General features: G+C 42.6%; 1 protein-coding gene across 1 annotated transcript; it reads left to right on the forward strand.

Moving 5' to 3' along the window:
* Positions 1-14508: 14508 nt before the first annotated feature.
* On the forward strand, positions 14509-42578 carry LOC309702403 (NACHT, LRR and PYD domains-containing protein 3-like). Its single transcript, XM_082527121.1, has 13 exons — positions 14509-14575; positions 16854-17041; positions 20177-20300; positions 20385-20486; positions 20774-20890; positions 23128-23206; positions 25186-25390; positions 25542-27339; positions 28920-29093; positions 29270-29443; positions 34760-34933; positions 41270-41316; positions 41465-42578. The coding sequence occupies exons 3-13, from the start codon at positions 20212-20214 to the stop codon at positions 42001-42003; spliced, it is 3498 nt and encodes a 1165-aa protein (XP_082383247.1). The 5' UTR covers positions 14509-14575; positions 16854-17041; positions 20177-20211; the 3' UTR covers positions 42004-42578.
* Positions 42579-72089: the final 29511 nt, after the last annotated feature.

A 72089-nucleotide genomic window follows, 5' to 3' on the forward strand; every position in this document is an offset into this window, starting at 1 on the left:
TTGTTCTAGATTCAATGATGTTGTTGGTACAGATACATGACGGCTGTTTGATCCTCGACATGTTTAAAGGTGTCCAGTCCTGAGACACTGGGGCTGGAAACAGCTGTGATGTCATTGGACTGTCACACAGACAGAAGTGCATGAAGTGAGCAGCCGAGGAGCCGCTGATGTTTTGGATTCAACAGCATTTGAAAGGTCGACACAGACACATTTGCACACAGAAAGCTGAATCTGTCATATGCCACAGTGAACTCACTGTTCAGTGTTTTTCAGGAAGCTTCTTAACTGCCTCTGCTGCCAAACAAGCAGCTGATGTCCTTGAGAAGAAGCTGAATGGTAAATGGCCTGTATTTATATAGCGCTTTTCTAGTCCCTAAGGACCCCAAAGCGCTTTACATATCCAGTCATCCACCCATTCACGCACACATTCACACACTGGTGATGGTAAGCTAGATTGTAGCCACAGCCACCCTGCCACTGACAGAGGCGAAGAAGTCTTCAACAACAAATACAGGATACCAAAATACCAAAAAGTTCTACTTTGGTTTCATCTGACCACATGACATTCTCCCAATCCTCTGCTGTATCATCCATGTGCTCTCTGGCAAACTTCAGACGGGCCTGGACATGCACTGGCTTCAGCAGCGGAACACGTCTGGCACTGCGGGATTTGATTCCCTGCCGTTGTAGTGTGTTACTGATGGTGACCTTTGTTACTTTGGTCCCAGCTCTCTGCAGGTCATTCACCAGGTCCCCCCGTGTGGTTCTGGGATCTTTGCTCACCGTTCTCATGATCATTTTGACCCCACGGGATGAGATCTTGCGTGGAGCCCCAGATCGTGGGAGATTATCAGTGGTCTTGTATGTCTTCCATTTTCTGATGATTGCTCCCACAGTTGATTTTTTCACACCAAGCTGCTTGCCTATTGTAGATTCACTCTTCCCAGTCTGGTGCAGGTCTACAATACTTTTCCTGGTGTCCTTCGAAAGCTCTTTGGTCTTGGCCATGGCGGAGTTTGGAGTCTGACTGTTTGAGGCTGTGGACAGGTGTCTTTTATACAGATGATGAGTTCAAACAGGTGCCATTCATACAGGTAACGAGTGGGGGACAGAAAAGCGTCTTACAGAAGACGTTACAGGTCTGTGAGAGCCAGAGATTTTCCATGTTTGAGGTGACCAAATACTTATTTGCCACCCTGATTTACGGATAAATTCTTTACAAATCCTACCATGTGGATTCATGGATTTTTTTTTCACATTCTGTCTCTCACAGTTGAAGTGTACCTCTGGTGCAAATTACTGACCTCTGTCATCATTTTAAGTGGGGGAACTTGCACAATCGGTGGCTGACTAAATACTTTTTTGCCCCACTGTGTGTGTGTATATGTATATATATATATATATATATATATATATATATATATATATATTTTTTTTTTTTTTTTTTTTTTTTTTTTTTTTACATACATAGTTTTTGTTGCCTTATGGTTCCAAGCGCTGTCACCAATCTTTGCATTTTGTTATTATCTCATGACACTTGTTTAATCAGCTACCATCTCTCCTGTGGACTTTTTAATGTCTACAGTCTCAGACCAACACAGCCCTGCCCTTCCCATATTAGATTCTTGATGAATGTGTGTTGTTGTTATTCAGCCTGGTTCAATGTGCCCCTTTTTAACTTTGAGCACCCGCCCCTTTAAACCTCTCTGCACAGCCCTGCACTGAACTCACTATCTTCTCCCTCTAACAGCCTCCACATGTTCTCACTGTAATTTCCCCTCATGAATGAATTTATGCTGCACTAATGTGAATGTTTGCAGGGAAATCAAACGCATTTCACACGCAGTACTCGAGCTGACTTACCTTTGTTTGAATGACGACTTGTACGCGCTGACTCCACAGATAAGGTACGAAAATATATCAGGCTACGTCTTCAGGGTTTCTACTCCACGGCCGTATTTCATACGGGTCCACATTTCCACTGCACGCTATTTTCTGCAAGTACCGCCGCTTCGCCTCTGGACGCAATCGGTCTCTATACAGTCCATTCTCTTTTGAGCTGCTTTTAAGCATCTTGTAATCGTCGTTCCAACACAGTGTGTTTGTTTTGATTCGTAGACCTCGAAAATGGTGCCGCGCTCCCACAATGCATTGCGGCGTGACGTCAACTCCAAAGCCCTATAGAACATGTTCTTTTTCATTGTCAAAATTATCAGGAATAAAGAAGAAAACTGATTCAAAACCTGTGGAACCTGCCAAAAAACAAGTTTTACTGCAAAGGATTTCTAGATGTGAAGGTTTTGTGGCTTTTTTCAGTTTCTAAAACAAACTCATTTGTACAGAAGGATATGAGGATGTATATGTCCGGTGGTGGGTTTTTTTCTTCTTGATTTAATGTATTCATTTATCTCTTCACTTAATCTTTCTTTATGTTTTTTTTTTTTGATTTGGCATGAGCGATTTCCGGTCCTCACTCCAAGCCAGTTGGTGGCGGTAATGCACCACATGTTCTATCACAGCTGCATCCGAGAGGACAGGAAACGTCTGTATGCGTCTGCAAACCAGGTAACTACACTCAGCTGAGCCTCTCTGCTAGTCGTTATTAGTTGGAGGGTTTTGCGTCACTTTCTCTCGGCTTGATAAAGGGCTGTATAGAAATCTCTGGTACGTAACACGTAACGTCATTTTTAGGGAGCGTCGCAGAGAAGTGAGGCTGTTTCTTTGTTTTTGTCGAGTTTTGATTGAAGACATGTTTCCAGTCCGTTTTTTACTCGTTTGTTTTTTCATTAATAACTTTACATTATCACAGAGAACAAGAAGGCGCTTTGTTTGTCACATTCACCTTATGTCTGTGAAGGTTCTCAGTCATCCAGGTCATCGTAGTCAAAGGAGCTTGCAAAGAAAAGCGTCTGGGCTTCTTTAAGTTACTTGAAGACGTTTCACCTCTCATCCGAGAAGCTTCTTCAGTTCTAAGGTCAAATGGTGGAGAGTCCCAGATATAAACCCAGTGGGAGTTTCCCCCCACAGAGGGACAAAAGGACCCCCTGATGATCCTCTAATCACCTGAGCCAAGGTGTGAAACTGGGTGTGGGCCCCAATCAGCCAGAGTTTCGGGTGAGTTCATTGTGAAACCTGGCCCCACCTTATCATGCGAATTCCTGAGGTCAGATGGCCCAGGATGTGAGTGGGCGTTAAGGCGTCTGGGAAGGGATCTCAAAACTGGATTATAGATGGCAGAGAGTTGGTGTCGTAAACCCCGCCTCTGTTCAAAGATGGTCGCTCACAGTGGACATAGATGGCTTCTTTCACTCCTCTTTCAAACCATCTGTCCTCTCTGTCCAAAATGTGAACATTGGCATCCTCGAAAGAGTGTCCTTTATCCTTAAGATGCAGATGGACTGCTGAGTCTTGTCCTGTGGAGGTGGCTCTTCTATGTTGTGCCATGCGCTTGTGAAGTGGCAGCCACTTGGCAGCCACAGTGATAAATGGCTGAGATGGCTGCAGCTGTACGTGTGAGGTACCTACATGTTTCAAGATGAATTTGCAGAGATGTCATGTTTGGTGCTTACAGACATCACACTGCATTTTGTGATTTCGTAGCTATTGTTGTGATATTTCGGAGCTTCCCATGATCACCGTGACAGTCATTCATTTTAACATAACCTTTCTATTCCTTTCAGGGATCCTCATTTTTTTGGTGAGGAAGATCAGCAGCTGTGTCGACAGGCAACAGGTAACGGCATGCTTTTCTGTTAGTACTGTAGACCTTGGTCTGGTGCTCTTTTTTAGTTTAACACAGTATTTTCATTTGCCGAAGTGTAAAAAGCTTGTTCCAGGAGAAACAAACTTTAGTGAGTTCTGCAAAATGATTCCCACCATTGCACACTCTGTCAGCCTCCAGTGTGCCCTTTTTTTGTCCTTTAACTGAAGAAAGTCGGTAGTCAGAACATATGAGATAAGTGAGATCCTCATTTTGCCTGCTTATTTCAAGATACAACATTTTCACAAACTGCTGTAGGATAACCTTGCTATTTGTCTTTTCCAACACTTCTACATTCATCCATATTTCCTTGTCTGCTTCTTTCCAGGTGAAAAGTACCTGAAATGGGTGAAAGATTTTGTTTCCAAAAACAAAAGCATGTGCGTTCACCTGAAGAAGCCAAGTGGTGCTGACCTGTGGATAGAAGAGCTTGAGAACACCAAATACGACGGGGATGATGATGAAGTTAACGCCTGGGGAAAATTCTACCTTCCCGAGATTGTAAAAATGCAGGTTATTGGTGTGGTAAAGGGCACCTCATGTCCATGTGACGAGCTTGTGCTGATGACGCGTGAGGACAAAAAGCTGTACGGCTATGACGGAGAGGAGCTGCATCTGGTGGCTTCCAGTTTCCTGGAACTATGTGACAAAACGATAGAGTATCCAGCATCCAAGCGCTACTACAATGGAGAGGCCTTCAAAGATATGGTGAGAAGTTAGACTGCTAAGAATAAGACTGGGGATGCCTAGTGTTAGAGATCAATCACCTGAGCTTTTCTTTGTATTGTTGTGTGTTCTGTTTAGACTGAGGAGGACTGGAAAAAAGTTAAGATGAGTGATGTGGGGAGGAAACTGCAGGAAGAACATAAAAAGCTGGTAAATGAAACCCAGTCAGCGTTCGTCAGCCTAATATCATAGGTGGGTATTGGAGCTGAGTATCATCACTGATTTCTAGAACCTGTTCAATTCCAATTCACAAGGTCCCAATTAGATTCCATTTAATTCTTACTCAGAGAGTCAGAAACATTATAATTCTGATCATTTATCAGTACTGACACTTGTGAAACTTCATCAGAGGTGTGAGCATCACAGCAGATGCTTTTGTGTCAAAGTAACTGAGGATAAAACACAAAACCATGAAGCAGATTTTCCTGGCCTAGCTTTTTACAGTAGATAACCTTAAAAATATTATTCTGCAGTAGAACAAAAGCAGACGAGAACCACGACTCAACAAATGTACATTGGCTGATGCTGCTGAAGTGATTCAGAGGTTTTAATAAGAGGTTTTAATAGAGACACAGCAGAGCATTTTGCAGTTTCACTTAATTTGAAAAAAATTAATAAAATTTGGTATTGAACAGCAGAAATGAGGCTGTCTTGTCGGAAGTCATTAAAAAAAAATGGCTGTAAACAACGGTAGACTGCTTCATAACAAGCAAGCGAATAATGCCAAAAACAGAGATTTGAGATGGGAAACGGTGTTCTTAAAGTACACTGAGAGAGGCAGAGAGCTGTGCTGTGTTGTTTTTCTGTGTGTGTTTTAATGGTGGTGGAAGCAAACCAGCAAAAGTAAGAGGGAATTCATGACAATGTTTATGTCAAGCGAAATGTGTCTTCTTTTGCTGCTGGTTTGGTTAGAGAGAGACAAAACGTGCAGCTTCAGGATCTGAGCAGCTTTCAGCACCAACGGCATCACAGCTCAGACTTGGATTCAGGATTAAGCCCTTTATGTTTGACTGTAGTGATTGTAGCTCTGTCCTTGTTATTAATCGCTTTAGTCAAACACAGCTATTGTTTGCTGGGATGTGTATATACTTGACAGTTTGTATCTCAGAGTTATCAAAGACACTGTGGATAATCATCAAGAGATTGTTGTTCTCTTAATAATGACCTATTTGATTGTTTGTTTTTTCTTCTTCTTACAGATTCTGGTATTTGGCCAAAAGAGAGCTTCACAATTCTTGGCTTCACCTGTGGTAGAAAAATGACTGAAGTTATGCAACACTCTCTAAAATTAAAGCTATGCAACGCTTTAACATGAATGGCGAAGGAGTGCATCTCTTTCACCGTCTCTTCCTGTCCTCTTCTCAGTCTTTGTTGTGGCACCTCTGCTATGTGTTATAGAAAGCACTTGGAATCATGTTCAATACAAAAACACCAAACTCGTGGGATTGCCCTAGCAAGCAGTTGGTAAAAACTAATTAAAACTGATATATATCAGCTTCACTTTCTAGCTGCAAAAGCACGTTTCTGCAAAAGCATGCAGTTTCCTGTCAGCACTTTTTGGCACAGAGTGTACTCAGAGTTAGGCCTTTCTTATATAAAGCAATATAATCAGCATATAAACATTTAAGATGATAAATTTAAAGCTCAACAGTAACTGCTATAAATATTATAACTACACATGTAGTGCTTTTGCTTAAGTAAATTATAGTTGGGATCATAATAAGAAAACATGTGTTTTTATTTTCTGTGTACCCTGGGTACAGACCAGTATGAAAATGGGATTCTTCCCAATAAATGCTGTCTGATAATGCTTCATATTGCATTAAACACTAGATATGTAAGCAAACAAACAAAAACCCATAGAAGCCAGTTTTAATTATTAAATGTGACAATTACATGGAGATGGAAAGTAAACATGCTTATACACGTCTCTGTGATTACAGAAAATCCACACAGATGCTGTCAGAGCAGAGAATCTTTGATTTATCAGAATGATGAATGCAAATGATTTCATGAAATCTCACTCTTGTTCTGGGTTGTAAAATTCACCTGTCCAGTTAAACCGAATCCTTTGCAACACAGTTCTAAGAACCCTACCAACCTCATCCTCAGCTCTCTGCCTGTTGTCCTTTTCAGCTGAGTATTCATCCACATGTGTTTCAACTTCTCTCTCATTTTCAAGCAAATTGCTCAGGCTCTCAGCTTCAGCACAGTTACCATATGGCCACTCTCTGAGGTCTTCTGTGTTCAAGCCAAACAAATTCTTACATGATCTGCAAGGCTTCATTCTGGCACCATCACGGAGACAAAAAGCCTCACACCTGATATTTCCAGGTACTTCAATTGTTCCATCAAAGTAATCTTTCTGGACTGTGTTTGGATAATAGGTCATCACCGCACCAGATACATATTTATGCCATTTGCTAAGACAGGAGGCAGCAATCATAATTTTCCCAGCGTTAGGACCTTTGGTGGACATGGAGACTCCGCAGTACCTTTCTGATTTGTTGGTTTGGGATTTTTGAGAAATGCAGATGGTGGACGAGACGAAAGCTGTTTTTTTATTATTCTCTTCTAAGTCCAAGTCTGTGAGGAGATCTTGCAGACTCTGCTTTATTTGCTCTTCATTCTCTGAGTTATTTTGCAGGACGATCTGAAAACAGTTACAGATCTGGTCAAAGTGTTGCACCTGATTATATAGTTGTTTTTCATAGAAAGTTGATCAACATGTTTGTTTCGCTGCTTGACTTATTTAACTATGCAGGACCATTGGATGCTTTTGGTTTAGACATTTTAAGATAGGGGGTGAAACAAGTCACAAAAATCTATTTAATTTTAAATCAATAAGCAAAAATCCATCTTTGTTCTCACTAATTTATAATTAAATTTGCTAATTGACCTTTTTTTTTTCTATTTTGCTATGCCGGGCTGTCAAAACACGCTGAATTTAGAGTCTTTGAGCTTAACAGATCCAGCAGCTACACAGTGACAGCATCATATACGCCTTGAAGACTGTAAGCATCTCCAATAATGAGTCTGTTAGACATTATTTAGAACTAACAAATTCTGAAGCAAGTCTCCAGCTCTCCTGCAGTCTCTGTGTTTGGTGGAGAAGTATAGCTAGAAGCATATGTTGAAGTATAAGGTACAGTATGGATTTTCTTTGGATTTCTCAGTAAAAAAGCACTTTGCATTATACTTTCCTAAAAACTGGAAGTTTGTCAGATTGACTGAAAATGTGAGAAGAGTTATCTTACCATGTCGAGCACACAGGAGAAGGGACTTCGCCTGGGAAGCTGAGTCGAATACAACTTTAAAGGCCTGGGATATCTTCTCATTAAAGAACCCAAAACAAAAGGATTAGGGAAGATTTCTTCTGGAGAAAAGGGGATGTTGTTGATTTTGCCCAGAAACAACATGCTGTGAAGGATCTGTTGAGTGAAAACATATTTGCTTATTGTTAGTAGTGATAAACAGGACTGTCTTAAAAGTGTCAAAGGTAACACACCTCATCCACCAAGTGTTGACTTCCCGGAGTCATGTAAGAGCCCCGAACCATCCTCTTGGTAATCTTGTAGGCATTAGTTTTGAACCTCCTTTGAGAAATTGTTGTCTTCTAAAATGATAATGATCGAGCAGTTAGGGATTTAAAAACACAGGAGATCTGATAACTTTGGCTACAGCAGAGTCTGCAGACATACCTATTTTGCTCTTGGTCGGCCTATTTTAAACATGAGAGACAACATAGTTAGTGAAATGTTGATAACATACAATGACTATCATTGGTGGCTGAAAAGATGCCAGGTAACAAGTGAAAAGCTGCTACTTACCATCGCCACAGTCTAAGAATGAAACAGGAAACACTGAGCGAGTTGCCTCCATCTTAAAGCTGTTGATCATGTGATTTAAAGGAAAGCCACACCCAGCTCTTTCCTGGAATTTTACTCGACTGTAGAAAACTGCTCCATTTGCCCCGCCCACCCATGATCTTTAATATCTACCAAAAACAACCTTTTGGTTGTCAGTAACCAGTCGATCGTTTGCGCGATTAAAAAATGACTTTGTGCGGCGGCGTTCCCACCGCGAGCAGAACTCCGGCTCAAAAACCGCTGTTTTTGAACACTTTTATTTACTTAAGCATTTTTATGGGCTTACTTTGAAACAAAGTGCAATTGAATGATTATTGTTATGTGTTGCCTTGAATTCGGCTATGCTGTCTGTTAGACAGCTGTTTTCTTTATTGTTGTTTTTGTATTGTTTGTAGCGAACGCTACTGGAATGTATAGATTAAGCTACGTAGCCAAGATAATTAATAATTTAACTGTTGTACATTGGTTGATGATGATTTGCATTGTTACATAGGCTTGCAGAAAAATATATTTGTTTACCGGTAAACTGAATCGAACTTGATGTGCCAATGGACGTTTTTCTGACCTACAGGTCAGGTTTTGTTCCCTCCCTTTGAATTAATCTTCTTCATATTGAAGTGGCGAGCCGGTAGGACCATTCTTTGTTTCCCCTCTTTCCCCCACTTAGCCGTCTTTGGATTACGGACATATTTCCCCATTTGTATGAAGCTGGACTCTAAGGAGGAATACCTTAAAAGTGAACTTTAAAAAGAAGAGGACCAAAAAGGACTTTTGCACAGAAAGATCACAGCATTGATTTATTATTTAATTGTGGGCATTTATGTTGTGTGTTGTGTTAATTATTTTGTTCCATTTCCCCTTTCCTCCATTTATTCAATATATTTTTGGTACAAGATATTGCAGTCTTTGGTCTCATCATTCACACCATCTCGGCTCCATAAAGAACTATTTCTTCTGCGCGTCAGTCAGTAAACTCATCCATTGAAATAAACTAGTCCTTAAATAACTTTGAGTTACACAGTGGCAAATGTAATAGAGAAAGACACAGGGCCACCTGAAATCTGTCGTCCTATCTGATTCAAAACCAACATGTAGGAGAATCTGGAATCTTTGATTTTGAGTTAAAAATAAAATATGGATAAAATGCAGAAATGTTTTTACTAACATGTACTAACAGAGACTTGGAGGAGAGAGACCTAATGTTTAATAATCCACATTTCACTGTTTTACTCTTTGGTTCAGATGTGGATACTGTATTGTTCTTTCTTTGTGATTGTTTATGTTTAAGTTGTTTGTTGCTGGTTTTTAGTTTGTTTTTTTCTGTTTGGGAGCTGACACAGTCTCTATGGAGATGGGTTTTTGGGGGGTAGCAGGAGGAGAGAAGCTGCAGAGAGGCGTGTAAGACTGCAACTCTGCTTCCTGGTCCCAACTCTGGATAGTCATATTTTGGGGGGTTTAATAAACTACTACTGCATGATGTAAAGCTGAAGTATTACACAGCTTTATGAACCTCCTGTTATCCTGGTAGACGAGTACAGCAATAAATCTTTTACTTGAACATCTTCTGGCTCCAATAAGCTTTGAAATGTGACCATGAAGTCAGAGACACACTGACTGAAACCCACAGCTGTGACTGTGGATCACATCCACACACAGTGTAGCTGCTGTCTCTGTGTGAGGTCTGAGTATATATGTACATATTTATGCTTATATTCATATTCTCTTATTCCCCTTTATTTGATATCCTAATTCTGTGCTGTGTAAAGATTTGTCGGTGTTCTGCTGCTACAAACTGGATTTCCTGGAGAATAAACATGAGGGATTCATAAAGTTCTATCTCTCTGTTAAAATCCCCCAAAATAAATGAAATGTGAATTTCAGGCAGACGTGTTTTTAAAAGAGTCTCTTTAATGGAAAAATGTGTTTTTAAAACCAGCCAATAGGAGCGTCTGTGGATATCAGCTGAGACTGAACTCAGGAACACCATCACATATAAATACACAGAATTAAATCACTAGATAAAAGACGTCATTAAATAAGGATCAAATCAACATGTCAGAGGTCAAAGGTCAGTCAGAAGAGGTGTGGTTAAACACTGGCAGTGCAGTGACCTAATGCAGTTTGGTTACCGCCACGGGAAAAGCCCCGCCCCCTCTGAGCCTCCGCTGTGTCCTCAGCACATCCAGGAGCAGCAGGTCAGAGGGGGCGGGGCCATGTCAGGACTTATTTTAAGTAAAATTTAAAGTGGAGCGACGGCAGGAGTCACACAGCAGTAACCAGCTCTGCCTGCCAGGGTCAAAGGTCAAACAAGTCCTGCAGCTGACCCACACACAGACTTACACTGATCCACAGAGAGTGATGAATCCACACATCACTCGGCTGGAGGAAGCTCGGTTTCCACACCGTCCAATCAGAAACTAGTGTTGACGCTGAGACCCGTCTCTGTAACAGGAAGTCCATGAACAGGCAGACCCTCTGCAGCAGGCTGACCTGTGACCTCTGAGACAGAGGGAGGAGTTTGTGTCAGCAGGGGGCGCTGCAGCATCGCCTGAGAGCTTTAAGAACAACAGCAATAAACAGGAAGTGAAAGTCACACTTCTGTTGGTGTGCGTTATCAGCAGACCCCACCCTCTGCAGGAAGCTGAGATAAGAAGCAGCCAATCACAGAGCAGAGAGCATGTGACTTCCTGTTCCTGCTGTTACTGTGACAACAGCTCCTGGGACAGAGAGCAGCTTTCTAAAGAGGAAAGATGCTGCTGTCACCCCCGGGTGTCATGTGACCCACCTGATGTACCGATTTAAGACTGTAAGAACAATAATAACAACATGTTTTAGTCAGGTGATCCATGCAGAGCAGATCCATGTGACCAAACACAGCTGGATCACATGTTTCCTCTCCTGGAAACAGAAAGCCTTCATGTATAAAGGCTCATGTACCCACTGAGCCCTGCTCTCAGATCTGTGAGGCTTTAACAAACAACAGTTTAAAGTCATGTTTAGCATCTTCTGTCAGTGTGGAAGGTCACACACTTTCCTGAGTGTTGAACCCTGAACTACTAGCTGTTCATGTCAGCCTGGACATAAATACAGACCTGCCTGCTGTCATAGACCCCAGCACTCACATGTTACTTATAAGTGACTCATATGTATGCATGTATATATTGTGTATATTGTGCTATTTCTTACTTAGTGTGTTGTGTCTTTGTTCCTGTTTGTGCTGCAGCACTGTAACCTAAATAATTTCCCCTGGGATCAAAAAAGTATTCTGATTGTGATTAAATGAAAGCAGTCAGAGCAGAGGACGGTGATGTAAGGAATGGGATTTTAATCAGCCAGTCTCCTTTAACTCTCAGCATCACAAAGTAATGTGGTAACATCTGGACTGATGTGTTTACTGTCAGCTAGTTTAAATGCTGTAGGCTGCAGCCGCTGCTCTAACACTATAACTGTAACAGGGCTCAGTGCTGCTTCTAACAGTCTGAGCTGCTTCAGGCTTTATTTGTGAGGAGCACAGCAGCTTACAAACACGTGGCTGGGCCTGGACCCAAAGGAGTGTTTGTTAAAGCCTGCAGTGAATCCAGCAGCAGAATGATGGAAATGCAACACAGCAATGATGAAGAGGAGCAGCATTACAGCCAAAGTCCAGTTCATACAGTTAGGTCCATAAATCAAATAAGGGAAAATAAAATGTTGTTGGATGCACCTGTCTGCAGCCTTAATGCTCTCTGGTCGCTATGGTAACGCGTAAACATTTCTTTCAAAATAAGACACAGGACTACAACACGGGAAAGACCCAGGGAAACGAAGTTATCGATTAAAAACCCTGAAAACCATTGTTGGATTTATATTTTATCATTGTCATTGTTATTGGGGAATATCTAACCATATATGCTCAGAGGTGTAGAACCAATTGTGTAATGATAGTAGTCTTTAAAGACTTTGTGTGACTCCAGAGTGTTCTGGCATTCACACCCACGTCCTGGGATCATGGGAGAGGTGCTACCTTCTTATTGTTTTGTGGTAGGATGTCTGTTTTAGTCTAAGTGCCTTTTGTTTAGATGAACTGCTGGACTTCCAGACCAGCAGGTTTAGGGAAGTCGTTTATGGGTCACACTCTGACTCCACACACACACACACACACACACACACACACACACACACACACACACACACACACACACACACACACACACACCTACATAACATACAGACTGGTACCTTTGTTCACGTGTATGTTAATGAACCTATGTATGTTCATGTAACCTCAATAAAAGAACAGTGTTACGAGGGAACGGACGAGAGCGACTGTGGTCAAGCGAAGGAACGGCATTGGTCCAGTTCTCTCCCGTGCACGAGAAACATAAAGAACTACTCGTGTCTTGCTTTGCTGTGTAGCTGGATTGAACGATCCAGCGAACAGGTTTATGCTACAAACCTATCAACCATCAATCTCACACCGAGCCTCGATTCTCACGGCCCGGTACCAAACGACTCACGGACCGGTCCGTGACCCGGGGGTTGGGAACCGCTGAGTTAACGCATGAGTAGTTCAGGGCTGCACGTCATTTTCATTGTTAATATCTTTGTGAAAAGCACATTGATGTGAAAATCTTCATGAGAGTCAGAGGCCCTACAACACGATTAAAGATTCATTCAAAAGAAAATCACAAGTTATCGTCATCTTCAGAACATTTCATTAAACATTAGAGACAGACTGCTGAGTACATCTCATCTCTATCCAAACAACCTACAGTCCACAAACACATCATGAACCAGTGCTCTGGGCTGTGGTCTGTCCCCAGTTACATGGATCAGCTGGTTCCCTGGAGGTGACTGCTGCTGTGGTTTGGAGCGGATGAATAAACCTGAACTGAATCAGGTGTCCAGTTACTTTTGGTCCCTTTAAACCAGGCTGTCACATGTTCAGCATGTGAAACTCCTCCTCCTCCTCCGTGAAAACGGGTGTGGGTCTCAATCAGCCAAGGTTTTGGGTGAACCCATTGTGAGATCTAGCCCCACGCTATCATGTGATTTCCTGTGATCAAATGTCCCAGGATGTGAGTGGGCGTTAAGGCGTCCATGTCCCTCTTCAAGCAACTTAAAGAAGTCCAGACGCTTTTCTTTCCAAGCTCCTTCAACAACATCATTCATAGAACAGCTTCCAGCTTCTTTTGCTCGGCTACAGTTTGGATGGATTTGCATTTAAAGATGCAACAAGACTAAAATGGTTAGGGTCAGGAGGTCAAAGGTCAGAGCTCCTGTGGGTCTGAGGGCGGCCTCACGCTGGAGAAGGATGAAGGAGTCTGACCTGAGCCAGTGTTTGACATGAACACATCAGCACTGCTGTCAGTGAGCCTAACGACAGCCGTTAGCATCATTTCAGTGTTTCAGTCATAAAAACACTTCCTGTCTCTGTGGTGGTTACAGTGACATCATGCAGTTTGTGCTTTGACCTCCAGAGGGCGACAAATCAGCACAGACAGAGAGCTCCATTCAAACTTTGCTGCCATCAGGAATAATTCTTCAAATATAATCATCAGTGTTTGAGCAGTTATGATATCAGGGACAATCTAGACATGTGTGACAATACTGAACATGTCACATGACACACCTCAAACATCATGTGATCCACTCTCAGTCTGCACTTTCATTCATGACTTCAACAGGTTGAAATGAGCTTTGAAGAAACATTCAGTGAAATAAATCTTTCATGGATTCATGTGAGCAGCAGATGAACTTTGTACCAACAACATCTTCAATAACAGAGTCTGAATGAAGCTCAGGTGTTGATGCTGCTCACTGATTGGACGCTTGGTTTCAGCTCTGCTCTCAGTCTTTACTGCACAGGTGAAGGTAGAAAGTGTGACTGGATCTATAGACTGGAAACAGAGAAACATGCTGAACATTTGAAGCTTTGCAGCAGAAATGTTCATGTTACAAATACAGCAGAGCTGATCTGGGATCAGTGTGTTCACACCTGCAGCTACAACAAGGTTTCATGTCTCCACACGTCAGCATGTGAACTTTACTCTGACTCAGTCTGAGCAGTCAGACGGCATATTTTTAAAGTTAACACATCAGCACACACAGAGCTGAGCCCCTCCCACCTGTGCTGAGTTTCAGGTGGAGCCCCGCCTCCTTCCAGGAAGCAGCTCACCTGTGTGTCCGTGTTTAGTGTCCAGGTGTGGAGTGGAGCTTGTTGTTGGTGTGTGAAGAAACTGTAAGTTTGCTTTGTTTCCTCCTTTAACAGTTTGTCTTTAGGAACTTTACTGTTTGTTCAGCTCGTGTTTGATTTCTTCACACAACAAACTGTGTGTGTTTGTATTTCCGGTCTCTCCATTAAAGTCAGTGTGTAACGTTTTCCAACAAGGCCGAGTGTCTCCGCCATTTTCTGGCCTTGTGTGATCAGAGTCCGGGAATCAGACTAAACACACTGAATGTGGCCTGAGCTCAACCGGAGAGCCGCTGAGCTCCAGATGTTTTTATTTACACGCACAGCAGGAGACAGAGAGCGCACTTTGTAAATGAATACTTCGTATAGATGTGTGTTAGATTCAGGTTCAACATGTCGGTCTTAAAAATACTGCGTCACAAACTGTTGGCTCCTCTCCAACAGGAAGAAGTGTTACAAAACACAGAAAACTGAAACTCAACTTAGAACTAGAACAGCTAGATCTGAAAAAAGTTAAAGTAGAAATAAAAACTGCACACACAAACTAAAACTAAATTATTGAGAATGATCAATGAAATGATTTTGGAAAACTGATTAACATTTTACAGGAAATGGCCTGTTAGTGTTGTTAGTTTGGCTAAAAAAAAAAGACTGAGTCACTGCTTTCAAAAAGTTCCGTTTTTATCATAAAATCTACATTAATCTACGTCAGTCCAGCCTCTGACCCCGTAAATATATAATAAATAAAAAATCAAATATAAACTGAAACAAGCAAACTCACCGTGGAAACTAACTGAAACTAAACAGAATTAAAAACACAAAGTGAAAAAGAAATGCAAATAAAAACTAATTAAAAATTACAAAACTACAACAACCTCCTGTCTGTGGATATGTTTTGGGTGGAGGTTTCAGCCACCACAGACGTCTTCCTTCGTTTGTCTGTAAGTCAGTGAGATCATTTAAAGAACGTTACATATCTGCCACAGTGTTAATTTAAAGTTCTCACCCTTCGTGTTCAGAGGCAGCAGGTGGAGGGACAGCAGAGGACTTTGTTTTTTAAAACAAATTTGATTCAGCAGGTCGGCCTCTGTTAAAAATATCACGAACTGTCGGCTCAGACTGTTCACACTGAAACAAAGATGGAGGATAAAACATGTTTTACATTTCTCAGACTGAACAAACGTTACTGTATTAAGTTTAAAACACTGTTAATAAATCGGAACATTTAAAGATGCTTCAGTCACGGTTTTTATATTAATAGTAAGTCAGATGTTGAGCTTTGACATGTAAAAAGTTTTTCTTTTTTCCTGGTGAGGAAAAAAGTTTGAAAAAAATCAGTTTTAAGTTTTATATATACATATTTGATTTGTACGGGACTCATATTTTAATACTAAAGTAAACCTTTTGTCTTCTGTCTGTACAAAATACCAGATATTAAAGTGCAGATGTTACAGATGTTTATATATTTTATTATGAAACGGAACAAATGAACAGTTTAGCACAAACAAACGTTAACATGTAGATATTGTACTAAACTGCAGTGAATATGAACTCAAACTTTGACTTTTAGAAGATTAAACTTTATAGTGACGTGTAGGAGAGGAACAGATGAACACGAACTTTGATATTTGAATACAAATGAGTGATTCTGAGGATTTTTTTTTTCACCTCTCATCATCTTATAATATATTTGCTTATTCTTCATAAACAGTAAAAAAATCAGATCAGTGGATCTATTTTACCGTTTTAATGGCAGAATGGACAGAAGTTTTATATCTGTGTTTATTTTTGAGGGGATCACTGTATATCAGTACTGCTATAGTTTAATATTATTTCTGTACAACTGCTTCAGCAAAAAAGCTTAAAGTTTGAAACCAGGAGTTTCCATAGTGAGTTAAAAATATTTGCACAGCAGCTCCGAGAACTTTTATCAATATTTCTTTGAATCCTCTAAATTTCATTCATAGGTGTTGGACTGTTCATGATTTATTTAAACTCATAAGTGGGTGCAGCAGCTGAGCTTTGACCTGTGAGCTGCAGCTCAAGCTTCTTTTATGGTTCAGTGTTTAATGTGTAAACTGTTTATCACTGCAGAGACGCCTACAGGCTATCTACTGTTCAAAAGTGAATTGTTATATACAGTGTGGCAGCTGACCTTTGACCTGTGAGCTTCAGCCTCTTTGCTGAGTGTTTAATGCTCATCTATTGAAGCCTGCAGACACACCCACATATCATCTGATTCGTTCTCAGGGTTGTTTTCTGTGTGTTGGAGTTGGAACAGAAACCTGCTCCAAGATAATGATTGATCAAATTAATATCACATAAGGTGCAGCAGCTGACCTTTGACCTGTGAGCTTCAGCCTCTTTGCTGGTGTGAAGTGTTTAATGTGACGCAGTCTGCAGACACAGACGACTGCTGACGGAGAAGAAGCAGAGGATTTTCTCTGTTTCTACACAGACCTGGTCCAGACAGCAGAGAGCTGCAGAGTGAAGACGTTCATTGGAAGAAGCTGAGTAAGTTCAACGTCCTCTTTGAATCCTGGATCAGGAAGTGAATATTTGGTGTTTAAATAAGGTTTCTGTCTTTGACTCAGTCTGCTGTCACTTTTTAGAGAGAAAAGGAGATTTTAGATTAACTGGTGTTCCTGCTGCTCCAGCATTAAAGGACAGTATAGGTGACCGCGCTGATGCCTGTTTATAATTTCACCAAAGCTAATAAACTGTTGGCTAAATTTTCTTGTTTTCAGATGTAAACAGAGGTGAGAGGAGCAGATAATAAGGATTAAATATTATGCTGAATAACTAAATTCTGCTAGTCTGTGACGTAACTCCCAGCAGCATCGCCTCATTTCTTTGACCTTGACCTAGCTAAGCTAACATGAGTTAGCTTAGCTAGCAGAGCAGCTATCTCTGCTGTCTGTCATGTGACCGAGTCAAGTGTGTGTAGTAGACTTGTTAGCATAGCTAGCAGGCTGAAAGAAGCTAGCAAACTGTGTGAACACTTTGTAAGAGGTGAGCAGTGAAGGATAAGGAGCTCCTCCAAATGCTGATAATGCACTTAACCTGAATTTACTGCTTGTTACATTATATGTGATGTTCAGTCAAAAACAATTACTTAAATTAACATTATTATTAGTAGTAGTATTAGTATTAGTATTTGTTTATTATTCATGACATGGCTCCCTACTGTAGTGGTTTGAACAACTGATCTGTGGTTATTGTGTCCCTGCAAATTCAACAATGCGCCTCAATGCAAAGCATCAAACAAATATTTTTATTATCAAGTCCTACTGGATGAATCACCGTAGCTCTGACAGTGAAGCACACTCATTTTTATTGGTAGTCACCTTGTAAGCAATGTTCCCTCTAAGCTGCGCACTGTTGGCACGGTCTCTGCGCAGAGAAAATCTGTATTGAGCACACAAAAAGAATTCTAACCTGAATTGAAATTAAAGTAAATATGTGCCGGTGTTTTAGCAAAGCGGCTGATGTGGAGTGAAGCCACGTTAATGACAACGTGTACAACCATTGGAGATGTGAGCAGGACAGACGGAACAACTGACAGGAAAAGTGTGGACTTTATACCAGTTTTTAAATTGTGTTGATCGACCACGTAAAACCAGAGTTATGATAAAAATATCTGCAATGTTTGGTTTTCTTCCTGAATACTGTTGTTGTTTATATTTACTGCAGGAAGAAACGGTAAAAACTGCGTTTTATAAGGAAAACGCTCGAAAGCCTGTGAGCAAAAACAATACCAACCCCCAGCCTTTCCTATTGGTCGAAAAATGTACCATGTCGACCAATCAAAACATGGCATTTAGTTGTTAAGAAACGGAGTGACGGCGGTGTTTTGAGATGTGAGAGATTTGAGACGTTTAGAGCAAATCTTGTGTAGTTAGTGTGTAGTTAGTGTGTAGTTAGTGTGTAGTGTAGTCAATAGTGTTGTTGTGTGTGTCAGAACAATGGTTTACAGGTGTTACAGCAGTGACACATCTGCTGCTGTCAGGCCTGCAGGTATCAGGCTGTTGTTCTCCTTCATCTCATAGTGGACAGAAATTATTTTTTGGAGCGGCACAAATAATTTGTGTGGCATCAGATTTGATGCAGAACAGCTGATTGTTCTGTAAATAGTTTGAAATATTTATTTAAAAAAAAACACCTTGGCTGTAGTTTTTTGCAGTAAACAGCTGCAAAAAACTCTGTTTGCAAAACTCAGTTACTTTTTTGAAGAAGTAACTATATAATTAACTGCCCAACATTGGTCATTATTTACTGTATGTTGCAGACAGAGTTACAGACTCTCTCCCAGACCACAGACTCATAATACAGTCAGAGCTTTATTTAAAGAAAGTTGTGTTTTCAAAATTGAAGTTCAAGTTATTTTTCCTTCCAATAGTGTTAACATGCTACAGGTCATGAACAAGATTTTCTTTTTTAACTTTCATTGTAAGTGGGCTAAAGCAGTTAATTAAAAGTAGTTTAACAGAAATGTAAACGCTGTAAATTGATTATTTTAATAAACATGTAACTTGGATGGATTCGACGCTGGCGTGACCACAGTGCACACGTCTAATGTCGCTCACAGTGGATCGCTCAGGGAGGTTGTGTGTTCGCTCAGACAAGTGAAACATTAGAGGGAACATTGCTTGTAAGTGCAAGCTTTAAACTCTCATGGATGAGTAAAACTCATTAGAAACACTGGCGAGCAGTGAGTGAATAACAGGTCTGACAGCAGCAGCAGGGACGGTGCTGTCATAGTTTAATGTGGAGTCTGTTTGAACTCAAACACTGAAGAGCAAAGAAAAGAACTTTAATGGTTCTGGGTCCCTTTGACCAAGCACTTTGCATTTTTTGTATTATGGTTTATGGTTCTGGTTCATTTACAGTCTTATTTATGCTTCTTTGAGTTTCTTATACTTCCTGTTTAGTTCCTTGATCATTAGATTCCCTCTGTGTCTCTGTGTGTGTCTGTGTTTGTGTCTGTGTGTCTCTGTGTGCCTCTGTGTCTCTGTGTGTGTTTGTGTGTGTTTGTGTGTCTCTGTGTGTGTTTGTGTGTGTTTGTGTGAGGCCTGGTGCTCCATTCTATATTTCCTCAGCCTGTCATGTCTCTCTTGTCTCCTCTTTCCCTCGCTCACTCTCGTCTGCCTTTCCTCCACTCCTCTGTCAAGCTCACGTGTCAGTGTTGTGTTCCTTTGTTTGCTGTTTTATTGTGAAAGTCTTGCATTCTTTGTTCAGTGTGTTTCATTTTTCCTGTGAAGGTTCTCAGTCATCCAGGTCATCATAGTTTAAGGAGCTTGGAAAGAAAAGCATCTGGACTTCTGTAAGTTGCTTGAAGATGTTTCGCCGTTATATTTGGGTCCTACCCTGTCTGCATTATGCAGCTAGTTCAAGACCAACATTTTTCTAGTTTCCCAAACAGTGAATCAGTGTGTGTCAGTGAATGCATCGTGTGTGCTTCAGGCTCCATCTAGTGGACTGATAGCAGAGCAGCTGATGGCAGCTTCCTCTGCCTCACACTGCTGTCTGACTGCATCCAGCTGACACTGAGATGAAGCAGGAAAGAAGCAGCTGATATTTGGACAGCACACATGATGAAAGGAGGATTTCAGCTGATGTGCACATGAATGATTTGTGTTTCCTCTGCAGGTAGAAAGTGTGTGAGCTGATGTGAATTGAGCAGCATGGATCAGTGTGAGGACAGAGAGGAGGGAGTCCCTCCCTCTAAAAGCACTCTGTGTGGGGAACATGAGAGCCAGACCAAAGCTCAGAGGTGAGATGACCATCTCTAACTGTCCATGACTCTTCTCCATGTCACAGCTCAGCACTCACATCACTGCTGCATCATTATTCACAGGAACCAGCCTGGACCTCCACCCAGCTCTGTGTCCTTACAGAGTGATGGGTCTGCTGGTCGTCTCATTGATTTTAAATCCCAGCCTGTGTCTGCTGCAGAGAGGTGAGCTGTTAGCAACATGAACTCTTTGATGTCAGTTTATCTGATTTAAATGAACTGTTTGATGTTTCCTGGTCTCTAAACTGCATCTCAAAGGAAGTCACTGAACCTTTATTCCTTATTTCTATCAAACATGTCCAACATTTAAACTCCTGCTGCTCACAGTGGGACCATCAATAGTCCTGCACAGTGTAAATGACCCCTGGGTGGCGCTCTGTTCTTACACTGTGAAACACTACTTTGGAGTTTCCTTCTGCTCATTCTCAAAACACATTTTTCTTCTCTGACAGGATCCATGGGAGACCTGCTGGACCTGAACCTGGACCCAGCTCTGTGTCCTTACAGAGTGACAAGTCTTTAGATCGTCTCATTGATTTTAAAGTCCAGCCTGTGTCTGCTGCAGAGAGGTGAGCTGTTAGCAACATGAACTCTTTGATTTAACTGCTTGATGTTGTTGGATATAAACTACAAACACGTCGTTCCCTCAGTCCCATTTAAACTGTCTTTTAAAACAAGCCTTTGGTTTCTAAACAACTGAAAACCCACTTCAGCAAACAGGAAGTGATCAGAGCGTCCGTCCACTTCCTGTCAGGCCCTGCAAACATTTCATATTGAAGAAAAGTAGCTGATATCTCACATTTTTACTCCACCACATTCAACCATTTTGACATTTTACAGCATGAAACTCTTGTCACATGACTCCTGTTATGTTATAGAGTCATGTGACCACCAGGGAGGGATTTGTATGGATGAAACACATTCAAATCAATCTGATTCATCAATGGAAACATTTTTGGTGTAAATGCAGCAACACTGAAAACGCTGAAGATAAAAACACAACAGATGAAATATGAACAAATCGAGGCTTTGAATACACGTGTGTGTGTTTGAGACACAGAGATAAATGGATTGTGTGTCTGTCCTATTGCTGCGTGAGGGTTTTATTGTAGATTTTGTGCGTGTACACTTTTGACCACGAAGGTGTTGAAAGGGCGTAAAACAGTTGGAGGCACCAGAGTGAACACTAGTGCTGTCAGTAGATTAAAAATGACTAATTAATGACACAATCTTCTGTCATTAATCCTGATTAATCACAATTACTTGATCAATAGCTGCAGTTACATTTTTCCAACTTTATATTTAAGCCTGTAACAGACGTTTACACCATATAATGAAGTCAATGCAGAATAAACACAAAGAATGTTAAACGCTTCAATTCAAAGAGACTTTGAATAGTTTTCAGTCTTTAACTCAGCTTCTCTGCTGTAAATACAACTTTGTAACAAACATATATACTAAAAGCTAAGTGTGCACTAATATATAATAATATATAATCTATATTACTGCTGTTAATGAAAATGTTTAATCAGACTCATCACAGGGTTACTGTGGATTCATTTGGATTAATCACCATTAAACATCATTTTTAATGTAAACGAATCAAATTTCATTTCATGAGCAAACAGACTCGAGAGAAAAGGGCAAATTTACACACTTAACATGTTTATTGAACATGTAAACATTGATTAACCTCCTGAATGAGCCGACCCCCCCAGGGACAGTCCTGCATGCTAATGATGGGCTCTGCTCTGTACCTGCAGGATTCTGTCAGCCACAAACTCCTCAGCTGATCCTGAATCTGAGCCCATCTGTCAAACAATCATTTTCTTCACAGGTCTGTGGAGGTGGCACTGATCCTGCAGCAGTCTAACACTCTCTGTCACTCTTCTTCAAGTCTTTGACACGAGGAACCAAAACTATGTTATTAACAACACTAACAGGTCTGCAGTTTGTCCACTTGGCAGTTGTGTCATCAGTGCTTTGCATTGTTGTGATATTTTAAGCTGGAAGTGCTTCGGTGAAAAGAAAATTCCTTCTGTCACGATGTGCAGAATCCTTCATGTTGGTCGGCTGGTCCGTCTTGTTATTTTTTTAATGCTCAAACTTTCCATCGGGAGGTCAGTGTGTGTTTGTCATCTTCCATATTGAGCTGATTGGTTCAGCTGCCGTCACTAACAGATGTGCTGCACATCTGCACGTGTGCAAAGGTAACTCTACTCGGACAAACTGCTCGAAGTGCGTTGATAGAAACATTTCAGGGATTTTGAGTCGTTCTGCTCTCCAGATGTGTCGTGTTAAAGGTTTTTATCATGTTAATCATGATAACAGATGAACCCCTAACCCTAACCCTACATGTTAATTTTGACAGCACTGGTAAATCCTTTTTAATGTTCTTCTGTCAGATCATTGATTAGACTCGACTCCAAATACGAGACTCAGAAAACTCAAATGAAAACTCAAATCAAAGCAATGAGAAAAGGACTTCTTGTGTTAGAATGAAAACATATGGAAGTGGTCAGGTTTCAAACACTCGATGAATCTGCTGCACAGTTACATTCAGGGACCTTTGGCCTCCTGAGAGCATTAGTTGATGGTTCATCACAGTTTTCTCAAAGTTTCCTCTGAGCTTCTGCAGCATCATCACTTCCATCACTGATGAAAGAAAGTTCATAGAAAACAGAAAATATATCTTCAGAATCTGAGAGTTTAAAACTTGACAGACTTGATTCAGATGAAGTTATTTGAGCAGAAACTCCTGGATCTTTATCCTGTGTTGATCTAATCCTTCATGGTTCTTCCACAGAGTGGAGCAGCAGAGCTCAGAGGTTCCCAGTGGTCAGTCTGCCCAGCAGCATCAAACACAGCTGGACTCCATATTTATGGTCTGTACATGTACAACAACTACTTTATTATTAATAATAATGCATTTATTTATAGGTCCCTTTCAGAACACCAAGGACTCTGTGGACTAAATGACCAAAAGAAACAAACTTTGAAATCAGACGGTGCAAATGTGATCACAGGGAAACGTTTTAAACATCGAGGCTTTAAACAGAAACCAAAGTGAAACAGTTTGTAGTCGAGATCAGTGGGAATGAAGCTGAATAACTGTTTCTTCAATAACTTTGAGCTCTTAAAAAACAAAAACTAGCTGAAAGTCTGGCTGCTCTTATGAAAAGTACAGAGAAATTATGGGTCGCTCAACACTTGTGCACAATATAAGAGTTTAAATAAATCTGAAGAATAACTCAAAGTCCTACAATCATACTGATAAAGTCATCTACAGCTAACTATCCAAGTGGATTTGTTTAAGACAGCTCCATCTGCTGGTGGCCCTCTGCAGGTGCATGAAAGGGGCGTGTTTATATTGAAAGTAGTAGAGAAAGTAAACCCCACGGGAAGGAGGAGGACTCTCAGCGGCTTCCAGCTCATATTCAGACATTTGACTTCTCACTGAAAGCAGCAAGTTTGAGTGTCTGTACCTTAGTTAGAAGAGATAACATGTCAGTAGTAATTAGAGTTGATTGAGCAATGCTGTCCTTGTAATGTAGTTTATGATTTTTATGGACAAGTCCAGTTTTTCTGTAGAGCCTCTCAAGTTGGTGACAGCAGCAGTGGAAGTTCACGTGTAAACCAGAGCAGCAAATCAGGTCCAAATGTGTTGTTCACAGTGAGTGGGATCATCATTGGCTGCTATGTTAACCTCCTGCAGCAGGATGTGTTTGGTCAGAGAATGGATAGATCACGAAGTCATTGTTGAGTTTAGGGAGACAGTAGACAGTTGGAGGAGGTTCAGCCAGTTGACACACAGTAGATAAAATAACTGAAGGCAGGAGCAGACACCTGTATGACTTTCCACCTCTCACATAGATTATTGTCCCTGGGCAGCGCCACAGGGCTGGTAGATGTAAACAAAGCTGGAGGAGAGGATTTATTCATCTGAGAAAAGTCACAGAGTTGTGTCTTGATGCTCAATCATCCAGGTACGTAAATCCCAAAAAGCTTGATTCTGTTCATCTGGATGTTTTCAGTGGGAGAAACGTTTCATCATCATCAGGTGACTTCTTCAGTCTCAGCTGACTGCAGGTTTCAATCTCATAAACAGGACATTTGTATGACTGAAACCAGCCCACTGAAGGAACAATGGGCTGGGAGGTCAGTTCATTGATCATTGGTACGCATATTGTCAGGACCATTGATCAATGGTTGTTGATCAATGGTCATGAGTCCAGTTCACAGAGAGCTGGGGAATGGCTGCAATCACAGCATGTAAGATGGTGACAGTTGTACCCTTGGGCCCCTCCTCCATTCAGAGATGGTCTTTCCTTTTCACATAAATGGCCTCCTTGACTCCGCCCTCAAACCAGCATTCACATTTACTCAGGACCTTCTTGATGTGAAGTTCTTCTGCTTCGCTGGCTGCTGTGTCTGTGGGGATGGTGTTTGTTCTGTGTTGTTGTGTCCTGATGACGTCCAGTTTGTGCTCCAGTGGATGATGAGAGTCAAACCTTAAATACTGATCTGTATGTGTAAACAGAGTGAACCTTTAAGACCAGTTGTCTGTACGATCAACTCAGTCACCTGAAACATCTCCAAGTTTCTGGCTTTGATCATCAACCTGTTGGTAGTTCAGCTCTGAACACCAGTGAAATGTTTCTCCCACTGAAATCGCTGCATTCATATGAACAGCATCAACGTTTTGGGATCATGGAGTTGTGGACAAAGTCTCAGTTAATCAGATAAAGTCAAACCTATAATTGGCGAAGAGGTCGTGGATGATATGCCCCTTGATCGTAAAGAAGTGGATGTTGTGTGGACTAAAGTTCAGAGTGGTGGGTCATTCATAAATATTCTGTTCCAGCTGCTGGAGGACAACATCATCACTTTTGTGAAGAACGAGCTGAAGAAGATCCAGAAGGCTCTGAATCCAAATAAGCCCCAGTGCTTGGAGTTTCAGAGGGAGGATGATGAGCAGAGGAGAAACAGCAGAGACGCATTTGTGAAGATCACAGTGGACTTCCTGAGGAGAATGAAGCAGGAGGAGCTGGCTGACCGTCTGCAGAGCAGTAAGAGGATTTATCTAAAGATTTAAGCTGCTGGATAAATGAGACACTTGTGACACCAGTGTGTTCAGTCATTTCTCAGTGGGTCAGAAATTGTCATCAGCATTTTGTAAAATATGATTGTTAAAGTTGTATTTTTATTATTATTATTCAGAACTTCCAGCTGCTGTTTGTCATCGTAAACTTAAGTCTAAGCTGAAGGAGAAGTTCCAGTGTGTGTTTGAGGGCATCGCTAAAGCAGGAAACCCAACCCTCCTGAATCAGATCTACACAGAGCTCTACATCACAGAGGGAGGGACTGCAGAGGTCAATGATGAACATGAGGTCAGACAGATTGAAACAGCATCCAGGAAACCAGACAGACCAGAAACAACCATCAGACAAGAAGACATCTTTAAAGCCTCACCTGGAAGAGATGAACCAATCAGAACAGTGCTGACAAAGGGAGTGGCTGGCATTGGGAAAACAGTCTTAACACAGAAATACAGCCTGGACTGGGCTGAAGACAAAGCCAACCAGGACATCCAGTTCATATTTCCATTCACTTTCAGAGAGCTGAATGTGCTGAAAGAGGAAAAGTTCAGCTTGGTGGGACTTGTTCATCACTTCTTTACTGAAACCAAAGAAGCAGGAATCTGCAGCTTTGAAGACTTCCAGGTTGTGTTCATCTTTGATGGTCTGGATGAGTGTCGACTTCCTCTGGACTTCCACAAAACTACAATCCTAACTGACCCTAGAAAGTCCACCTCAGTGGATGTGCTGCTGATAAACCTCATCAGGGGGAAACTGCTTCCCTCTGCTCGCCTCTGGATAACCACACGACCTGCAGCAGCCAATCAGATCCCTCCTGACTGTGTTGGCATGGTGACAGAGGTCAGAGGGTTCACTGACCCACAGAAGGAGGAGTACTTCAGGAAGAGATTCAGAGATGAGGAGCAGGCCAGCAGGATCATCTCCCACATCAAGACATCACGAAGCCTCCACATCATGTGTCACATCCCAGTCTTCTGCTGGATCACTGCTACAGTTCTGGAGGATGTGCTGGAAACCAGAGAGGGAGGACAGCTGCCCAAGACCCTGACTGAGATGTACATCCACTTCCTGGTGGTTCAGGCCAAAGTGAAGAAGGTCAAGTATGATGGAGGAGCTGAGACAGATCCACACTGGAGTCCTGAGAGCAGGAAGATGATGGAGTCTCTGGGAAAACTGGCTTTTGATCAGCTGCAGAAAGGAAACCTGATCTTCTATGAATCAGACCTGACAGAGTGTGGCATCGATATCAGAGCAGCCTCAGTGTACTCAGGAGTGTTCACACAGATCTTTAAAGAGGAGAGAGGACTGTACCAGGACAAGGCGTTCTGCTTCATCCATCTGAGTGTTCAGGAGTTGCTGGCTGCTCTTCATGTCCATCTGACCTTCAGCAACTCTGGACTCAATCTGCTGGAACAACAACAAACAACATCCAAGAAGTCTGAAACAGGAGAATCTGCAAAGAAACACTTCTACCAGAGTGCTGTGAACAAGGCCTTACAGAGTCCAAATGGACACCTGGACTTGTTCCTCCGCTTCCTCCTGGGTCTTTCCCTGCAGACCAATCAGACTCTCCTACGAGCCCTGATGACACAGACAGGAAGTAGCTCACTGACCAATCAGGAAACAGTCCAGTACATCAAGGAGAAGCTCAGTAAGAATCTGTCTGCAGAGAAAAGCATCAATCTGATCCACTGTCTGAATGAACTGAATGATCGTTCTCTAGTGGAGGAGATCCAACAGTCCCTGAGATCAGGAAGTCTCTCCACAGATGAACTGTCTCCTGCTCAGTGGTCAGCTCTGGTCTTCATCTTACTGTCATCAGAAGAAGATCTGGATGTGTTTGACCTGAAGAAATACTCTGCTTCAGAGGAGGCTCTTCTGAGGCTGCTGCCAGTGGTCAAAGCCTCCAACAAAGCTCTGTGAGTAAACATGTTGTCATCGCTTCATTGTTAAAATCATGGGAAATAAATCAGAAATGCTGAGTTCAAAGAGCACTGTAACATTTTTTTAAAATAGTAAATTAAATGATCATCAGTCACTCGGTAAATATATGGTAGTTTTAATGTTTCACTCCAGCATTTCTAAAACACACTTTGTTCTGTAACTCTTATCAAAGGACAATCCAGACCCAGCCTATAAGAACATGAGCTCTGATGCTTCAGCCCCTCTGACAGGTTTATTATCCTCAGTTTGTTCATTTGTCTCCAACTCCAGGAGTTTGGTTGTTTTATTCTAAAGCACAAACTTCACCTGCCAGACTTCACCTACATCTTTTTCTGATGTTCATAATTTAAGTTCAAGTTTGTATCTCACTTTCAGTGCACACCCTCCCTTTTTAAATATAAATCTCTGCTGTGCTGTCATGTTTTCATCCTGTATGGAGGGAGAAACTCGGTCTTCATTACTGAAATTGCCTCTAAGGTCGTGTTTCTTGTCAGTAACCATATGTAACTGTAAGGCTTCCATAACCAGTGTTATCACAGAATTACAGTGGGTTCACTCTGGGTCCTCTACAGTTTCTTCCCACTGTCCACAGACATGCAGTTAGGTTACCTGGTGATCTAAACTTCATGCAGGTGTGAGTGAGAGTGGTTGTCTGTCCCTCTGTGGGCTTAGTGGAAGAGACTGGATGGATCTCTGCTTTGTCTTTGATATATGCTGACAGCAAACATTCTCCATGAAGTCTGCATTTCAGCTCATCTCCTTTATACACACCTTTAACAGGAAGAGTTTTATACAGCTAGTGTTTAAAATCAAGTGTTATTCACAATACACAGGTAATGAGCATGATTATTGAATTACTAAAATTTTCTAAAATAATTGTTTTAGTTAATATTGTATGACAGTGTACACAGAATTATTAGCTCAGTAGGCAGAGTGGTCGCCCCATGATCATAAGGTCAGGGGTCGAATCCACCGAATAGCTACCTTGTGGTACCCCTGAGCAAGGTACCATCAAGGTACCAATCATGTGCACTGGACTGGTAGCACTCATAGTCTCATAGGTTTAAATAAATTTTTTAAAAAAAGGGTTCAACATATAAACAAATTTAATTTGATCACATATATTGTTTGTTTTTTTTTGTTTTTGTTTTTTTCCTTTCTCTCTCAGACTGAGCAGCTGTAACGTCTCAGAGAAAGGCTGTGAAAATTTGTTGTCAGTGGTCAGCTCCCAGTCCTGTAGTCTGAGAGAGCTGGACCTGAGTACCAACAGCCTGAAGGCTTCAGCAGTAAAGCTTCTGTCTGCTGCAGTGGAGAGTCCAGATGCCAAACTGAATGTTCTGAGGTCAGATCAATTTGTATTATGTTTAGTTCTGTTTGTTTATGTGTTTGATGTTTGTTTTTGTTTATGTCTTTATCCAGTTATCCTTGTTTCATAGCATTTTTATTCATTTCAAAGTTAAATGGAAGTTTTACTAACCTGCTCAGCACAAGACAATAAGCTATTGCACCTTGATTACACTTTAACAACAATCTTTATTCATGTTTTTATCTTCAGACTTAACATCTGTGAACTCTCAGAGGAAAACTGTGAAGCTCTGTCCTCAGTTCTCAGCTCGCAGTCCTCTAGTCTGACAGAGCTGGACCTGAGTATCAGAAAGCTGCAGGATTCAGGAGTGAAGCTTCTGTCTGCTGGACTACAACGTTTAAACTGTAAACTGAATACTCTGAGGTCAGATCAGAAAACATTTAGTTTTTAGAATTATTAATTAAAGTTCATACATATGATGTTGTATCTTAGTATGTTTATGTTTCCTTTAAAAATAGAAAGTCAACATTTAATGTTGTGAAATGTATTAACAAACTCTACATGAGTACTTGTTTTATAGATTGTCTTTTATTTTTCAGACTGAGTGGCTGTAACCTGTCAGAGAGAAGCTGTGAAGCTCTGTCCTCAGTCCTCAGCTCCCAGTCCTCCAGTCTGAGAGAGCTGAACCTGAGTAACTCTGACCTGCAGGATTCAGGAGTGAAGCTTCTGTCCGCTGGACTAAAGAGTTCACAGTGTGCAGTGGAAACTCTCAGGTCAGGATTCAAACTTTTCCACAGATGATCATTTGAAATGTGATTTATATTATTGTATAAACAGGTAACTTTTACAGCTGTCAAGTGAACTTTTATTCACATTTGAGTGGATAATTGGACTCTGAATTACTAAAAGTTGTTATAGTCATGTCTTTGTTTATTTAAAAAAATACTTCATGTACTGCCTAATTTAAAGATTTAGGCTCCTTTGGGCCCATAATATATATATTTGATTTCTTTGTGAATGAAATTAGGAGGATATTGGCGACTGCTGATTGGCTCGCTGTTTGTTTTTTATTCACAGTACTTAATTTTAAAGGCTGATTTCTCAAAATGAGATGTTTATCTTTTCTTCTACAACACGTGGAGCCACCAAATCTTCTTGCTTGATTTATTCATTACAGTTTGATTTAAAGAATATTAGACTCGTAACATAATAAATATATTTATTTCACTTCTTCTTGAGAGAAAGAAAGGGATGACTGGGTGAGCTCCAGTGGTTCATCCCAGCAGAGAGAGCGGCACACTGGGCTGCAAATGATCACAGTAGTAATGGCCATAGTTTGATAAAACAGGCAGTCTTACCCTGTAGATAATACAGGGTTCTGGTGCCGATGTGGGGGAGGGGAGTCGCCCGGTACTAACTACATACTACTAACTACCTCATCCAGATGTCTTCCCTACTAAACCTGATAAGAAGTAACTGCAGTAGCCTTATAGGTCAAATCAGTTTCACCTGTTAAAGTTAGCTCCACTATTAATTAGGGGTGGGGGAAAAAATCGATACTGTGTAGTATCGTGATATTTTGTTTGCTAATAATGTATCGATACAGGGACAGCAGAAATCGATATTTTGTTACAAACAATTTTTTCTCTGAAGTCAACATGCTCTGGAGTCAGAGCATGTTGACTTCAGAGCATGTTGATCCTTTTTCTGAGCAACAATCCTGACATTCCTTCACTGTCCAAATGTGTTTAACTTTTTTTTTGGCAGCAATAAACATGACAGTTTACTTATTTTAATTTAAGACATGTTTAATTTTAATTAAGTTTGAAACTTTTTTATTTAATGTAAAATTATATATTTTTTTAAATTTACTTTCAAATTCTTCAGTTGCTGAAGGGGCTGCATAGTTTTCATAAATTGCATAGTTCAGAATAGCTATAATTGTACCAGATGGTTGCATTCAGTTAAGTTGGACTAGACTGTAATACAAACCGTTCAGTTTGTCAACAATAAAACTGACTGAAATGAGAGAAAGACTGAGTGTGAGACTTTGATATTAGATAAAATGAATATTGATAAAGTTTACCTTTATGTGCAGAATTTAAATATCGCAAAATATTTTAAAAAATCGCAATAATATCGTATCGTGCGTTAAGTATTGTGATAATATCGTATCGCGAGTTGTATGGTGATTCCCACCTCTACTATTAATGGTGTCACTTGTTATTTCTGGGATGAGTTTAGTAGCCTGAACAGCTGCTTAAAGGAAAGTAATTAAATAATAAAAATAACCTAAGTCCGGGGGAACCTGCAAGAGCTGTTTGCACAAAGAATAATGCTCAGACTTTGAGGTTTTATCGTTTTACACAAGGTTTAAAAATGAATGTCCACAATTGAATTGCAGAAATTGTTATTGAGCTAATACTGATGTAGTTGTTATCTTTGGTAAGGAGAGGTTGGAGGAAGGATGAGCACAGTCAGGCCTAAAGATGCTCTTAATAATAATAATGGATTGCATTTATATAGCGCTTTTCGAGACCCTCAAAGACCCTTTACAATCCCACTACAGGGAGTGCAGAATTATTAGGCAAGTTGTATTTCTGAGGAATAATTTTATTATTGAACAACAACCATGTTCTCAATGAACCCAAAAAACTCATTAATATCAAAGCTGAATGTTTTTGGAAGTAGTTTTTAGTTTGTTTTTAGTTTTAGCTATTTTAGGGGGATATCTGTGTGTGCAGGTGACTATTACTGTGCAGAATTATTAGGCAACTTAACAACAAACAAATATATACCCATTTCATTTATTTATTTTTACCAGTGACACCAATATAACATCTCCACATTCACAAATATACATTTCTGACATTCAAAAACAAAACAAAAACAAATCAGCGACCAATATAGCCACCTTTCTTTGCAAGGACACTCAAAAGCCTGCCATCCATGGATTCTGTCAGTGTTTTGATCTGTTCACCATCAACATTGCGTGCAGCAGCAACCACAGCCTCCCAGACACTGTTCAGAGAGGTGTACTGTTTTCCCTCCTTGTAAATCTCACATTTGATGATGGACCACAGGTTCTCAATGGGGTTCAGATCAGGTGAACAAGGAGGCCATGTCATTAGTTTTTCTTCTTTTATACCCTTTCTTGCCAGCCACGCTGTGGAGTACTTGGACGCGTGTGATGGAGCATTGTCCTGCATGGAAATCATGTTTTTCTTGAAGGATGCAGACTTCTTCCTGTACCACTGCTTGAAGAAGGTGTCTTCCAGAAACTGGCAGTAGGACTGGGAGTTGAGCTTGACTCCATCCTCAACCCGAAAAGGCCCCACAAGCTCATCTTTGATGATACCAGCCCAAACCAGTACTCCACCTCCACCTTGCTGGCGTCTGAGTCGGACTGGAGCTCTCTGCCCTTTACCAATCCAGCCACGGGCCCATCCATCTGGCCCATCAAGACTCACTCTCATTTCATCAGTCCATAAAACCTTAGAAAAACCAGTCTTGAGATATTTCTTGGCCCAGTCTTGACGTTTCAGCTTGTGTGTCTTGTTCAGTGGTGGTCGTCTTTCAGCCTTTCTTACCTTGGCCATGTCTCTGAGTATTGCACACCTTGTGCTTTTGGGCACTCCAGTGATGTTGCAGCTCCAAAATATGGCCAAACTGGTGGCAAGTGGCATCTTGGCAGCTGCACGCTTGACTTTTCTCAGTTCATGGGCAGTTATTTTGCGCCTTGGTTTTTCCACACGCTTCTTGCGACCCTGTTGACTATTTTGAATGAAACGCTTGATTGTTCGATGATCACGCTTCAGAAGCTTTGCAATTTTGAGACTGCTGCATCCCTCTGCAAGATATCTCACTATTTTTGACTTTTCTGAGCCTGTCAAGTCCTTCTTTTGACCCATTTTGCCAAAGGAAAGGACGTTACCTAATAATTATGCACACCTGATATAGGGTGTTGATGTCATTAGACCACACCCCTTCTCATTACAGAGATGCACATCACCTAATATGCTTAATTGGTAGTAGGCTTTCGAGCCTATACAGCTTGGAGTAAGACAACATGCATGAAGAGGATGATGTGGACAAAATACTCATTTGCCTAATAATTCTGCACTCCCTGTATTCATTCACTCTCACATTCACACACTGGTGGAGGTAAGCTACAGTTGTAGTGGTAGGTTAGGTTTTGCCCAAGGACAAAATGACCAAGACAGAGAGAGCTGGCTCATCAGACAGACAAGCTCATCTTGTAACCTACTGGTTCGCTGGTCAGCACACCAGCTGACTAGCGAACCGGCTAACTAGCACACCAGCTAACTAGCACACCGGCTAAATAGCAAATCAGCTAACTAGCAGACCAGCTAACGGCAGCCACAAGCTGAAGGACGATTAAATGTAGTGGAGATATCAGAGATGACACTGGTGTGTCCGATTCACTCTTTAGCACTCTGGTCACTCCGGTGTGTCAGCCAGAACACCACTGAAGGCCAAATGATCCCAGCATGTGGAATAAAGAGCTTAAGGTTTGGTTTGAGACACTTTATTCTTTCACTGATTGATTCTTGCGGCTGTGATCATGTGTGTGGTTTCTTACAAAAAGGAAGTACACAATACAAATACATGACAAATAAGATGAATAGATAAGTTACATATCCAGTTATATGTACGTACATCAGTATAGCTAATATAGCCATATATAAGGACAAAGATCACAGTACTATAATGCAGTAATGTTAAACACAAAGGTGTATATCTACATAAATCTGTCCTATCAGTGATCAGGATACTGTAGTATACTTCCACTACATAAACTATAGAAACTAAACGACATTAGTGTGACTTTAAGTTACCATCAGTACAGACGAACTGATGGTAGTTGTACAAAATAAAGGCATTGCAATTATTGTGAAGGGCTTCCGGTTAAACTAAGATCAGCTGATTACCTCATAACAAATTGTTTGCTATAGAACGCAGCTCCCACTCTTCATTAATATCATGTACTGTAACTCCCAAGTAACCATGGTTACCCAGCCACGCCCAGTAGTCTCCAGAGAGACCAACAGCTGGTGCACGTTGTAACGCCGTGGCTTTCATAGTCTCTCCTTTTTCTACAGCTCATGTGTTCTTCTTGTGATGGTGCGTCTTGAGGGAGGCTCATACATGCCGTCATTTGTTGATCCTAAGAACGTTCCTCAGACCGACTTCTTCAACAACACTAATCAGCCTGCAGTTTGTAGCTACTCACTTCACTGTGGTGTTTGTTAGCTTGTCTTTCTTTGGTTTTATCCTGACTCCTCCCACAAGCTGATCCTACGTAGTCTGCCCAAGCCTCCCACCTCTGTTTGTTTGGGTGGTTTGTTTGCTGCCATCAACAGCGTGTAATGCATTTAAGTGATACTTCAGACATGAAGTACTCCGACAATAAAAAACTCAACTTTGCTTAAAAATAACTTTAGTTGTATCAACACTGCCCTCTGGAATAATTAGACTTTGGTGACAAACTGATGTGATCTCCATGTTTCCTTTGTTGGACTGTGGGCGAGTGTCAGAACTGAATGTACTGAGTAACATGTGGAGTTTAAATATGTGTCAGTTCCAGTTTTAGAGCTCTAAAGTGCAGCTATCATGTTAGGAATATGTTAGGAATAGACAGGAACACTGAGCACACTGAGGTCAAATCTTTATTTATCCAGTTCATCTGTAGGCTGAGCTCAGTCCATCCATTTAGTGAAATGATGTTTAAAGGTCTCCTTGTTCTGTGAGCGTGCACAGATCCTGAAGCAGAAAGCCTGGGTTAACAGAGAAATGATCATCACTGTGATGATGCTCACCATCTCTGACTGGGATTTGAGGTTTTGTCAAAGCAGCAAAGAAAGCCTGGCTATGTTGGACTGGGTGTGGAAGCAGCTCCCAGTTTGAGTTCAGGAGACAGACACCCTCTCTACTTTGACGATCAGCTTCAAACTTTCCTTTTTGATAAAACTTATAGTTAGAGCTGGATCAGGTGACCCTGAACCATCCCTTAGTTATGCTGCTATAGAGATGGATAACAGATGGATTGTTGTTTTGTGTGTCTGCAGTCTGTCAGGCTGTCTGATCACAGAGGAAGGCTGTACTTCTCTGGCCTCAGCTCTGACCTCCAACCCCTCCCATCTGAGAGAGCTGGACCTGAGCTACAATCATCCAGGTCTCTCAGGAATGAAGCTTCTGTCGGCTGGACTGAAGGATCCAGGCTGGAGACTGGACACTCTCAGGTATGGAGAGAATGTCTGATATAGGAGGAAGAGCTGGAATCATTTCCTGTGTCTTTCACTCACTTCCTGTTTGTTTCCTGCAGATGAGACATGAACAATCACACATGCAGGAATATTTTCAGGGACAGACACACTAGTCTAGCTGGATAGTACATGGATATTTATGTAGGGGGTCTTCAAGGAGTCTGTTTGCAGGAACATTAATGATAACTGATAAGTCATGTTGAGAGTTTCATTAAAAGTAGACTTACAGTTAGGTAATATTTGGACAGAGACAACATTTTGTAACTTTAGATACAAGTATCAGCCATGTGTGTGTTTCCCATGCTGTATGTCCACAGTCACAGTGACACTGACAGAAGGATGAAACAAGGCTGTGAATCATTTCAGTCTTTGTGTGTGACAAAGAGGCAGACAGGAGCAGCTAACATTTGGAAATGGAAGCTTACTGGAAACACTACATTCACGGCTGAATTCACAATAGATTTGTTCTCAAGTGCACATTTAGCAGCTAATGCTAATACTGTTTTCCCTTTGCTTTCTACAGCAGCTATTGCTAAGTAGGCCACTTTGCTCCGCTAAGGATTTGTGTGACCATGATGGAGACTCTGATAAGCTAATGCTGCTAAGCTAATGCTGTTTATGGGCCCTGTTAGAATCAATATTTCATTCTCATTCTGTTGTTTGAGAACAATATTAACGTTTCACATCATTATAACACAAGAGAAAAGGGTATTGGCATTAGCTACTAGTGCTTATTCACCTCAAATTACCTTTAGCTGCTAATGGCAGCCTACTTAGCATTAACTCCTCACTAATATAATGCTAAATTACATCAAATTAGCATTAACTGCTCATATTGTTATAAGGAAAGAGAAAACGGTATTAGCATTTGCTGCTAATAATTATTCACCCCTAATTAGAATAAGCCGCTAAAAGCAGCCAACTTAGCCTTAATTCCTCACTTTGTTGTTACCCAACGGAAAAGAGTATTAGTATTAGCTACTATCATTTTTAATAAGTAAGAGAAAACAGTATTAGCAGTAGCGCATAATGCTAATTCACGTCAACGTAGTATTAGTTAATAATGGCAGCCTACTTAGCATTAACTGCTCACTAATATAATGCTAATTCGCATCAAATTAGCATTAGCTGCTCAAGTTGTTATAAGGAAAAAGAGAAAACGGTATTAGTATTAGCTGCTAATAATTATTCACCCCTAATTAGAGTTAGCCCCTAATGGCAGTCTACTTAGCATTAACTCCTGACATTGTTATAATGCAGGGGAAAAGAGTTACCATTATCGGATAATGCTAATTCTCATCAAATTAGCATTAGTTAATAACGGTAGACTTCATATCATTAGCTGCTGTCATTCTTACAAAGCAAACAGTATGAGCATTAGCTGTTAATCCTTTTTCATCTAAAATTAGAATTAGCCACTAATGGCGTATTGTTAAAAAGTAAGAAAAAACATTGTTAGCATAAGCGGATAATGCTAATTCATCTCAAATTAGTATTAGCTAATAATGGCACCTGCTTAGCATTAGCTGGTCACATTGTTATAAGGCAAGAAAATATGGTATTAGCATTAGCTGCCAATTTCTATTTACCTAAAATTAGCATTAGCCACTAATGGTAGCCTATAGCAAAAACTTCTTAATGCTAAATGAAGTTAATTAATGCTAAGTAGGTTTAACTGAAATTAAAGTAGTGTTAGCATTAGCTGCTGATATTGTTAAAAGGTAAGATAAAACATTGCTAGCAGCAGCGGATAATGCTAACACACATAATAATTAGCATTACCTAATAATGGCAGCCTTCTTAGCATTAGCTGCTCATATTGTTATAATGCAAGGGAAAAGAGTTGGCAAAAACAGTGTTAGCATTAGTGGATAATGCTAATTCACCTAAATTAGCATTAGCTAATAATGGCTACGTACTTAGCATTACCTACTAATATTGATATAAAGCAAGAAAATATGGTATTAGCATTAGCTTCTAATGCTTTCTCATCTAAAATTAGAATTAGCCACTAATGGCATCCTATTTAGCATTAACTCTTCACATCGCAAGGGAAAAATTAGAATTCAATAAAAAAAAAAAGTGTTCACATTAGCTACTTGTATTGTTAAAAAGTAAGAAAAAACATTGTTAGCATAAGGGGATAATGCTAATTCACCTCAAATTAGTATTAGCTAATAACGGCAACCTACATAGCATTAGCTGGTCACATTGTTATAAAGCAAGAAAATATGGTATTAGCATTATCTGCCAATTCCTATTCACCTAAAATTAGCATTACCTGCTAATGGCAGTCTACTTAGCATTAACTCCTCACTAATGTGATGCTAATTCACATTAAATTAGCTTTAGCATTAGCTGCTAGCATCAGCCTACCTAGCACTAGCTGCTCACATTGTTAAAAGGGAAGAGAATACGATATTAGCATTAGCTGGTAATATTTATTCACCCCTAATTAGAATTAGCCACTAATGGCAGCATACTTAGCGTTAACTCCTCACATCGTTGTAATGCAAATGAGGCTAACTTGCATTAAATTAGACTGCTGTTATTAGCTAATGCTATTTAGCAGTAGCTGCTCACATTGTTATAAAGCAAAGGAAAACGATATGAGCATTAGGTTCTAATGCGTATTTGCCTTAAATTAGACGTAGGTGCTAATGGCAGCCTACTTAGCATTAGCAGCTCAGATGTTATAATGCTAGGAAAAAGAGTGTTAGCATTAGCCGTTCACATTGTTATAAAGTTAAGGGAAATAGTGTTAGCATTAGCTACTCACATTTTTAAAAGTGTTAGCATTAGTGCATAATGCTAATTCATGTCAAATTAGCATTAGTTAATAACGGCAGCCTATTTAGCATTAGCAGATAATGTTGACCTTGGCCCACTGGAAAAGTTAAGAACTAAAGATTTAGGAGTGTTTCTCGATAGCTCTTTCTCGTTTGAGAAACAAATGAATTCTGTTATTAAAACCAGCTGTAAGGTTTATATTGTTGATTGTCATTTATGCTTAGAAATATTTACTCATATATGCTTAGAGTTGTATAATCGATTGCATAATGATAGAGGTTTGATCCTGAGTAGTCTGTAAAGACTCTGTGTGCCTTCCAGAGTGCTCTGGCATGCACACACCACTTGGGGCCATGAGAGAGGTCGTACCCTCTCTTACTGATTTATGGTGTAGGACAGGGGTCTCAAACTCAATTTAGCTGGGGGCCGCTGCAGGCAGAGTCTGGGTGAGGCTGGGCCGCATTAGGTTTTCTACAAGAAAGGCATGGTTAAAAAATTCCAATCTTCTCAAATCTCTTTATTTTTATTTTTTAACACAAAATATGAAAAATGAATAAACAAATTAAGAATTAATAAGAAAATAAATCAATCTGTAATACATAAATAAAATAATAATAAGATATTTTTAGTCAGTGAACTTATGTGTTTCTTTCAGTCTTCTATATCTGCTGTGTTTAGATTGAAATGTCTGTATTAACAGTTCTATAACCTTCTTCTGAACATGAATGGAACACTGTAGAAAATGAACTGTTCTTCTGAACATGGCTTCTCTTGCCTACTCCTTGCTGCTAGAGACCTGGCAGCGTTTCCTCTCGCATAGCCGAGCCAGATTTGGCCTGAGGGAGGAAGCAGTTGCGACCCTCAGTATGTCTTGAAGATGATCATCCGTAAGTCTGAACCTGTACTTGGACTTATTGAAGTTCAAAGTGGAGAAGAGCTTTTGGCACAAGTATGTGCTACCAAAAAGGCACATGGTCCGCTTGAACATTCGGGAAAGCCGAGGGAAACTAGGGCTCAAGTCTCTCAAAAATTGTCCAAGCTTGTCTGCTTTTCCACTCACCTCCCTGAACTTTGCTTTGAGTTCAGAGTTGCACTGCAGCTCAATGAGCTCCATTTGAAGCACAGAAGGGGCATCTTGCACATCAAAGGAGAAGGGGTCCGCAAAAATGTGAAAGGTGGCTCTGTGTGTCTTGAAGTCAGCAAATCTGTGATCAAATTCCTCCTGTAGCCTCAAAATGACATCAACATACTCGTCAGCACTGAATGGTGTGCCTGCATCCACGAGTGCCTTGCATGCTGGGAAATGGCAAAGGTTTGTCTGAGAGAGCTGAGCTTTCCAGAGCGCCAGTTTTGTGGAGAATGCTCTCACGTTGTCATAGGCAGCACTGACAAGTTGCCCCTGGCCTTGTAACGTCTTGTTCAGTACATTAAGCTCATGTGTCATATCAACAAGAAAAGCTGAGTCCATGAGCCATTTGGGATCAGTTAGCACAGGAACACTAACTCCATCCTTCTCCATGAAGGCTTCACTTCTGCTCTCAACTCAAAAAGTCTCTTTAATACATTTCCCCTGCTGAGCCAACGTACCTCAGTGAAGTCGAGCACATCCCCATATTCTGACTTCATTTCCTCTAAAAAAGCACAGAACCTTCGGTGCTTTAAGCCCCTGGATCTGATTTGGTTGATGCATTTCACAACAATAGACATCACATTGTCAAACTTCAGGCATTTGCTGCAAAGGACCTGCTGATGGATGATGCAGTGCAGAGCAATGGCCTCCTCCACGCCTTCCTCTTCCAGTTTGTTTTGTGCCACCAGTCCATGTTTCCTCCCTGTCATTGATGGCACTCCATCTGTTGTTATTCCAACAAACCTCTTCCATGGCAAACCAACATTCTCAATGGCATCACACAGCTTGTAAATATCTGCTGAGCGGTGGTCTGGCCATGCATTGGAATTACTGTGAGCAGCTCCTCCATCACTTCAAAACGGAGTGCAAACGGAGTGATGCAAATAAAAACATGGAGCCACAAATTACGGTGCGACCCTATAATTAGTCCGGGTTACCGGGGACTGTTGTTGCCGATGAACAGGTGTCGCTATGTGACTGCAGACTAAATTGGGCTGCATTGAGTTCATGACTTTTCTTTTATCCCGCCGCCTACGCATCACTGTGAGAGTTAATATGAGATCTCTCTCTGTGGAAAAATAACTTTAAATCCCACTGACGTGTGTATAAATCTATATACGTATAATGTCCCGCTGGGCAGCAACTTAAAAAAACAACTTTTTTTGAAGTGTTGTGAACGCAGCGCGCTGGGGCGAATGTCGGCGTTTGCCCAATAGAAAGGAGGAAGCCAGCCAGGCACAGGAAAGAAAGAAACACTCCAGGGCAACGCTGCTGGAACTTTGACTCATTGAGAAATGTTTCCCTGCTTGCATCAAGCCCGGCTGGTGTCCCCTGAGATCCATATCCCACCCTGATTGGTGGGTTAATTCAGCTCCGCCCACAACACTGTAAAGTGTCATACATTATCAAACTAACATTACATTTTCATATTAAGGTGGGGCCAAAAACTATCGTCCTGCGGGCCGCAATTGGCCCGCGGGCCACGAGTTTGAGACCCCTGGTGTAGGAGGACACCTACTCTGTGTCTGGTTAAGTATAAGAGCCCTTTGTTAGGGGGACCGCTGGACTCTTAGCACCAGCTTTGGGGTCACAGGGTCACATCTGGAACACACACACACACACACACACACACACACACACACACACACACACACACACACTATGCACAGACTGGTACTCTTTGTTCATACCTGTGTAAGACGTCATAATGAACTTGTGCATATTCATGTAAGCTCAATAAAGAGCAGTGTTACGAGGGAGCAGACGAGAGCGACTGAGGTCAAGTGAAGGAACGGCGCTGTCACAGTTCTCTCCCTCATCAATTGTCTGGTTCCAGCGGTGGGTCTGTGCTAGACGACCCATCACCAGCTTTTTCCACTGGTTACCAGTACGTGGTGGAATCCACTTCCAGATCTGGTTGTCTTTAAATCTGTGAATGGATTGGCTCCATCTTATCTCTCTTTAACAAAAGAATCCAAGTGGAGCCCTCAGGTCTGCAGATAAGCAGCTTCTGACCAGAACTAGACGTAAAAACAGAGGTGAGCTTTATCGATGGCTGCAGCCAAACTCTGGAACAGTCGCCCTTCACATCAGGTCGTCACCAACACTGGACATTTTTAAAAGCCGGTTGGAAACACATTTGTACTCTGTAGCTTTCAATCCTGACCAGTCTTTATAGTCATTACTGTGTATGTTTCCTATTTTCTCTCTACTCTGTGCAGCACTTTGGCTCAAGCTGTTTTTAAATGTGCTGATAAATAAATGTAGATTTCTTTGAATAAAACAGTGGAGCCGAGCTTTGAGCTCAGTGTGTAACAGTGTGTGTGTGAGAGCCATGTAATGTCCATGTGTGCATGCTGACTGTGCTGCTCTGACCCCCCTCCTCCTTTCAGGGTGGAGCCTGCTGGAGTCCGATGGTTGAGACCAGGTCTGAGGAAGTGTAAGTGTGTTTTTAATGGGATTCATGAAAACAAAGCAGCACACATTCAACCATCTTCATCATGTCAGGAGTCATCATCAAAGTGTCAATCAATGAACAGATGATGGATCAATAACTGCAGCTGGATTGTGTTTGTTCTCTCCATCAGATTCCTGTCAACTCACAATCGACACAAACACAGTGAACACAAAGCTCCAACTGTCTGACAACAACAGGAAGGTGACACATGTGGAGGAGGTTCAGTCATATCCTGATCATCCAGACAGATTTGATGTTCGTCCTCAGCTGCTGTGTAGAAATGGTCTGACTGGTCGCTGTTACTGGGAGGTCGAGTGGAGAGGAAGCGTTTATATATCAGTGAGTTACAGAAGCATCAGAAGGAAAGGAGGCAGTTATGACTGTGTGTTTGGACGCAATGATCAGTCCTGGAGTCTGTTCTGCTCTGATCATGGTCCTCGTTCTGTAAGGCACAATAACAGACAAACATCCATCTCCTCCTCCTCCTCCTCCTCCTCTGTCTCTAACAGAGCAGCAGTGTATGTGGACTGTCCTGCTGGCACTCTGTCCTTCTACAGAGTCTCCTCTGACACTCTGATCCACCTCCACACCTTCAACACCACATTCACTCAAACTCTTTATCCTGGGTTTATGTTCTGGTCTCCTGGTGACTCAGTGTCCCTGTGCTGAGTGGAGTGTAAAGAGTGTCTCCTGTTACAGAAACACTCTGACTGTTGAACAGATAGTTCAGTCTGTACATGTCTGTCTCTTTCACTCACAAACACGTTTTCAGATTCATGGATTCAATCAGTTGATGTTTGAAACTCTTCTAAATGATTCCTTGTAAACTTCTTCAGTCACAAACAAACAGGAAGTGATGTCACATGTGTTCCTGTCCACACAGCAGAATGAGTCTATTGCTGACAGTGATGTACAAACAGAGTGAGCATTTCTGAGGCCCAAAATAAACTGAGTAGTTCACTGAATGAACAATGGACTGTGAGCTCAGTTCCTTCATCATTAGTATGGATTATATATGTATATGTATTATATTAGTATCATATATATCAGGTGCTGCTGCTTTCAGTCATTGTGCAAATGTGCTGTTTGTAAGCTTGTAAAGCTGCAGTCAGCTGAGACTGAAGAAGTCACCTGATCAGTGAGCAAACGTTTCTGAAAACGTCCAGATGAACAGAATCAACCTTTTGGGATCAGCCAGCAATGCAGCATCATTGTTGTTCAGCTTCAGAGGTTTGCAGGAATGAACTGATGACCAGAAACAGCTGCAAAGTCCAAGAAAATACCAGCTGGAGTTCAGCTGCATTTGAAGAAGTCAAAGAAAAGTAAGGATGGCAAAGGGCGACGTTTTCTTCCAAAGAGCTGCAAACATGGTCGACGCCTCATTAGAAGAATCATCTGGACGTTTGTGAGGAACTCTAACCAAGAAAGCAACGTCACACAGATCCAACAGACAGTTTCCATGACTGCAAGTGTTGAGTGGAAAAATGCTACGTTGCATTATTGCATCCTCTCACCACAGGAGGCGCTGTTGGCACCACTGATTGCTGATCAGCTGTTCTCTGATGATCTGATTGATACTGTGAATAACGGGACTCACTGAACTCTGTGACACAGTGAAGATTACAGAGTTTAACTTCAACATCTGACTGACGTCACACAGACAGAAGGATGAACCAGTGAGGCACAGAACACAGTTACTGGAGATACTGGATCAGCTCCATGTGAACCTCTGATGGAGAAGCTGCTGAGCCAGAGAAACATCAGGACATGACAGCAGCTGCACTTATCTAACAACATGTAGCAGAGCTGATCTATGTTAGAGGATCTATCACAGCAGCTGAAGCCAAAGTCCAACACTGGATACCAGCTGAGCCTGTGCTGAGTGTAGTGTTACAGGAAAAGGGCAGAAACACTGGTAGCTCCCAGTGATGCTGACTGGGGCACAGAGCTGAATGATGCAGCATCAGGACACTGTTTCAGTCTGACTGACAGAGAAACCTGTAGCTGTATCTACATGTGAGGCAGAGGCCACACAAGCAGCTTTCTATGTTTCACAGTGACTGAGATCTTCAGTGGGGGTGGACATGCTCCTGTACAGACCTCTGAGGAGAACCAAGGTGCAGTCAAAGAGTCCAGTCTGTCCTCACAGATGTGGACATGTGCTTTCATCAGGTCTGCTGTCAGCTAGCAGGCTCACATCAGAATCACTGTTCCTGAAAAACACAGTCTGTGTGACATCATCAGTCAGCTGATGGTCCCAGATCTGAATGGTTTCTGTCTCTACTGAGGAAGTCAGAGAATATCACTGAGGTGTGGATCAGGTCTGAGTGAGCTGTGGAGGGACAGCTTTAAACAGTCCACAGGTCTCACGTCCTGCTCAGTCTGGTAGCAGATACCTCGTATTGTTCCAGATGTGCTGACATCAGCAGCAGCACAGCTGTGTGATACCATGAATCTCAGTTATTGATCCAACACACAGTAAATACAAAGATCAGGATTTCTGAGAGTAATCATTATGAGTCTGAACACATGATCACTGAATGTTAGTCTCCACAATAATAAGCTAACACAAGCAAACACAGCTTTCAGCTCTTATTTTGAAACTGGCTTATTTAGAGAGCTGTGATGTGAGCGTGCCTGGCTCTGAGGCACTTGGGTCAGCCTCTGTTGTTTAGAAGTGTTACAGACTGTGAATGACACAGACCTGTCAGTTTCCATGTTTGTCTGTAACACAGCTCAGGGGCTCCATGCTGAACGCATCCATCCAGTGTTATTGATCCAGGACTGATACCAGCATTGGGATCAATACTACAACACACAATCACATGTGTCCACGTGATGCAGTTTGAAGAGCAATCAGATGTCTCTGTATGAGGAGGCGGGGTCACAGGAAGTTCACAGAAACTCTGCAGCAGCATCATCAGCTCACATGGAAACTTTGATGATTCACTTCTGTGGTGTTTTTACAGAAACACGTCACAAAATTAGCTCCACCTATTTTGTGAGCTTTGAGTTTCTTGTCTTCATCCTGGATTCTTGTGTTGCTGTTTTTACACACAGCAGATATTTCCTGGTTGCTTCCTTGATGACCACATGAAGCTTTCTGAAGCTTGGATTGAAAACGCTTCATTACTCAAAGCTTTCCAACACAGGCCTCTGTGCTGCCATCTGGTGGACAAACATGTGAAGTGCAGCGTGAAGCTACAAATGAAACTGCTTCAGCTACGTTTATATATAACATACTATAACCTGTATAATGTGGAGATCAGGGAAATTATTTTGTTGCTACTGTTAATAATCATCATCATTACCATTGCATTAATAATATAATCTACAGCATTGATATTGCATTCAGATGTTTAAACATTTTGGTACCCAATTAGCCTTTACTACAGGTGCAGTTATAACCACTTTAAACTGTTGAGTTGAATCTATGATCTTAAATGCTTTTGAATGCTTGTTATAATCTTAAGTGTGTATGGGCTGATTCTGCTGATTCTGAGTCCACTCTGTGCAAAGTCTTGACAGGAAACTGCAGGTTTGCAGAGCGTGCTTTTGCAAAAGTGAAACTAAAAGCAGAGTGTAAGTGCAGCTTATTCTGAGGAGCTGTTTGGATGATGCTATTTGAATAACCAGGTTGTTCATTATTATCTTTTATACTTTTATATTCTTTTATTAAGCTTCTAGTAGAGGTTCTTGATTAAAACATTTATTCAATATACTACATATATAGTTTTAGTAAACTGCTGACACATGTGAGAGTGGCCTCTGTTTGACTGCGAGTGTTAGTAGGTGAGAGGTGACACAGAGTGCCAAGTGAGGTCGTGACACACACACACACATAGTAGATACATTCAGTTATAGGTGAGAGGTTAATCATGTTTGCTTGCAACTGCGGGCGTGCAGAAGTGGTATCTTACTGCAGAGCATGGTCTGTGGTTTTGGAGAAGCGGCAGTCAAAAGGTTGACAGGAAACATCTGCCATGAAGATAGAGATAATGTTCTTTTCAAACTGTGTTAAAAGTCATTGTGGTTTTGATTTGACGTATGTATGTATGTATCTGTGTGACGTTGAAGGGGCGTCATTAAATTCAAACCCCGATGGTATAAAATATCTGTTTATGCTTTGATTAGTCGGAGATCAGCGCTGTCTGCGTACGGCGCTGGTCCCCCCACGCCTGTGTTCATTAAAATCAATTGTTTGACCAAGCTCTTCTGGACCTGGTTGTTTGTACTCTCCTTCCTCAATATTTGAACCTTAACAATAACTATATGTATAGTGTATTATGTAGGTGTTAGAGCTGGGGGTAGAACTGCTGATGGCCTGGTTGTTATTTATGTTCCCCATGGTTCACCAGCTCTCACACAACATCAGCACCAATGATCCACGTCCTCATAAACCTCTGAATCAGGTCCTGAAGCAGTGACGTCCTGAGTGAAGACCTCACTGATCACATGACTCTGGTCACCTGGACTCAGTGTTTCTGAAGCAGTGTGCTGGGTTTTTAAAAATACGTGGCTGCTGCCTGATGTTGGGCCCACAGAGGAAGACGACTCACTCGCTCTTCTTCACTTCCTCCTTAAACATGTGGAAGGAGAGCAAAGTGCTGCCAGACTCTTATTTCTGACAGGAACAGAAGAAACCACAGCAAACTGGTCCAGTTCTTCATCTTCATCACAATCTGTTTATTTCTGATGGTGTCTTCAGTCTGAGGTTTGAAGTTTCCATGTCTGTGTGATGTGTGGTGTGAAGGCTGCTGGTTAAACTGGGACTCACTGTTTAAAGCACTGAGTGCTCATAGAGAGATGCTCCATGAGTCCCAGTACAGACTACAAACATGGTGGAAACTTAGCTTTGATATCCACACACTCTGCACGTCTGTGAGTAACTGTGATGAAGATGTGCAGAGATCTGTGTCCAAACAGGAGAAAGACTGTAAAGACTCTGTGCTTCTAACAGCCTCTGTTAACATATGTGAGGCTGTTTGTTGTTGTTGCCATGGAGCTTTGCACTGTTTGGGTCAGCAGGTCATGTGATCAGGTTTGTTCTGCTGGACGATGGTTCAGTGTCAGGTTTGTTTGCATTCATCAATAAATATCTAAATAAATCAAAGACTCCATGTTTGTTCTTTCATCATGTGACCTCTGCTCATCCATCTCTGTGTGTATCAGGATACATTTGGTTCATAATACACAGAAAAATCAGAGTTATTACCTGTAATAAATGTGAAAGATTCCTGCAGTGATAACCAGGCAGGACTGAAACACATCCAAGCTGTCACCACAGTAACAGCACCGCCCATCCACAGGTGAGGGGAGGAGCAAAAAGAGGGACTTTGACCATTTTATACTAAAAACACTCAACTAATGTTTCTAATATGAAACAAATAAGCCCACATTAATGTGAGCGTTTATTAAATAATAATAATGATGATTTCCTCCTGATCTCATTTCCACAGCAGAGAAAACTGTGGTGTATATTGAGGTGGAGGGTGTGGTCTGTGGCTCAGGTGTAGAGTGAGGGTGGGGTGCACCACAGCAGCATGCTGGGACTGCTGAGGGTGGAGGAGGGAGTGATGATGACATCAGAGCTGCAGCACAGAGACCAGTGAACACACAGTCTGTTCATCTTTGCATAGATACAATATACAGCACAATATTGAATGACAGACACGCTGTGGGAGCTTCCACAGATACACTGACGTCAGCATCCAGAGTCCTCCTGCTGCTCCCCCCTCAGAGCCCCGTGATCAGCACCAACACATTCAGTTAGATGACAGAGTCCAGCTGCAGCTAGAATCAGCTCCCCTCTGTGAACAACAGCACAGCGTCAGTGTTTCACACTCAGTGAAAGGAGGAAACAGCAGAAGAACACCATGTGTGCTACGTTTCCCAGGACACACTACAAACTGCACAAATACAGAGCAGCACGTGGAAGGACCTGGAGCTGCATTTACAGAGCTGCAGACAGCGTGATGTCCAGTATGGACAGGTGGAAGGAAGCAAGTCCTCAGCTGGAACACTCGTGTTTGTCCACAGACAGGAAACACAGCAGGAAACTTCCTCACAGAAGTGCAGCTCATGGATAACACACTTCCTGTCAGTCAGAATGAGGCTGCAGCCAAACACAGAAAGGTGTTTTTGTCCAGATGAGCCCAGAGAAGAAACACGAGTGTTCACAGACATCAGAAGCTCAGAGAGGTGAAACATGAGGTTGGAGTCCTCGTCAGCATCCAGAAGAGCTGCTGTGAAACCCTGAGTACTCATGACAGACTCTGATGGCACAAACACATCATGATTCAAACAGAAAGACAAACATGGAGCTCCTGATCCTCCTGCATGAGAACAAGCTGACATGAGCGCTGTGTCTGAGAGTGTCTCCCTGTCACAGTGACAATAACACAGCTGCTGCTCACAGTCATTAAACTGACCTGAGGTCAGCTGTGCTCCTTACATATGAACCATGTGACCTCACATCAGTGCTGTGGATGACTGTAGTCATAGAAGAGTAGAGCTGTAGCAGGTGGTGTGAGGAGGAGGTGGTGTATTCTAGTTAACGCAGTACTGAAACACTCCAGCAGAGGGCGCTGTTAAGTCCTTATTGTAACACAGTTACTGTGTGCAGTTAGACTTCATACATAATCTGCACTTATTTCCATCAGACATGCTGTCAGGAAATGATTGGTTTCTATTGATTCTACTTCCTGTTGACTCATTTGATGACAGTGAAACAATCACAGCTGATTGTGTGATGATGTAAACTGTCACTGTTACATTCAGTGTGTGTGACATAATGTTAGTGCAGGCTGATAACAGCCTGGTTCTGTTAGAAACACATGAACGTGTCCATAGATCAGTGTGTGTTTAACATGAGAGCTTCAGCCCTGCTGATGTGTTAAATAAAGACATGCAGGAAAACTGATGAGACTCTGAAATAACTCTTTATATTTATAATGTAACTCTGCATCAAAAGAACAACAAAGGATCCCAGACAGGTTTCTGTGAACAAAGACCATTCTGATGTTTCTGTGTTTCTAACACTTTGACATTATTAGTAAACAGACTGCAGTGAGCAGCATTTATAAAGAGCTTCTATATAAAGATATGACAGCTGTTTGACAAGTTTATCACTCTGTGTTTGGACCTGATCAGTCCAGCTGTTTACTTGAAACATGTTCATTTACCTGTTCTGTTATATTCATGTTCTTGTCTCTGTTGAAAACACATTTTAATGTTGTTGAAAACACGCAGTTCTTTGAATCTTTGGGCTGAAGGAAGGACAATACTCGGTGTATATATGCTCAATCAACAAACATTTATTTCGGTACAATTCACAATAAGAGCATTACAACGTCCGGACGGGAGAGATGCCTGCAGAGGTTCGACAGCATGTCTCAAAATGGTGGCAACTTTCACAGACTTTTATAGCTAATCCCAGCCCCCCTCTTTGTCATAAAAGCTGCATCTTCACATGTTTTTCTAATTCTTAGTGAGCCTGGCTCCTGACCTTGCCTCCCTGTCTTTCTGTGTGAAAGTGGAAGGGGGGTAAAGAATGTGGTTTTATCTCTTCTGCCCAGACACCTAGTCTCCCTCTTATGGCCTTCTTCACATGATTCAGCAGTAAAACATTCTCAAGAAGACAGTGTCAGACATTCACAGCTGATCAAGGATACAGAGTAATGCACATTTTGTCTAATAAACTACAAATGATTATGTTTCTTTTATTCAAGAGTATAATAGAGACTAAACTACATACATAGCACACCATTAGAACTAAAGGATAATATATGGCCTGTAGCTGTTAAGCTAATTTACTACCTTGACTACTGGTCATAAAATGGCATATGTTTAACTACTTGTCATTAACAACACCCCCTTGATCTCTTTTCTCAAAGAGATCACTTACAAGACGCATTCCAGGGTCACAAGGTCCACGTCTCTCCATTCCTCAGGATCATCCTTTAACAGAGGCATCATAACCCCCCGGCCCTCCGGCCCTGAGGTTACGGCCCTGTCAATAAGACGAACTACTAGAGCTCTGAGGCATGGGATCAAACAACAACCACATGTGGTTAAGACAGCAGTAAAAACAGACAGTGAGACCAAGATTGACATAACAAATCCCTTCCATTGCCCAAAAACAGAAGTCATCCATTCCTCCAGCGGATTGTCGATACCTGAATGTTCATGCATATTATGGGCCAGAGTCCGTAGCCCCTCCAGTGCTCGAGTTACAGAGCCATCCGGAGCTGTATTATTGGGAATAAAAGTACAACACATTTGTCCAAACATTTCACAAACCCCTCCTTTTTCAGCCAGAACCATATCCAGCGCCATCCGGTTCTGCACTGCCATCAGAGAGGTTGGACCTACTTGTTCTGCTAAACCCTGAATTGCATCACGGGTCAAATTTGACAGTCGGAGAACGTTATAGTGCACATAGTTAATTCTATCTACGTTTTTGTTGGGGGTGACGGGAAACAAGGCAGAAAGTACTGGAATGTTTTCAAAACCGGCTGCTATCTGATCTACTAATTTAAACTCATTTGGAACGCCACGCGGAACACCGATAGAATCTATATATGTGGGTGAATTAACAGTTAAATCAAACGACCAAGATGATCCTTTAGGCCACCCTTGACCAGGCGTCAAGGTGGTCGTCGCGCATGTCCCTCTACCCTCTCAGAATTATCCTTACCCCCTATTATCAGCAGAGGCGCTCCTAGTCTGACCATGGCACAAACACCAACCGCTTCATTTGGTATTCGCACATGCAGACTCCCACCTCCACAATAATAGTACAAACCGGCTCGAGCCCAAGTACCCACGACCGTGGCGCCCGCACGCGCTGCCTCTCCTCTTCCTGGAAATGTGGCCTCACACCAATCAGCCGGGATCTCTCCAGCGTCATACTCCTGCTCTCCAGGATCATCTGCAGTAAAATTGAAACAAGTATAATTAGCTTTCCTAGGTGTGAATGGTCCGGGAATGGTGTTATTATCTATTGGGGGAAATAAAGCAGATAATGGAGCACATTTTCCTGTATTTACTGCTCTCCGAGTAAGTCGGAGCATGCAATCAAAACCCCAGGGGTCCTCTGGATACAGAGGTGCCGGTTCAATAAATAAACGTGGGCGTGCTGTAGCGCATGCCACACAATCCGACACCTTTTGCTCTTTTGTAGTTTCAATCAGCCAGTCCAACCACAGGTTGCTGTCCACATAGCCTGTGGCACGAGACATCAGCTGTCGGGGTTTCCACTTTGTGTAGTCCATTTTTGTTACCTTAGACACGGAAGGTGGGGCTTTGGTTGATGCGGTGTCGCTGCTAGATAAATTACAGCTTAATGTGGCGTTGTGGCTGGGCAATTTACAGGATGGATCTTTAAAGTTTATCTTTATTATGCCCCTTGGGTCCTTCCCAAATACATCTACTCCTAAAACACTTTATCTTCTTTCCGGTACCGCTGCGGTGTAACCTGCCACCCACCAATAGACATTGTAAGTGGATTTTGTGTGTTACTGAAATCACGCTGAATTGCAAACCCCTCCCAACGGCCCCGTGTATCCCATCCTGGGAGGGTGTAACCGGTCACCATGTCCCACTCCTCACACGGGGTGTACCCCGTGGCGGTGGGTTTACCTATAAGACAAGCATTTGTGAATCTTATGTCATGACATGTCCATACTTCGTACCCGCGCCAACTGGTCTGATCCTTTCCACAGTCTATCACGGAACACAGATCAAAAGTGAAGGCTGTGGTGGATCCTCTAACGTAATCCACCTCTATGCCTCCATAATACTCCAAACAAGGATCTGGTTTCTCACCTACATCACGTTCAGAGCTGGTCGCCACAGGGTCCGCGAGAGGAAGAGGAGGTGGATGAGTTCTGTAACTGGGCAACTCACACAACAGGAAAACAGTAGTTAGCACACCAATAGTGATCATAGCTAACACTCCCATCAATTTCCAATTCTCCAGAAGCTTCATTTTTGCATTAGACTTTTCCTCCCCCATTTTAATACCTGCTAATAACTTCTAAACTAGAGCTTTAGGCCTACGGCACTTTTTTTTTTTTTTTTTTTTGCTGTAGCTTATACTATCTTCTCGTCGGGTGATTCTCGACTTCTTTCTTCAACCTCAGGGGTAGACTACCCTTTGGTCGTTACACAGATCAGGGTATTATTCTGGCCCTTCTATACTAAGATCTGTGTTTTTTGGGGTCACAGCCGTGTCCCCCTTTTTCGCCAAGAGCCTCTCCGATCGCCTAGGCTCCTCCGCCGCTGCACACTGGCTCCAGTGGTACCAGGTGTCGCCTTTGCCCCTCAGCTGGACCGCGTGAGAGGTTCGAGTGGTCACCTCGAAAGGTCCCGTCCACCTGGGCTCGTCCCACTTTCGCTTATACACCTTCAGCCACACCCACTTCGCCTCTGGCGTGGTCACCTCCTTTCCTGTTGGATCTCCCACCTGCGTAGTGAAACTAGAGACAAGAGCTTTTAGTGCTTTAAACTGTTTCACATGTTCAGACACTTTTACTTCCTCTCTTAATTCTCTTACACCTGCTGCAGGGCCTGGAAATTGTCTTCCTGTCAGCAGCTCATATGGAGTGAACCCAGTGCGCTGATTAACGGCGCACCTTACACTCATTAAGGCTATGGGAAGAGCATCAACCCAATTCATGTTAGTCTGTGCACAGATTTTTGCCAATTTGTTTTTAAGATTTTGGTTCATTCTCTCCACTTTTCCCTGAGACTGTGGATGGTAAACTGTACCATATCTATGTTGCAACCCCAACATACATTCCACCTCAGCGAGATCTCGATTTTTAAAGTGAGTGCCATTATCTGATCTTACCTTCTCTGGGAATCCATGCCAAGGGACATAATAATTCACCAGACATTTGATCACTGTTTTGCTATCCTCTCTGCGGGTAGGCCACGCCTCTGGCCAACCAGTCAATCCATCCACACACACCAACAGATATCTACACCCTCGAACAGCGGTTATCATGTCAGTGTAATCAATCACAATTTCCTGGCCTGGTCTTTCTGGCAAAGGAAACTTACCCATTTCTGGTTTCACGGTGGGCTTCGGATTGTGTTGTCCACAAATCAGGCAGGCTCTCACATGTTCCCTTACCAGGTTTTTCATGTAGGGATGCCACCAATGACACAAATCCCTTTCCATCTGGGCCACTCCCACATGACCTAACCCATGAGCTTCTTTGATTTTCTCCTGGGCCACTCCTGCTGCGAGCACTGGTCGCCCGTCGGGCCCTCTCCACAATCCTTCTGATTGTACAGCCCCTCTTTCCTGCCACACCGCCTTTTCCTCGGGTGAGGCTCCTCCTTGCGCCTTTTCGATGTCCTCTCGCTTTTGGGCTGGCAGGTCTCCCCATTCCATACCCATACTTACCATTTGTTTTCCTTCCTTATAGCCTGCCGCCCGTTTTGCTTCCTCGTCGGCTGCTCTGTTTCCTTTCGCCACCCAAGTGTCAGAGTCGTCATGCCCTTTACACTTTATGATAGCGACCTCCAGAGGCTCTTTCAGAGCGTCCTCCAGCTGTCTCATTTCCTCCTCATGTTTGATCGGTTTATTTGTGGCTGTTCTGAATCCAGCCCTTCTCCATTGCCCCAACTCTACATGTGCTGCTCCGAAAACATATGCTGAGTCAGTATAAATGTTAACTCTTTTTCCTTTCCCTAATCTCAGAGCTTCTATCACTGCAATAAGCTCTGCTCTCTGTGCTGACTGAGGCCCTTCTAACGTTCCTGATTTCTCCACCAGCAGCTGTTCTCCAACTCCTTTCATCACTGCATAGCCTGTTTTCAATCCTTCACTCGGATCTCTAAAACAACATCCATCTGTAAAGTAATCATCTGCCTCACTCACCGGTTCTGCTCTCAAATCAGATCTTACTTTCTCTTCAACCTCTACTATTTGTGTACAGTCATGAGGTGTTCCCCCCCCCCCCCCATTTGATCTGCCATGTTAATCCCTTCATGTGTGAAGGTCAAGTTTGGAGACTCCAGAATCTTAGTCAGTCTCTGTTGTCTCAATGGGGTCATTGTAAATGCCTGTGAGTTCACATAGGCCACCACACTGTGTGTTGTGAGCACTTTCAGTGGGTGCCCTCTTACAATGTGAGCCACTTTCTGAATTATTTTTGCTACCCCTGCTGCATGTTGTGTGCACATGGGGTGTCTTTTTTCTGTGTTATCCAGGCCAATGCTGATATACATCAGCACTTGTCTCTTTCCCCCTTTTTTCTGAAACAACACACCATTTACTACTCCATTTGTTTCAGAAACATCAACTGAGAAATCAGAGTTATAATCGGGGATTGCCAAATCTGCTGCACGAGACAGGGCCTGCTTTAATTCAATGAACCGCATTTCAGCTTCAGTGGTCCAGTTGAGATTAGCTGTGAGATCTCTCATGCCGTGCTCTCTTACCAAATCCCTCAGAGGTTTGGTTTTGCCCACATAGTCAGGAATGTAATGTCTGCTGTAACCTGTGAGCCCAAGAAATGACAACATTTCTTTAACTGTACGTGGCTGGGGGTGTGACATAATTGTTTCCCTCTGGGACGCCAACATGCCCACCGTCTGCATCGCCACCACACGACCTAGAAATGTAACTTCAGTTCTGACAAGTTGGAGTTTTTCTCTACTTACTTTAAAGCCTGTTTTAGCCAGCTGGCGAAGCACCGTCAGTGTCGCTTGAAAACAAGCATCAGCTGTCTTAGCGGCAATCAGCAAATCGTCCACATATTGGATCAGTGTGCATCCTTCAGGTAAAACACATGGAGAAAGAGCATTTTTTAGTACCTGATTGAAAATGCCAGGTGAAAGGGCAAAACCCTGCGGCAGCCGTGTGTAACGCAGCTGCTGGCCCCTGTATGTGAATGAGAAAATATCTCTTAAAGATGGATGCAGAGGGAGACAAAAGAAAGCATTTGCCAAATCTATGCATGTGAACCACCGCTGATCTGGAGATAAATTAGTCAGAGCTGTGTAGGGGTTTGGTACAGGTACTGTTTGTGTCTTAAGGACAGCGTTTATTGCCCTAAGGTCATGTGCCTTCGATACTTGCCCGTGCCTGACTTTTCAACTGGGAGGATCGGAGTGTTCCATGCAGAGGAAGACGACTCCAGCACACCCACCCGCAGGAGCCCTGAAATAGTTTCTGCAATGCCATTATCTGCCTCTGGACTGTGTCTGTATTGTGAACGCCAAATAGGGGTGTCATCCTTTAACTCAAATGTGATGGGTGAACAAAATGTTAAACCCACATCAGTTGGACCTTTAGACCACAGAGTGTCTGGGAGTTCTGTTAAGCCTTTAACAGCTTCCTCGTGATCAGATTTCTCCCTGCCATGTGTGCGCTTTAAAAATTTGTGCTCTAACACACTCTGATCAGTAGCAGTCACAGAAATTCGATATGTTTTACAACTGGGTGAGTATGAGACATCAGTAAGTTGTGTTTGTTGCCAATCTGTGGCCCTCGTGGCTGTTCTCACCATGGGGCCTAAATCTTTTGCTTGATGACCCTCGTGTACTGCCAAAGACACATGGGGAACCGCTTCATCCCCCATTCTATACCAACTCATTTTATCTTCAGGGAGTGGAACAAACGCTGCCACTCCAGCTGTACCAACATAAATGTCCTGAGAGTTAAGCTCCCAAGTTGTCTCATCTAAACACTCGTTAAACAATTCCTCAAAGCACTCAGTGCGTTCGCGATCATAAAACAAGGTCACGTGGTAGGGGTCACGCAAGGGAGAGTAAACAGACATGGACATTATCCAGGGACGCCAGAGTTGGTACTGTGCCAGAATTCCATCTGATGTGGTCAGTCTCGCCCAGTAAATCTGCGCTGTACGTTCACAATCCTCAGATAACAGCCACTGTCCTCTCATTCCTGATTGCAAACAGGACAGCTGTGTGCCATCTCTCAAAGTCACTGTCAATCCATCAGCTCCACACATGATAGTAGCTCCCAGCTTAATGAGCAGGTCCCTGCCCAACAGATTAACTGGAACTTGTGATGAAATCATGTATGAATGTGTTAAGGACTGGCGTCCTAACTCCGTCTTTAGAGGGACAGTCACTGGCAAAGTCATGGTTACCCCAGAGAAGCCGATAACACTGATTTTTGTGTCTGTGAGTGGGATGTCGTCAGGAGCCGTACGAATGGTGGAATACGTTGCTCCTGTGTCCACTAAAAAGGGCAGGTTACGTCCATGAACCCTTAGTGGCAACAGGGGGTCTGCCCCTCCCCCTATTTCCAGGCCTCTCTGTGGGGTGTGTCAGTATTGTCCCTGCTGCCAGTATTCCACTGAGTACTGGCCTGGTGGAGCCATCTGTGAGTTGGGGGCCGACCATTGTCCACGCCCCCTTCTGGCTGAACGTGGCATGTTGTTGGTGAACGGCTGAGGTGGTTCTGGGCACTCTCGAAACCAATGTCCAGTCTGACCACAGTTGAAGCACACAGTCCCTGGCACATATAAACCTCCTCTTGGCGCACCCCTTTGCCTGCCCATGCCGCCGCCTCCTCCCCGTTGACCACCACGTGAGCCCCAATTTCCTCTACCGACCCCACGGCCACCCCAATTTGTGCCTCGCGCGGGTCCCGGTGTGTCTACTGGCAATGCATTAGGATCAACATCAGTCCCCATTTGCTGGAAACCTTGAGCTACCATTACTTTTGCTATTTTTTCATCCTTTTTCTTGTCATTTGCTTTTCCCCTCATTTCACCCAGCTGTAATTTCAACAATTGCTCTTTCATGCTATCTGTCTCCTCAGTTTTAGCCATAACCTCATCATGAGCTGTCTGCAGGCGATGCACCAGATGTTTCTCCCACACATGAGACTCTGCTCCCTCCATGTCGGGATTATCAGTCATGGCCACTCTGACCTTTTCGGGCACACCTTTTAACACAGCGTCTCTAAACCACAATTGTTGCATCCCCTCTCTACCAGGATGCTGGCCAGTGTTAAGGGCCCATGTGGCTTTAGCCTGTTCTATGTACTCCCTTGGAGTTTGATCAGGCTTCCACAACAACTTCAAAATCTTAGCAGCATTTGGAGTGGGATATTTTTCACGTAATGCATGAGATATTTCATTCACAACACGGCAAAACGGGATGCTATCAGCCATCAATGCTGTACCTGCTATTTTTTCTATGTCATCCAGTGCTGTGCCTTTAACACATCTGGCCACCACAGCTCTGAAATCACCTAGGGCCAGTTGAACACCTGTTGTTGCTCTATCAAATTCTCTCAACCACCCTGCACCTCCGTCTGTAATAGGAGGTAATAACTCAATCAATGCAGTTACATCTCCCACCCCGTATGGCTTGTATTTCATGTGACCCCCAGCGGTCACCACCAGGGGAAATGATCCCGGCAGAGACAAAGTGTCCCTGTCATCCTGGCTCCGACGTGTCATGGGGTGTGGTTTGTTTGCAAGTTTAGGTTTAACTACTCTGCCTCTTCCTGCTTTTTCTCTAGCTGCTCTATTGTAAAAGGCCTCTTCTAGCTCCGGCACTGCATCTAATTTCTGCTTTTCCCAGACACTTACTGGTGTATTATCATCCAGTGTGCCTGATAACCAGCCCTCGTATGCGTCCCCATCGGGCCCGCACACCTCACCTTTCTCAACCTGTGGTGCAACAACTACTCCACTACATGTCTCATCCTCAGAAATTTGATGACGCTGCTCTAGAGTTATTATAGCTGTTTCAAGCAGCCGCACAGCCCGCTCTTCTTCAGACTCTGCCTGCTGGGGAGACTGTTTCATGGGCGGTGTCTGCACTCCGCCACAAGCTCCCTCTTCATTAACAAAAGTTGAGCTTTGTTTTATTCTTTCACCCCTCGCGGGTGGAGTAGGTCGTTTGGGCTCTTTAGATATATCACAATCTACATAGCCTCCTGTCACTTCTAAAACTTGGCCATTTTCACTAGAGAGACAGCCCTGCTCCACCCTCAGCACAGGGTAGAGGGGGGCGGGGGCCTGATAGGGAGGGGGAAAGCCAGTGAGCGATGACTTCACCGGAGAAGCCGGCAGCATCAGCTTCTCAGGCTCCTCCCTTCTCTCCCTCATCCAGTGCTCCACCCCCTGGCATGTCACAGCCCACCTCGTTACACGGGCTTTCTCCTCCTGAATTTCCTGCAACTTTTTTCCTAATCTGCGCCTGTTCCAAAAAGCAGCCTCCTCTAACTGTGTACTAATGTCCTGTTCTTCTTCCTGGCGCTTCTGTGCTATTCCCAGAAGTAATTTTGCCAACGAACTTCTTGTTTCTCCTCTCACTCCTTCCTTATCACACAACTTTTTGACTTTGGCTGCCACAGCTGCAGCCTTTGATTTTTTCTCACCCACGCTGCCAGGTCGCATGACCCTCAGCGCCCACAACAACTCCTTCACCTGCTCATCAACAGTTTTCCACTCACCCTGCATTTCTCCTCTTTCTATGTCAGATTTAAGACCCGACATATTCACAACACCACACACTTCTCGCCCTTTCACTCCTTTTTTTATATTTTTAATACTTTAAATGTTTACACCACAGAGTAATACACCCAATTATGCCCGTCTATCTCTATGTGGCTCCGAATTCCCTCTTTATTCTAATTTCACACTCGTCAGGGGACAGGCACACAACAATTTCAACCACTGAAACGAAGAATTCAACCTTTTTATATTTCTTTACTAATCTAGACTCAACGTTTGTTCGCAAAATGTGTCTTGTTCTAGTCCGGAAATAAATGTGAACCCGTGATTACACGGCCGTTCCAGTGTTATTTCCGTAGCTATGCGGGGGCCCTCACCTCCCCAAGTCACCACCTCGGCACCCGGACAACGCCGGTCCTGGCCACGCGTCCACGGACAGGAGGGTCGCCACTCCTAGGGCAAAGTTCCACAGGTACACTAGGCATCAACCTTTGATCCTAAAATGTGTATTTGCTCTAATGTCCTCCTAATCAAACACATTAACCGTCACTGTCACTGTGTTCACGCTTCACACTCCACACAAAACACACTCAGAGCGCGCCTCACTCACACTCTCACTCAGTGCGCGCTTCACCCACAAGACAGCACCCAGAGCGCGCCTCGCAGCTTCACACACACTCTCTCACCCAGAGCGCGCTTTGACACTCACACACAACACTTTTCCTCAGCGGGAATTTTACACAGAAACCTCTGAGCTCAACTATTAGATCTTCTTAAAGCACACTGCACCATAGACCAAAATACCCTTTTCTCTGCGCTTATGACCGCCACAACGGAGCAAAGTCGCATCATAAAAGTGATGCTTGCATCCCCGAAGTTATACCAGACATCATAAACCAGGTTTTGCTCTATGTACTTCTTGGCAAGTAAAATTTTACTTTGTTTTATGACCGCAGCCCTTAAAAAAAAAACTCGACTGACGCCACAAACCACCGTCAAACCTCTGTTCAATGTACTAAAATTAGCACCAACCACTACTGCACTTCACAGCCGCATATCACCGGAACACGCCGTATCATAAACCAAACCTACGGACGTGTTTCGCTCTCGCGTTGCCAGTGTTTAACCGCACCGTGAAGCCAGCATCTGCTTTTCCTTAAATCAACTTCTATTTCATAGCCGGCAAGAGCCAGGACGTAACCGACACCATAAACAAACTTCAAACCTCGACTTCAATGTACTGAACTAATGGCCGCGTCTTCAGAAGAAATTCTAACGTATTATTGCTACAGAAGCCAGTATTAGACAAAATTAAATGTGGAAGGTAAAGTGGCTGCAATCTAGACCAACGTAGTATGTTATTAGTATCTCGGTAGAAGCAGATTACTGCAATCTAGACCAACGTAGTATGTTATTAGTATCTCGGTAGAAGCAGTTTATTTAACACACTGGAATTCAGCCTCAACTTATGTTGTTAGTATCTTGCGCCAAAAACCAGACACCGACAAATTTACTGTGAAAATACATGTGACTCAGCGAACAGATTAATTTGGAAAGCCCAATATGCACATTTGGTATAATACAACAGGTTGTGCTTACCTTTTTGTTGTTAGACCGGTCTTCCGTTCGCCTTGCCCCACGATCTCACCAAAGGCCAAATCTGCACCTCCTCAGCACACCAAAGATCCGGGTCACGGCACCAAGTTGTTGAAAACACGCAGTTCTTTGAATCTTTGGGCTGAAGGAAGGACAATACTCGGTGTATATATGCTCAATCAACAAACATTTATTTCGGTACAATTCACAATAAGAGCATTACAACGTCCGGACGGGAGAGATGCCTGCAGAGGTTCGACAGCATGTCTCAAAATGGTGGCAACTTTCACAGACTTTTATAGCTAATCCCAGCCCCCCTCTTTGTCATAAAAGCTGCATCTTCACATGTTTTTCTAATTCTTAGTGAGCCTGGCTCCTGACCTTGCCTCCCTGTCTTTCTGTGTGAAAGTGGAAGGGGGGTAAAGAATGTGGTTTTATCTCTTCTGCCCAGACACCTAGTCTCCCTCTTATGGCCTTCTTCACATGATTCAGCAGTAAAACATTCTCAAGAAGACAGTGTCAGACATTCACAGCTGATCAAGGATACAGAGTAATGCACATTTTGTCTAATAAACTACAAATGATTATGTTTCTTTTATTCAAGAGTATAATAGAGACTAAACTACATACATAGCACACCATTAGAACTAAAGGATAATATATGGCCTGCAGCTGTTAAGCTAATTTACTACCTTGACTACTGGTCATAAAATGGCACATGTTTAACTACTTGTCATTAACAACAATGTCCCTCAGATTTTTCTCCCAGATGAATAAATATAAAAATGACACAAACTGACTGCAGCTACTTTTTGTCCTTTCTGTCAAAAACCTTCATGTGACTCATGAGAGACACGTTTCAGCTGTTTGTGACAGATCAGAGGCCAACAAGTCATTTATAACACTTTCCATCATTGTTTAAAGTTCTCAGTGTTTCTGTGTTGCTGCGTATAGGATCTCCCAGCATCATCACTGTGCTGTCCAATCGTTGTGTGCGAGGTTACCCTTATAGTGCGATGTGTGTTTGCACAAAGAGAAGCATGTGTGTCAAATATAAATAAGCACAGAACAGAAACAGCTGCTCGTTTCTTCTGTTTAGAGTCAAGTTAGTGTTTTGTGTCTTTGTTTGAGGCCTGATGTCGAGCAGAGGTGTGTGTAACTGCACTGGTCTGTTATATGTGTGAAGTGTGTGCTTCTCTTCAGCATCATCTTTGTCACTGCTGATTCCTTTGTGTCATCATGTGTTGAGAAGAGAGAACAGTTATAACGGAGGAGCAAAAGGAAGCCCTGAAATCTGCATCAACAAGGAAGTGTTGGCTCACCAGTGATCCCAGCAGAGCCACTGGTTTGGCTCCAGTTGTTACAGATTCAATGATGTTGTTGCTACAGATACATGTCAGCATCTTTATTGAATTTAATATGAAGCAGAAATGGTGTCATTAGGAGAAGAAGAGGAGAACAAGTCCGGCGAGGAGGCAGCAGCTCTTAAAGATGAAACAGCAGCTCAGCCCTGAGCTCAGAGAGCTGCACATGAAAAAGCTCCTCAAGCAGATCCTGTCAGAGGTTTGTCATCAACAGGAGGAACTGTTCACATCATAGGATGAAGATGCTGTCAGCTGGATGAAGAAGGTTATTTAATGCAAACACTGAAGTCAAATTGTTGTCGTGTTGAACAGATTCATGTACTGATCGTCTCCAGAATGTTAGAAGAGCTTCAATGAATCATTAGAAACAACTTACAGCTGCACAGCTGTGTCAAACACATCTGTGTGTCATTGTGGGATTGTTGTGTTTCTACATGTGACACACGTCTAAAACATGCACACAATCTGAACACAAACAGGGACTCATGTGTTCCCACAGCCAGATGCTGAGAGCCATTTCCTTGTAGTCCTGTGTCTACATACATGAACCATTAGATGTTATTGGAATGATTGTCAGCTCTGATAGTTTCATGTGTGTTTAGCTGGACGCTGTTTGATCCTCGACATGTTTAAAGGTGTCCAGTCCTGAGACACTGGGGCTGGAAACAGCTGTGATGTCATTGGACTGTCACACAGACAGAAGTGCATGAAGTGAGCAGCCGAGGAGCCGCTGATGTTTTGGATTCAACAGCATTTGAAAGGTCGACACAGACACATTTGCACACAGAAAGCTGAATCTGTCATATGCCACAGTGAACTCACTGTTCAGTGTTTTTCAGGAAGCTTCTTAACTGCCTCTGCTGCCAAACAAGCAGCTGATGTCCTTGAGAAGAAGCTGAAGAAGTCTTCAACAACAAATACAGGAAGTGGACTTTCAAATACTAGATTCACTTTAGACTCACAGAGAAATGACTCAACCAGCTGTGTTTGACTATATGAAAGGTCAGTGTGTGTCTGCACACAGACTGTTGTGTTGGACTGTTATTCAGTTGTCTGCTGAATGTTTTCAAATGTCTGCATCTCAGCTGTGATGAGGCTGGGGGTCATGGGAGGCCACCGTAGCAGCCTCTTCAACATCATGACATCATCATAAATGCTGCTGGACTGTCTGATGGGCTGACGGTGAAAAAGCCGTCGGGAAGGAAACAGAAGACATTTCAGAGGCTGCAGCAGATTTCTTTGATTCGGGGCCTTTTTCAGCTTTATTGGACAGAGCAGTGAAGATAAGTGACAGCAAAGCAGAGAGAAAGGGGGCGTGGCCCGGGTCAAAGCCAGGCCAGCTGCTCTCCACCTCGTGGTCACCTGCTCATCCTAGTGAGCTCCACCAGCAGCCCTTTCACACACTTTACACTGTCAAACACTGTGTGTGGACCTCAGCTAACAACAGGCTACATTTAAGTCTGGACTACATGCTTTTATATTGTTTTTATTCCATCAGCAGCTCAACATCATGAGCAGCTTTGACATAAAGACATCAAACTCAAGCTGACTTTAAACTACTTTTAATACAGGGGCTCAAAAACAACAACATCTTTATTATATATCAGGACAGAAAGTCATTTCATCTCAAAGGGAAACAGCTTTATTTGGAATAACCAGCACTATCAACTGGTTTGGGATCTCCACCAGTTTCATGTCTTTGCAGCTTCTCCAACAAAGTTCCTGTAAAATCAGCATGTTTGTCTTTATTGGTTTGATAGTGATTGATTATTCAGTCCCAATCTGCTGTCATCTAAAGAACAAAATGATGTTTCTATGAGTCACAAAGCTCCAGATGTTGTCGGCTTCACAAAGAAAACAAAGAACTTAAACACAAAGTGTTTGGAGCCAAAATGTTCCCAAGCTGCTCTTTTTGAAATGGCGGAGGTACAGTGGTGTCTAACAGCACACTGTGGAAGGCAAACATGTTATTGTTGGATGAAACTTCATGAATCCTTTGTAGATTTGAGCTGTTGGAGCCTTTCTTTTCTCTTCAGGTGTACAGATGCTGAGGAGGCAGGTGAAGCAGGTGGAGCTGTTGTGATGCTGGCAGAGGGTGTGTCTTAGTAACTCTGTGAGGCAGAACTGGATCCAACATTGTGGATGTGTTGATGTTGGAGCCATTAAGAGTCTCTGGCCACACTGTAGGATTTCCCTTTGATCCACTGTGGGGGCATTTTGGAGTCTGTCAGTGAAACTCTTCATGTTTGTGTTTGACTCCAGTTTATAGAAACAGAGAAATGTGTCATGCTTTTGTTCGGCCTCCACAAATACACACATTTGTTCATTGGTTGGACTGTTTGGAAGGAGACACATTGAAAACCATGTTAATAAGATCTTGTTGTTTCCTGTGGATCCGACACAGAGAGTGGACTTCAGACAGAAAGCGTGGAAGAGATTTTAGAGGCCGTGTGTGGCAACAGGAAGTTTCTGTGTGTTTGCTGATCTTACATGTGGAAAACAACACGTGATGTTTGTGAAGTTCTACAATGATCATTGTTCTCACAGCATTTTGAGTGGGAACAGTTCAAACTGGGAGTAGTGGGAGTTATTTACTGATTGAAACAAGCTGAATGTTTCTGTGACGATGAAGATCAGCAGCTCAGCTGATCAATGAACTGACATCTATCAGTCGTTTCATGAGATGAAGTCATCAGCAGACATTTGTTCTGACTGTGTGATGAATGTCAGAACGTCAGGGCTCTGCTTTAGTCACTGCTTGATGATCATTGGCTCATTGTTGAATCCAGGGGCCCAGTCTGACCTCTGACCTTTGCTGCAGGTCTTCTGTGTTATCTCCACTTTCATGTCTGATCTTCTGCTGTATCGTCCAAAATAAACATCTGGATCCTTTCCAACACTTCAGCAGATCTTTAGTTTGGGCAGTGCAGCACAGAATAACACATATTGTACTATACTGCCCACTTCCTGATCTTATTGGATCTGTGTGTGAGGTTGGTGAAGGAAACACATGTTTACTGAGTGAGTCGCTGCCATTAGGAACTAGTTTTTATATCACAGCCTGGAAATCACACAGGACCATTTCTGCAAGTGAAAAGTCGTCATTGGAGGAAAATGATTATGTAGTTTGTGCGACTGAAGAATTGTCCCAACTACATGTGCTGCTGACCCTTGACCTTTTCTTTAGGTGCACAGAGGAGTCTGTGGAAACATCCAGAACTGAGGCAGTGCTACAGATGCTTCAAATAAAGTGGTGTATTATCCATGTTTTCTATGGATCACATCCAGTATCCTGATCTAACGAGCCCCCTTTTTGTGGATTTTAGAGCCTCTGACTTTTGCTGTGTCTCATTTCAAGCACAAGAGCAAGAAGTGGATGAAGAAATGGGGCGAGTGGGGTCAGTGTGGTGCACGTCAGCTGTGCTCACACATGCTTTCACAAAGAACATGTGTGTTCATCGGCAGCATTAAGGTGCACTTTAGTCTTCATAATAATAAAGTATTCTGACTTTATTCTTCTGAATCCTCACAGTTATGTTGCAGCTCTGCTCTGCTTTAAGAAAATGTTCTACCAGGATGTTACTTTCCTAAACGTGTTCTCCAAATGTTCCAAAGACTTTGTTCTAAGTAGTTCTACATGATGAAACATCCACACTAAGTTTAAGAAGGACACACAAACACCATCTGTCCTTTCATCATGTGTACAAACGTGTTCAGATGTCAAATGTACCGTGAATGGATGCAAATGTGGATCGTTCCAATAAAATGAGACAGTTTTGTAAGTGGATCCCAGTTTGAAGTTCATTAAAACCTATAAGAACATGTTATTCAAACCAATTTTATCCAACAGGAAGAAGCATCAGGGGAACAGGAAACATTCAAACATGTTTACTGTAAGAACTGCACAAAGGAAGAAAACACAATCCTACACACGAGCACTTTAAAATGGACATTTAGCTTTTCAAACATCAGGGAGCTGCAATAACAACACTGTGCCCATTCTGATCAGACTGAAAGATTTATAGAGATTTATCCATGTGCTGGAAAAGGATTTGATATCAACATAGATGCAGATTAGCAGGAGCATTTTCTTCATATTGATTTAGAGTTCAGTACCAGGAATATGTAGAATTAACATCTGTGTGCATGACGAGTGATGAAAATTCAAAGTCAGGCTTTCAAAGGATGTCAGAATTGGTGTCTCTATCTGTGACTGTCCCAGAGGAACCTACCTGAGGGATTATTACAGATCTGTCTATATAGAAAGACTTGCATTGATTCACAGTGTACAATTCTTTCTAATCTATTAACATCTTCCTCCAAATCCTGTTTCTGCTGTTTAATGACATATGTCTGAATACAGACAGTGGAAAAATGTCAGTTTTAGTTTTACTGGATCTCAGTGCAGCATTTGATACAGTTGACCACAACATATTACTCAAACGACTGGAGAACTGGACAGGTCTTTCAGGAACTGTACTAAACTGGTTCAAAACATACTTAGAAAACAGGAAATACTTTGTATCAATAGGTAACTTCACATCTGAGCAGACAAGTATCACATGTGGAGTTCCCCAAGGTTCCATCTGGGGACCCTTTCTGTTTAACATTTACATGCTCCCACTGGCACAGATTATAAACAACAACAAAATAAACTGTCATAGCTATGCAGATGACACACAAATATATATCACAATGTCACCAGGAGACCAAGGCCCCGTACAATTTTCTCCAGCTAAACAAAAACAAACTGAGGTAATAGTCTTTGGCGCCAAAGAAAAACGATTACAGGTCACCAGAGAACTTCAATCTATACATCTAAAAACCACAAACCAGGCGAGAAATTTGGGTGTAGTGATGGATGCAGACCTAAACTTAGAAAAACACATTAAGACAATAACAAAGTCAGCTTACTATCACCTCAAGAATATTTCAAGGATAAAAGATCTGATGTCTCAACAGGACCTGGAAAAACTAGTCCATGCATTCATCTTTAGTAGGCTTGACTACTGTAACAGCATCTTTACAGGTCTACCTAAAACATCAGTCAGACAACTACAGCTCATTCAGAACTCTGCTGCTCGAGTCCTCACTAAGACCAAAAAAGTGGACCACATCAGTCCAGCTCTGAGGTCCTTACACTGGCTGCCTGTCCGTCAGAGGATAGACTTTAAAGTTCTGATGCTGGTCTATAAAGCTCTGAATGGTTTAGGACCAAAATACATCAGTGACCTCCTGACCCAGTATGAACCTTCCAGATCCCTCAGGTCATCTGGATCCGGTCTTTTATCAGTTCCCAGAGTCAGAACCAGACACGGAGAAGCTGCATTCAGCTTTTATGCTCCTTATATCTGGAACAAACTCCCAGAAAGCCTCAGATCAGCTGAAACACTCAGTTTATTTAAATCCAGGTTGAAGACTCACCTGTTCTCAGCTGCATTTGAATAAAGCACCAAATCCACACTTTTAAGCTTAAATTTCAAAACTTACATTTAACTACTGATTTTATCTACTGTTCTGATCTGTTTTGATTTTATATACTGTTTTGTTTGTTTGTTTGTTAATTAGTTAGTTAGTTTGTTTGCTTGTTTTAATCAATTTTAAATCATGCTTTTTATTTGTTTTTGTTTCTAATGTCTCTGTAAAGCACTTTGAATCACCTTGTTGTTGAATTGTGCTATACAAATAAACTTGCCTTGCCTTGCCATCAGAAGGGCTCAAACCTCCTGCTGTTTCTACTGGACCATAAATTCTACTTTATGATCATCTTCAAAAATAAAAACGTGAGTTTATTTGTGAACTCTGTGAAATGTGTCTGATGTTTAGTTTGAACCAATCCTGTGTCAGCCGCAGCCACATCATTGCCACACATACAAATGGGTGCGTTCCTGTTTAGACCTGCTGGCTGTCAATGGGCTTCATTCCTTTTCATTTCAGCCATTTCCGGTGGTCGGCTGTGATCTAAACTCAACATGGCTCCTGTGTTAGAAGAGCCTCTGATTTTAAACTTTGCACATTTAATAGTTTCTTTCCAACACTGTGGAGCTACCAGCCCAGTATATGTAGCCACAGTAGATGGAGTTATCAAGCTGACTGACAAACATCAGGACTCATGTGATCCCTACATGTGGACCTTTCACAGATGGATCCAAGTGCAGATTCAACTCTGCATCACATTTGACTTCAGCTGTTACACACTTTCTAGCTGTGTCACTTCCTGCTTTTTGGATCAGATAGTTTATTCATGTCCACAAATGTTTGGCTGCATGTTTGTATCATCTATATTTCCAGTCTTCATACAGCCGATATTTCATGTGAACTCCAACCTGCCAGCTGCCATCATGTTTTCAGGGTTCATTCAGTGTTGAAATGTAGGACAAACAGCAGCACATGTTCTCTAAATGTTTGCAGTCATTTTAAATGAAGCTGATACTACATGAGACATTTTCCACATTTATTGTCTTTGAACAGAGAATAATAAAGCCATCAAACATATACAGGCTGTGCAAATACAAACTTCTGTGGTGCATTTGATGACCTGCAGAGGAGAACAAGTCGGGCTTTTCAGCCCTAACACAACCTCTTTGTTCTCAATACTACAAAACCTTCAAAGGCTGATATGCAAGTTTGCATGAATCACCAACACAGTTGTGTTTGTTTCTAGTATAATTATAAATAAGCTGATCAGATATCTGCTGACTGATTAGATCCAGTATCTATTACAGATGAACAGGATATCACAGCGCATGTTGTTAATCCGTCATATCAAACTAAACCGTGTTGCTGGTGTAAATATCCTCCAATAAAGTCAGATGAGGGCTGCTGTTGCCAGGTAACGATGATGTCACACTGGATCTTCTGATCTTTAGCATCGTAGCGCTCGGAGTCTGATGTTGGCTCACATGTTGTTAAACACCAACATGACGTTCTACTAGTCAAGGCCTCAGCTTATTATATACCTATTATATTCTAGTATCAAATACACAATTTTCAAATGGAGGCCTTATAACAGATTATATTGTTCTCTTCCAAGATGGTTGCTGGCATCCACCAGTAACCTTTCAAAACAAAATGTCTAATTTCACTGCATTGACAGTAGGTAAAGAATTAAACTGACATTACTCCTCCACTGAATCTACATAAATCAACAGTTAAATAATGTCAGTTCTTCCGTGTTCTCTGGAATCAATCACAGCAAAGAAATTAGACTGTTTCTTTTGAAAAATGTTGGGAAAGAACAAATCAAGATCAAAAATCAAGATTCAGTTAAACAACAATTATAACTAAACAATTTGAGATAATGTTAGTTTCCATTAACATTAAATTAGGTTACTGAATTGGCAAACACCTTCCTATTAACATTACCCATTTTACCCCAATAACTAAAGAAATTAGCACTTGCAGGTCAAAACCTTTATTCAAGAGATGCAAAAATAACATTGATACAGTGACTGTCAAAAATTACAGCACTGATCATACTGTGACATGTTGGTTCAAAACAGCACACTTAGAAATATTCAACATTCTTTACTTCAACTGAATGAAACTGAAAACACCATTTCACACGACCCATATGGGATATTTAGACTGTATAACTGTTCACTCTACATCTCTTCACTAGTAAAAGAAAGAAAAAATACAAAGAGAAATTTAAAAATGCTGCCAAAGTGCTGCACAGAGCAAAAGGAAAAACAAACAACAACAAAAAAATGGCCCTGTCCTCATGGCAGTTGCAGTGTATATAAAAATGAACCCTGCGATCTGTTCCTCCAGCTTCAAAAATGCAGCAGAACAAGTGTGAGATTTAAATGTCTTCTCACCTAGAGCTGATCAACTTAAGATAAGATAAGATAAGATAAGATAAGATAAGATAAGATAGAACTTTATTAATCCCTCGGGTGGGTTCCTCTGGGAAATTCGATTTCCAAAAAAGCACAGCACCGACAGAAGTTACAGAGTTATACACACACACACACACACACACACACATATATAAATACAGAGACAATATAAATAAAATATACGAAGGGGATAAATAGAATAAATAGGAATAAAAATAAAAATACAAGTGAATTGCACATTTCAAGTATTGAGTCTATTGCGCCGTTGACTATTTACAAAAGTATTGCACAAGGTATTGTACAGTGAGGTGAAGAGGCACTACAGCTTAGTTGTTCCCTCCTTTGTCCTCCTGTTTCCCCTCCCTCTCCCCTCCAGAGAGGAGTTAAACAGTTTGATGGCGTGTGGGACAAAGGAGTTTTTAAGTCTGTTAGTTCTTGTCTTTGGGAGAAGCAACCTGTCACTGAACAGACTCTTCTGGTTGTTAATGGCCGTGTGCAGAGGATGCCTGGCATTGTCCATAATGTCCATCAGTTTCTTTAATGTCCTTTTCTCTGCCACTGTCACCAGAGTGTCCAGCTTCATGCCGACCACAGAGCTAGCCCTCCTGATCAGTTTCTCCAGCCTGGATGAGTCCTTCTTTGCTGTGCTGCTCCCCCAGCACACCACAGCATAGAAAAGTACTCCAGCAACCACTGACTGGTAAAACATCCTCAGGAGCTTCCTGCAGATGTTAAAAGACCTCAGCCTCCTGAGGAAGTACAGTCGGCTTTGGGCTTTTTTATACAGGTGCTCTGTGTTGCATGACCAGTCCAGTTTATTGTCCACCCACAGCCCGAGGTACTTGTACTTGTTGACCACCTCCACCTCCTCCCCCTCTATCTGAACCGGCAGTGGACCTGCTCTAGACCTCCCGAAGTCCACAACCAGTTCCTTAGTCTTTGAGGTGTTGAGTTGCAGGTGGTTTGTGTGACTCCATGCGACAAAGTTCCTCACCAGACTTCTGTACTCCTCTTCCTGATCATCCCAGATACACCCCATGATGGCTGTGTCGTCTGCAAACTTCTGAATGTGGCATAATTCAGAGTTGTAGCAGAAGTCAGAGGTGTACAGGGTGAAGAGAAGAGGGGACAGCACAGTTCCCTGTGGTGCTCCTGTGCTGCTGACCACTGTGTCAGACGTGATGTCCTTCAGCCTGACGTACTGTGGTCTGTCGGTGAGGTAGTCGGAGATCCAAGCCACCAGGCAGGGGTCCACCTCCATCCTGTTCAGTTTTTCCTGAAGCATACAGGGCCGGATGGTATTAAAGGCACTGGAAAAGTCAAGAAACAGGATCCTGACCGTTCCTTTTCCCCCATCCAGGTGTGAGTGGGCTCTGTGTAGGAGGTACAGGATGGCATCCTCCACTCCGACACCTGCCTTGTATGCAAACTGTAGTGGGTCCTGGGCATGTTGTACCTGTGGTCGGAGGAGGTTGAGGAAGAGCCGCTCTAGAGTCTTCATAAGATGTGACGTCAGTGCCACCGGTCGGAAGTCATTCAGCTCATTGGGCCGGTTCTTTTTGGGGACCGGGACGATGCAGGATGTCTTCCATAGGGCGGGCACTCTCCCCAGTCGCAGACTGAGGTTGAAGACTCGTTGTAGCGGCTCCCCAAGTTCAGCAGCACACGCCTTTAGCATCCTAGGACACACCTTGTCTGGGCCTGCTGCCTTTCTGGGGCGAAGCTTCCTCAGTTGTCTCCTGACCTGATCCACTGTGACACTGGGAGATGTTTGGGAAGAGGGGAGGGGGGGAGATGTCTTGCTGCTGAGAGAGGGATTGGAGGAGGGGGGTGTCATGGTGTCAGGAAGGGGGGGAAGCGAGGGAGGTAGGAGAGTGGGGATTGGACTCTGTAGTGAAGGTGAGGGTGGGGGGGTTGTGGGCTGGTCAAACCTGTTGAAGAAGTTGTTGAGTTCGTTTGCCTTCTCCACAGTCCCCCCCACTGTGCTTTTCTTGGTGTTGTGGCCTGTGATGGTTTTCACACCATTCCAGACCTCCCTCATATTGTTCCTCTCCAACTTCTGCTCCACCTTCCTCCTGTAGGTGTCCTTTGCTTCCCTCAGGCAGCGTTTCACCTCCCGCTGTGCTGCCTTTATCTCCTCCTTCACTTTGCTCCTGAAAGCCTTCTTCTTCATGTTGAGGACAGCTTTGACTTCCTGTGTTACCCACGGTTTGTTATTAGGATAACACCGTACCGTCTTAGCAGGGGCGACCGTGTCCACACAAAAGTTGAGGTAGTCTGTAAGACAGTGTGTCGCCCCCTCTATGTCCTCACCATGTGGGCTCAGGAGCACATCCCAGTCTGTGGTGTCATAGCAGTCTCTCAGAGCATCCTCCTTTTCTGGGGTCCATCTCCGGATGGAGCGCGTTGTGACAGGCTGCCTTTGGACGAGGGGTGTGTATTGTGGCTGTAGGTAAACCAGGTTGTGGTCTGACTTCCCTAGTGGGGGGAGGGGGGTGGCTCTGTATGCATCTCTCACATTAGCATACAGTAGGTCAATTGTCCTGTTGCTCCTTGTGGGACAATTCACAAACTGGTGAAAAGCAGCCAGAGTAGAGTCCAGTGTGGCATGGTTAAAGTCTCCAGATATAATAATGAAAGCCTCGGGGTTTTGTGTCTGAAGTCTTGCTGTGACTGTGTGTATTTTCTCACAGGCAGCTGTTGCGTCGGCCCTCGGAGGGATGTAAACACACACACAGATCACATGACTGAACTCCCGAGGTAGATAATATGGCCGCAAGCTAACAGCTAGCAGCTCCAGGTCCGGACGGCATACCGAAACTTTAACGGAGACGTGTCCAGGGTTACAGTATCTGTTGTTAACGTAGACAATGAGTCCCCCACCTCTGCTTTTTCCGCTGGCCTGCGTGTCCCTATCGGCTCTCACGGGTGTGAAACCGCATAGGTCTACGTTAGCCTGCGGCGTTAGCTCGGTTAGCCACGTCTCCGTGAAGATAAACAAGCTGCACTCACGGTATAGTCTGTGGGTGTTCAGAGCGCACAGTTCGTCAATCTTATTCTGTAACGAGTTCACGTTGCCCATGATCACTGTCGGGATTGATGGTTTGAATCGCCTCCGGTGATCCGCTCTCCTCGCTCCAGCTTTGCAGCCTCTGTAGCTCCTCTTTAGCTCGGCCGGGATGTTGTGTCGCATGCCGGTCTGTCCCTTTGTTTTTAGTGCCAGCAGCTCCGCTCTCGAATAGATGAAGGAACTGGTTCCAGAAGTTTTAAAAAGTGCATTATCCATCTTGTATCGCTATATCTAAGAGGTATAAGTAGAGGAAGGTGAAAAAAAAGTTTGAAAAGCCTAGTCTAAAAAGTTAAAGTTAACAAAAAGGTGCGGTGTTGCAGAGCTACTTGGAAAGGCTGCCGTCACTCCAGCGCCATCTTGATGATGTCATCTTGATGACTTGCATGCATAACAGTGAGCTTTCCTTGCAGGAGCAGTTTTGTCTTAG

Source organism: Aulonocara stuartgranti (genome assembly GCF_965226115.1).
Source record: "Aulonocara stuartgranti genome assembly, chromosome: 3".
Taxonomy (NCBI): Eukaryota; Metazoa; Chordata; class Actinopteri; order Cichliformes; family Cichlidae; genus Aulonocara; species Aulonocara stuartgranti.

Coding starts and splice junctions, on each gene's coding strand:
- LOC309702403 (XM_082527121.1), top strand. CDS start 20,212: ATGGATCAGTGTGAGGACAGAGAGGAGGGAGTCCCTCCCTCTAAAAGC. Junction 20,891..23,127: donor CCTGTGTCTGCTGCAGAGAG/GTGAGCTGTTAG, acceptor GTTCTTCCACAG/AGTGGAGCAGCAGAGCTCAG. Junction 25,391..25,541: donor GGCTGACCGTCTGCAGAGCA/GTAAGAGGATTT, acceptor ATTATTATTCAG/AACTTCCAGCTGCTGTTTGT.